The sequence below is a fragment of the Syngnathus typhle genome, linkage group LG10 (genome assembly GCF_033458585.1).
Source record: "Syngnathus typhle isolate RoL2023-S1 ecotype Sweden linkage group LG10, RoL_Styp_1.0, whole genome shotgun sequence".
NCBI classification, from domain to species: domain Eukaryota; kingdom Metazoa; phylum Chordata; class Actinopteri; order Syngnathiformes; family Syngnathidae; genus Syngnathus; species Syngnathus typhle.
Window position 1 is genome coordinate 9,465,792 of NC_083747.1, and position 69,419 is coordinate 9,535,210.

The window sequence follows — 69,419 nt, forward strand, 5'->3', positions numbered from 1 at the left end:
AACCACATTAGATTATTTGCTCCTAGTCTATCGCTAAAGGCTTCTATCTATACCCTAACACAGGCATGTACAAAGTTTGTACTAGGGGCCGATTGCAGCCCGTTCAACTTTCTACTGGCCCGCAGCCTCTGGCATGAAATGAATGATTATGGCCGCCTGCCCTGTACCGTACACAGTAGAAAATACACGTGTACAGCTATTTAATATATCACCAGAAGATGGCAGAATACCTGTAGCCGTGCTCAATTACATTAGAAAACAACGCTAAGAGCATGCGCCGCCTCACCGAACACACCGCTCTCAGGGTCCCTTTAGGCGTCAGAGTGAATTTCTCAATGCAGCCCTCGCTGCATAACCCTTGTGTGACCCCTTCCAGCCTGTTTCTAAAATGGAGACTCTAGTAAAGAGAAGGAACGTTGACAGAGGGCCGTTGCTTCCAGGACAAGTGGAAATTGGCATTTCACTGAAATACAAAACAACTGTCTACCTTATTTGCCAAGACACTGGCTGTTTTCAATGAATTCAATTTCTGGAGACACTACCAGACGAAACACGAAAAGTACGACAATGTGACTAGGAATGGACAGTGTCAAAAATGAAAGCAACTGAGAGCTAAATAATTGGCCCAATGCATTTTTACCTCACCAGCTAGCCTCTTTGCAGAATGCGTGGACACCCTTGATCATTTAAATATCTAGATCAACAGTTCAAAGACTCTTAAGCCTCTTTCCCACTGAGGGGCGAGCGATCGGGGGTGTGAATTTTGCGTTCTCTCTAGAGTTGGTTCAAGGTCGCAAATGCGCGCCAAACCGTCAGCAGACGTTCGCCTGTCCAGAATTTTGAACATATTCGAAATTTCTATGGGACAAGAAAAATCACTAAAACAGTTGGCAAACGTCTGGCAACTTTGAACGAATGCTGACAAATTCTGCCGAAATCTGACGAGAATGCCAACGTCCGTTGCTATTCGCAATTGTTTGCCACTCAGTGAAATGGCTGTAGAATGTTGATGAACTGTCAACAAACGCTCTCTTTACACAAAATAAGCTAGTAAGAGCAAGTTTAACAATTCTAACGCTTTCATCCTTCTTTTGCCCTTCAAAGGCCTAATGACAAGGTAGAATCCAAGCAACCATAAAATGAAACCGGAGGACGGTGGTGACTCAACTCAGAAACGTAAATAAGGTGGACCCTCACATTGGCTTTTGGTGAGCATTACTCAATGTCCAGAGTCCCCTGCACTTAGGACTTGTTGCAAATATGTGGCTTGAGGACCAGTCATCCCACTTAGGTGTGTTTTTGATGTTGACCTTGTGATTTCTAGTGGTAGGTAGACTCTACTCTTCCAAGTGCTACAACTATCCACACTATCATAATCATGGACACACTCTGAACTTGAGATGTGACTTGTAACTTCACACAACTTTACCACTTAAACAGCCGCATATGTGAAATTAGAATGATGGATTATTGCTTTAGCAGACAGCATCGAGGTCGTGTTCTCAACAAATATCTTAAATGTTCAACTTTTAACTCTTTGTCAGACTTTTGGTGTGCTCAATTAACTTCATCCGGATTGTTTGAGTCACAATCAGAGCACTCATAACCTTGGCCTGCATGTGTACAAAAACAAAACTAGCAAATAAGTGAAGTCTCATTACAGAGATCTTCTAAGTAGATAATATAGGCAACACAGCACAATTATATCTCTATGTCCTTAAGGCAACAAATCACTTACACACTGTATAGAAAACATCTACATCAACATCTGGGCCAGCTGCTCAAGGTCCCTGTCAGCGCACAGCCACCCAGAGCTTACCAACAGAACACATTACACACGCACAAGGAAAACGTCAGCACTTAACTGCTTGCACATTTGTTACTTATTCACATTTCCCACGATCAACAACAAAAACATGGGTTTGATCTTCAAATGGTCTAATTTGATGATTTGTTTTCTTCCAGACACCGAGTTGGGCAGGTCAGTAAACCTTTAGTTGCTCAAAGATAAATGTTTCCTAATCATTGTGCTCCATTCCTTTAACCACCACCGCCAGTGTTTAGCTTCTGCACTTGTTTCAAATCGCAGATTTGATGAAATCGACAATGTTTCAAATCGCAGATTTGATGAAATCAACAAAAGCCAGTTTGCCGATGATTGCCGTATTCCTGGACATTTCATTCTGGAGTTAGACTTTCTTCCAACAGTAATACCTGGTGAGGTTTTAATGTGCATTTTGAGTCATTGAGTGAGACAGTTCCAAGTCCTACGTCTGATACACTTTGTGTGTGTGTGAGCTGCAATGATGAATGGCTGTTTAGTCTATTGGTTTTATGATGTTTAAGTGGTACACTTAACGTCGGTGGCGGTCCCCTTGACTTGGACATCAGCTGAAGGGGCACACAGAAGTATGTACAGTTACCAGCGGTCACAATCTCTGCCAGTCATTCTGCCCATCTGAGGACATGAGGGAGCCATAAAGAACCATTAGCCAGACGGTCACAATCTTTTTAATGTCGCCCCCACCACCCCCGCTTTTGCTACATCTGACCTTCTCATAACTCACTCTTTTGCTACTCATTCGCTCTATCTTTATCGCAAGTTCCCTAAAACAGGCAATTCTTTTCACATTCTTACCTTTAATGTGCCTCCACATTGATTACGTTAAAGCACTAAATGAGAATTCTGGGTAAATTACACCGGCTTACTCAACATCAAACCTGGAAAATCTAAATGTCTGTTTAGCCTGAAAAAGAAGAAGTATTTATTTAGCCAAAGGCTGATGGGTTTTTGCTTTTCATTGAGAAGATGGACTTGGCAAATTGATGCTCCTTTTATTCAAAAGCAACACCAGTATGGTTCGGCACAAGTACTATGAACGAGGTGAATTGTCAGCGGCAGTGCCACTGGGAATACAATTTAAAATGTATTTTCCCTTAAAACATCTGCAGTAAACAGCAAAACAATTTGTCTGAATAGTCGGTTTGACTGTGATTGGTTTATTCTGAACACAGTCACATCCCCATTTATAAAGGTATCCATACTCATGCAATCACATTTTCTCAGTTGTTACTTTTTACTTAATGTCTGTAAAACATTTGATTATTTTTCCCTTAAATTGAATTGCACAGATTACTCGTGTCATTAATGGTGACAAAAGTTTTAAAATGATCTTGGTCTATTTTTTGTATATCACACCTGACATTTGAAGATGTGTTTTAGGTTTTTAGTATCCACTGTATGTGCCTGAGTTGCTGGGCTAGGTGCCTTTTAACAAAAATTGTGTGCTAAACAGAGTTCTCAATATTAGACAAAACTCCATAGATACATCAATCGTTACCATTGTTGGCATGTACATGTAATGACAACTTATGCAAAAAAAAAATCATTCAGTCAGATTTTTCTGATGAAAGTATACAGCAGCTTACCTCATTGCCGTTATGGCACTGAGGGCTTGGAGCCAGAGCTTCCCAATGCTGACGTCATCTCCATTTACGCTGCAATGAGAGGGAGGGAGGTTGCAGAGCAAAGGGAAGAGGAGAATAAAGTGATTGGTTTGCCGTCCCCCGTCTCAGTGACACATCATGAAAATAAAAAGTGCCCAAGGCATAAATTATCACATTCACCTTAACAAAGCACTCTCAGATGTTATTTTAGTGAGGAACCCAAACTAATAGTGCTGCCTGCAGCTAGCAGGCCTCCTGACCACAATGCCCGTCACTGCTCTGAATAAATAAATAAATAAAGATAGAACAAAGGTCAATATAGGTTTTGGCAAGAAAACGTCGATGGGCCTTATGTTTAATATACCGTTAGAGAGTTTCAAGTTATTTTCATTAGTCCCAGCAATGAAATAGAAACTCACTCATGTACTATTGCCTAGGGATTGGGGGGGTGGTCTCAATTCACCGGTTTTCTTGTTGTTTTAAGTGTAAAGATAGTCAAATTTCATTTCATTTTAATTCACCTGTCATTATGTCTATGAATTATGTTTATTTGTCATAAAAGTCCGTGTAATGGATGGAGCGATGACGTGACGCAAGGGTACACTGAAAACCCTTTTTATTCCTTGAAATACATGAAAGATTAAGTGCCACACCTAGTGGATGAATATGGTAAAGCATTCTCTACCTGGGTCCCCATCAGCTTTCCAGACTACTGTAATTGCTGGATTTGCTAAAATGAGATCAATGACCTGGTTTTTTACCTATTTTACGCATCATCAAGTGAGGCTTTTTTAAGCCATGTAAACGGAAAGGTTCTGTTATTATCTTCCATTACATGAGCGCTACACACGCGTGAGTCACATGTTTTCCTTGAAAGAGCTGCAAAGTTGTCAAGTTGCCAGTTTGAATGTCATTGGAAAGCGGATGAGTGCCAGCCAGCATCGTGTCTTTCTCTCATCAAGGTAGGTCTGAATGAAGGAGAAGCGGAACGGCCGAGATTGTATCCATTTATGAGGTCACGCGGGTCAACTTTAAATGCTTGAACTCAAGAAAACCCTTAAATTACTGAATGATTTATACACGCGCCACAACTACTTGATCCTCTCTAACGATTTACATTAATTTCGGAGACGGGTGGTGGATTTAGTCCTTGGCGTGCAATAAAACGACGTGGCGAGACTGGCAGACTCATCTTATTACGCACATTAGGCACATCTGTCGTTTTTTTTTTTCCAGCCTCCAACTTCTAATTATTCAACTGGACTATCGTCAGTGGACCAAATTTTAGTATGAAACGTATGTCATTATTTCATTTTTGATCCGGATAAACTTGGGGGTTCAGTGGAAAGCATTGGCTAGAAGTTAGTATTGAGGAAGTGGGATCTTCTTTGGGATATGGGTGATTTTACAGGAAAAATGTAAATTACTCCCGCAGTCACTATGCCAAATCCAGACAGCCCCAAAACGCCTTTTTTTTTTTTTTTTTACCTTAAGCTGTTTTACATCAGCAGGCTCAAAAACCTCGTTTACGCCCACTAGCACCCAGAAGCAACCTCGCACCCACAAATGAGCGTGCAAGACAAGGGGGAGGGGAGTGACTGGAGAGGAGCGAAAAAACGGCATGTCATCTGCAGCATCATAAATAAGAAGAAACACAAAAAAACTAGAAGTCTCCACGCGTGACATCAGCACGGCTCTATATGAGGAAGGAGGCAGAAAGCATCAGGACCAATCTGGAGTCAGTCACCGCTCAACCTCAGCAGCGCGCAGAAACGCACACGCCACGCATTTGCGGCTCCCACTCCCTCCAAGTACAACCACGCGTGGTTTTGAGTCCACTGTACTACGTGACCAACTTTGAAGAAACCAAGGTGATCGGAATCTAATAATTCTTTCAGAAAGGGGGAAATTCTGCCTCTTACTCCTTTACTTGCACGCTGAAAGTACGCGTCCCTGTCGGACCTCTGCTCTCTCTTTGGAAACACAAGTTTTGTCACACAAGGAGTGATGCTGCGTGTTCCCAAACTGCACTTGCAGTCCAGGGGACCCTAAAACAAAAACGGAACCTGGGCGGAGAAGCATTTTCTCTGATGCAAGGTAATTTGACTTCGCTGAGCGTTTTCTTCACATTTACGCACGATTGCGCGAAGGTCCTGGAAGGGGCGTTTTTTTTTTCTGGTAGTCTACTTGACATCGGTTTAACAAATTACCGCACAAACGACTCATTATTTTGAAGATTTAGAATACCAATTCTATCACTGCACACGTCATTTTTAGGGCTTGGTGTTGATTGCTTTACGCTTCCATCTCACTAATCTCTTTTGTGGTTATCTCTACAGCGCACCGACGAGAACACTCATACTCATCGGAGGACCACCTCGCTCCATAAAATGATCCCAATTGGCGACCTGATACTGTGTCGCATCTCGTCTGATGTTTGACAAATTAGCTGTCCTACAAGGAACTCCAAGAGAACACTTTCAAAGACTTCATCGTCAGACCACTTTTTAAATCGGGGTCCGGACAACTTAATCGCCGTCCAGATGCAGTTTCGACTCATCTCATTTGCCCTGATAGTATTGAACTGTATGGAGTACAGCAACTGTCAGGCGCCGTCACAACGCTGGAGGAGAACCAAAAGAGGTAAAAGTTAAAGCTTCTCACCACAGCATCCAGATAGTGACTACATACTGGCCAAATACATTTTACATATGCCTTTTAAAATTACGTACCAAGTTTGCGCAACAGCTATTTAGTTTCTGGTTCTGACAACGCTCAGGTGTATTTTGGCAATCAAGGAACATTCCGTAATCTCAGAACAAACGGCAATTAAGATAAAAATGTTGTTTTCCAGCATAAAAAAAGGCTGTGCAATGTTTTTGCTTTCAGCCGGCATGCGTAAAATTTGCGCGAATGCGCTGGGCACGTACATTTAAATGTGAAGTGAAACTATACCATTTCTGTTTAAAGTATAAAGCACCAGTAAACGTAAAATTACAGGTGCATGTCCCTACATTGAGCATTACAAATTGATCAATTCAAAAAGCTGCTGATGCGCATCGCTCCATAAAGTTACATCTCATAGGACGGGGGAGGTGGGGTGGGGGGGGGGGTGTTCTTATGGTGAGATCTATTTAATGAATGGTTGCGGAATCCCTTTACCCCGACATATGAATTGCACATTTCCACTCAAGCCCCATAAGCTGGTTTTAATTGATCTCATAACCACTTTGAACAGTTGGTAGGAAACCCGCATAACAATTGTTCAGCGGAGGCGCAGTTGAGAAGGGGATCAGCCTCTTTGTAAACACTGCTCTATACTCTCAATGAACGAGCAGACAGTGGGATTAGGAGAGTTGGCCCCAGCCAAGTCCTCTTTAGACCTGTGACATAACTCATCGGATCCATTGGGCGCCCAATGGGTGTTGGCTGGGGCTTTTTTTTTTTTTTCTTAAACACTGACTTTTGTACAACTGGCCCCCGCAGTGTGTTAATGTTCTAGACAACTCATTCAAAGTCAGGGGAGGGGGTTGGCTCTTGTAAATTGTATGGCAATCACAGATTTAATCATATGCACTGCGTGCTAGGGGGAACCTCCACACTCTGAAAGCTCTCCACTGTCCATCTGCAAATAATCAGTGAAGCACTGCGGGGTACTGGCACACACACGTTTTTTCACCCTTCTGTTTGTGTTCCTCTGTTCTTCTGTCTTGAATGACTCTGTTAGGTAGCGTCTAGAAATTGTGTTTGTATTTTTGTCATGTTTAAAGAGCCTAAATGTGTTAGATGGCAACACATTATTGCTTCACTTGCGACTACTTGTGTGTGCAGGGGTCCCGGCAGCAATTTGGGGCCCTATGAATAAAACTTTGGGAACTCTCTGCCTGAAAATACTATCTATCTAGGGCCCCTGTCAGCCATGGGGCATTGGAATCACCATCACTTTCCTCCCGCTTACGCGGCCCGCAGAGAAGAGAAGGTGTGTGACTGTGAAGGGCAGGGACGGCTCCAGAATGTTTTGGAGCTTGGGAAAATAATTCATAAATATATTTTAGAATATCAATTAAAATGCCGGAGAGGCTTGACTTCAGATAAAACGGATTTCTGATAGGACTGTAATCCACCCCCCTCCCGAGCCCTGGTGTAGCGCGATTCCCGGTGAAAGAGTTGCGCTGCAGATGAGGTCAAGAGTTTCTAACTTTAAAATGGATTTTATGTACATGAACACACTCCAGTTTCAAAATCTATCGTGACATTGAAGTAATCTCTCGGGAGTGATTTAGTAGAACGTTGGGGCAGGAGCACCATTTGAAAATGTCAACCCAATCATTTGGTATTTGCCTGCTGTCTTTATTTACCACAGCAAAACTAAAAGGTGTGAAAGCGATCATTGTGCAGTCCAGAATATTTTTGCAGTCCTCCGTGTTCTCCTGACAGGTTTATACACAGTCTGTCTGGCATGTACCAGGAGCTATCCAAATCGTTCAGCAGTGTTGAGTCCCAGACACGCTTGAAACTCAATTTGGCCACACTGTTCTTGCCGAGCACAACTGTTTTATGTGTAACAATAACATCACTCGCGCCTTTTGGAACACATATTGAAAATATTTCGCCACTGATGTGATGCATGCATGTATCAGCACAACCAAGTAAGGTGTAAGGAGTGTATTCGACTGAACAATTTTGTGAGAAATCCAAGGAGACTAGCTGTATGTTTTAAATTAAATAGTCAAGACAGTAAATTTGATCTTTTTGATTAAATTTTTTTTTGGCGCTAGCATGCTGTATGACGCAACCAAATGTTTGGTTATGGTATATACAATCACCAGAAATCTCTTGAGGTAGACCATAAACATCCATTCAGATCCAATGCCAACAAAAAAAAGCAAAAAAAGTATAAAAAAACTTTTACGATCATGCCTATCAGATAACCGCAATGTATCTCTGATGCATTTAGAATGTGTGTATGTATGTATGTATATATATATATATATATATATATATATATATATATATATATATATATATATATATATATATATATATATATATATATTATTGATCCATACATATATTATTGATCCATACATACATATTGAGCGCGATAAGATTTTAACCTGGACTGCTTGAAACATTACATCTTTTATTGAATCTCATTTATTTCTGTAGTGGTTGTTTTGTCATGTAGATGACATTCTACCTTTATTCTGGCCCTTTGAAAAGTGGTTGTTGACAAGACAACAGTTGTTCTTGTTATTTCTATTTGCTGGCTAATGATGCCACCTGCTGACTACATAAAACCGCACATGAGCCGCACTGCCTGGAGCAACATAGATACCCAGATGTTCAAACAGGTAATGAATATGGACTAGCAGCCAAAGAGGTGAAAAGTTACCATGTGATACTGTTAACCCCTTCAAATCTGCAGGCCGGAATTTGAACACCCGAACGTCTGCAGCTAATTTGCAATAATTTTATGGTCAATTCACAGTGATGTGTTACTGAACTGCATCTCCAGATGTTTCAAAGGATGAAAGTGTTTCAGTGAAACAACTGTGGCCTAGCAGGGTGTAGGGAGCAAAGTCAGAAATGCATATCATGTTGTACCACTGATGACAGTCGACACAAGGTTTGCGGGATGTTTTTTGATGCCAAAATCCACAGAAAATAGCAATGTCGTGAAGTTGATTATGCCCTTATTTCACCAAAGAATAATAACTGCAGACATTAGACAAGCATTCGAGTTGGAAACAGTTCCAACTTGATATACTTGAGTGTTTTACCCCACTATGTTTCATTTATGACCATATGAACACTGATAAGAAGAGTTTGTAGACATACTGTACACAAGTCAAATGTAAAATGTCAGATGGTTCCTCTCCATCCCGGCCCTGAAAGCCAGGCTTGTGTGTTCTGAAAGCTTACACAAAATCCCAGTTTGTGGTTGCCAGTGTTAACGTTGGAACCCAGCACTTTTGTGCAATATAATATGTTGATGAGAGAGGGACTGCTCCAATTGGCTGCTTTCTAACCCACAATGCCACTGTAGCCTCTGGAAAAAGGGAAGTCAGCCCTTCAGATGGCATGTCTGTTGACACTGCTCTCTCACATGATGCTCGTCTAATCCAGGTGATGTGAGCTCTGCATCCCGACCTTTCTCTTTCCATAAAACTGTCAAGGTTTGTTGACTTAATTCTTGTGTGGCATCAGCTAACTGACACATTGATGGCTTTGCAGAAAGGCGGAAAAATGATCTAAGGTTTTGATGGGTGAGCAAAAGCAGCAGCCCTCCCTCACTGCCATCATCCTTGCTAGTGAGAAAAGGGTGGGGGGAGTTTTAAGGGATGAGGAAGGGATATTTAAGCAGATCAGGTGGAACCAGCTGAATGTGAACAGCATCACCTGAGAGGGATTACAACGAGACGAGTCTTGACCCGAGTCCAAGCTCCAGAGACATGACGCTTGTCTTTTTTTTTCTCAGGCCCTTCCATTAATCCAAATGTTTTTGTGTGTGTGCACACATGTGTGTTCAAGAGAAGGAAGGAGTTGCGGAGCAGCTGACAAATATAAGGGCATCTTGCAGGTGCATCTTCTTGGTGCTCGAATTAGTGTATCAAGCCCAGGACAATAGACGTACACTCTTTCTGACAAGCACCCTATTCACCTCCCCCCGACACCTCAGTCATTAGGCAATGATGACTGTGGCCTATCTTGTGGATTATCACAGTCGACAGGACGCACAATGAATTACTTTTGCGCTGTATCGATAAATCACATTAGTCTGACCTTGCCTCCGAACTCTGTCAAAAGACTAGCTCCTTGTTTGACCTACAACCCGCACCTCCTGCTGGAGTCACAGCACAGCAGATGAAACTGGTGAAAGGCTCCTCAGTGTGACCATGTCATACTATCGCTGCTGAAAGTACTGGCAGAGGCCAAAAGTATGCAGTGGCATGAACTCTCTATTAGGGGACAGTGACAGATTCTTTGAGGACTTTTATTTTTGTTGTTGGCAGTCATAGTTATCCATTGTGCCATTTTTTCCAGGAATATAATTATGTCTCATCAAATTGAATGGACAAAAAACAGGAGGTCACTTTTAAACAACTCCACTAACTCTGGAGGGAGAAGATGCGGCTCTTCCTCTTCTACGTCGCTTACGTCAGACTTATCGTCAGTTGCAGTTCCAATTATTCCACAGGCCTAGAGCGCTCTCTTGCGGTTTAGTGTGAAAATAACATGTGAAATGGTAAAATAATGTGTTAATAATTTCACACATAAGTCGCACCCCCGGCCTAACTGTCAAAAAGAAAGAGAGAGAAACACCATTACTAATGATTCAGTGCAATTCAATCCAAAAATCACCAAAATGAACAATTGTTCAATTAATGTTTTCTTTCTGACTACATCAATCAAACTAGGCAAATATTAGTACTTGGTGTTGTCATATTTATATACTACTTGTTTTGGATTTCATTAGATTGTTCGGGTGTACTGTTATGTCCAGCGAGTTTATAGTACGTGGTAGTTGTCTTTCTTTTCTTTTTTGGAAATGGTGTAGGAGGTACACAATAGAATCGTTTCTTCCACTCTCAATCTTTATCATGACAGTAACCCATATGCTGGCTCAGCTGGGTGCCAAACAGATGTTTTTGTTTTAAGCGACATTTTACCACAGTGTAAAACAAGATTTTTCGGAAATCTGAAATCAACTGTACTTATTATGCAAAAAGCTTATGGAGCACACATATTAATGTGTCTACTGGAAACTCTGTAACTGCAGACAAGAAGTTTAGTGTCCCTGTTGGATGCAAGGAAGATTTGCTTAAAACGTACCTACTGTATACTTGCTCCCTCAAGTGCAGGCTCCCTTGAGGCAATTACACCTCAATATGTTTCCTCATAAAGCTACCAAGTATGACCAGCCAGTCCCAATGTCTCAAGTTTATGAGGCAGTAAAATTTCTAATGCGTGGATCATTACTAACACATAAAACAACAACACAAAAGACGTATTTTTGAAAAAATGACTCATACAAGTGTTTCACAGGTAGGAGAGCTGCCCAAAGCCCTCAGGCGTGGAGTGAAAGGCACTTCCAGACTACTTTCCTCTCACATTACTAATACATAACTCGAAAAGAATTCAGGGACGAGCTGGGTAAAGGTAATGAGGCGGATACAATAAGCGACCATTGTGTTTCCCCCAATTAATCTGATCATGGGAATTGTATAAATAGTCCAATTTCCACCATTTTGCTGTTTCCTAAATACACACTTGGATCATACTAAGAACATAAATACATTAGTTTTCCCGCCAAGACAACTTTGTGTCACGATAACAACTTTGTTTGACTGGAAACAATAAGATGCAGCTGGAGATTTTTTTTTTTTGCCAATTATGAGTTTACTAATAGTTGCCTGACAACTCCAGGAAGGAACATACATATGTGGGCAAAATCGCAAACTAGTGGGAGTGTGAGATGAGGGGGAGGACTGCGGTTACTGTACATTTTAGTGTGGATGGTTATTTGTTCATATATATGTGCCCTGCAACTGACTGAAGTCTACATGGATACGCACTAGTTAGACATGACTCAGTGTAGAAACTTGAAATTGATGGACGTAACACCCATCAGGTAGTTCGTGAAGATTCTCTTCTATAGCATTTCCGTACTTGCCTTTGAAGAAGGAATCTACTGAAGGGCATCAGCCATTGTTGATGCTCCCTTCCACTAGTTGATACCAAATGCTTAAATGTGCTTACTATACATTCGCACATGCGGCCATGACTTCTTCTACGAATCAGGACAACTCCGCTCCTCCCTGACATATAAAGATGCAAGTGTACTTGCCAAACGCGTCAATTCAACCTACTTCTTTGACATGATTCCAACTTTGGCACCCTCTTGTGGGATCTTATAGGATTATTGAAAGTAAAATAAAAAAGCGATGAGTTTTAAGCAAATGCTGAGGATAGGTTCGTCAGGAAAATAAAAACTTCAACACAGTAGGTGGATTTGTGAGTGGCAAACAGTTAAAAGCCGGCGGTTCACTGTATTAAATCATCATGTCACCGTCAGCATTTGTAACTTGGATCTTTAGTGTCTAACGTTTCTAGAAAATGCACTGCAGGCTATCTGCTGTTGTTTTCCCTATCACTGTATTGTGTTCTTCTGTGCGCATGCAGATAACTACCCGTTTCTCATCGATCTGCAAGGCATGGTAATTCTAAACTATATGAGGCCCCCGGAGACATTGCACCAACATGTACAGAAACACGCACACACACGCTCACATTTCGGCCCTATGTTTCAGCTGAGTGGCTTCTACCGTGAAAACAGTGAGCAATAGGACCCCGGTTACCAAACCCGTGTGCCCACCTCCCCTAACTCTTGACAGATGGACATGACTCCCTTTCGCCCCCATCTCTCTGCCTTTATGGGACCTCTAATTATGCTGACACACCACATCAAAATACAGCTCAGCATGCAACGCTTTTGTTATTGAGAGGAAGTAAGTTGGTCAGATGCAACAAAGCATCTCTGCAGAGCTTGCTTGTAATTTTGGGAACCAATATGCCTATTAAGAAAGGTAAAGGCACTGTAACGCCCGCTACTGCCCACTCATTGAGGCCTCGTGTGGAGCTGTGGCAAATCTGTGGAGTTAAGTGATACAATAAATTTCTATCTGTGTGGCTTGCGTGCAGTGTGTGCCTTAATGAAGCTGTATCTTGCAAAAGTTTGACGTTTTTAGCAATGGTAAAATGAATTGAATTGAATGCACTTCATGTCTGTTGACAAATGTGAGTACATTATCATTGTGCCAAAGGTAATATATAAACATACATTAATTATGGAAAACCGAAATAACACAATACAGCCCCTTGAACAAATCAGTATTCGGTAAATGTAAAAAAAAAAAAAAAAAGGACTGCTGAGTCCATATTATGAATACAAATAAATTTTAGGTTAACGTTAACGGCACTTTTGGACTATCTTTTTATAACTAGCTTGAAGATTTTTTTTTCTTTAGCGTTTAACCCAACAAAAACTGTCATGATTCCTAATGCCTGCTGAGGATAGGTTCCTGAGGAAAATAAAAACTTCAACACAGTAGGTGAATTTGTGAGTGGCAAACAGTTAAAAGCCGGAGGTTCACTGTATTAAATCATCATGTCACCATCTGGGGGTCAGCATTTGTAAGTGTTACTGTCATTAAGTTGTGTTTTAATTTACTGTTTTGACTCTTGTATCATTATTTTATGTTTAACCTATACGAAAAGCGCTTTGTTACAGCTACAGCTGCTGTGAAAGCCACTATATAAATAAAGTTGTAGTTTATTGTATTTTATATGAAAGCTTGATTGTGGAATTAATGTTGGACTAGTTGGCACAGGAGCAATTAATGAAATAAGGGCAGAGGCTTATACATCTATTGAACCTCTGTTCTCAAAGCTCTTGTGCCTTATATTGTGAGGAGGCCTCATGGCTGTCTGCGGAGTGCAGAAGCACCCGGCATGTTTCTAATCAGGTCTAGGGCTGGGAGTCATTACTGGGCCTTGATGCTGAGCTCATTGTCTCTCAGAGAGTAAGTGGGGGTGGGCGGGTAACAGAAAGGGGAAACGTAGCGTGCTTGTCAGATGTAAAGAGGTCTTGGAGGGTCATTTGCTGCAGTTTAAGTGGTCAGAATAAAAGGCACATTGGAAAGGCAAGTTATTATTTACAAAGGCCGTATCAGTGCGAGAGTCAGTTGATGAGACGTACATCAAACTGTTCAACGGAAAGACCAGTATGGAAGTCAACCCCTATCAACCAGCTCTATACCACCACATCATTTTATGTAGCATGCTCCAGAGTCATGTGTCTCGATTTTTTTTCTCTGCAAATTCTTCTCTTTTTTTTTTTGTCTTCAACAAGCTATTTTTATTGACTTCTGGTTTCAAAAATAGTTAGCAATCAATTTGCTTTGTACGTGCAGTGAAAGTGAGTGAAGTGTATTCTGCGCGAACAGATGGCCTGTGAATGATTTGTTTTTACAACTCTCCTTTGAAATTGGCTGTCATTGTAGTGAATATTTTTTATGGGGCATACTATTGTCCTTTTCCCCCTACCAGATTTCCTCATAACCCTAGCTATGAGTTCAGCTTCACCTTGTAAGCCAAAACCAGCTGACTAATTGTGTAACAGTACTTTATATCATTAGGAGATCAAATGAATGACATGTCATGAGAGTTGTCCCTTGAACTGGCAAGATTCTCACTTAACTTGAGTCCATTATTTTAGATGTCTGTTTTTAAGAAAGTGTCAATGAACTCACTGTCAGCTGGAAACCAAACATCAAGCAAAGATCACAACCATCTGGTCAACATAAAATGGTTGAGTGGAGTTGGGTGAAAAGATTTTTAGGTAGCCAGAAACTCGACTCAAACAAAGTTATTTTAAGGTATAAAATATTAGATACATCTGTATGTCAGGAGCAGTTTATTTAGTGCTCAAAAATCAACTCTCACAAATTGTAGTAGTATTGCAATAGTTTTAAGAAGCAACAGCTGCATGGGAAACGAAAGGATACAACTGAAGAAAAAGGATGACATTAGCGCCAAAGTGATACGTAATATCATGTTTTCATCACCTCACCTCTGTTTTGTGTTTGGCAATTACTTTATATTAAAACAGCTTTAGTATCTAACATGAGCTAATCCCTCCAAATGACATTCAAACATTGAAAAGAAAATAACAAGCTCTGAAGTAGTTCTCCAGCCCACTGCCTCAACACCCAAGGATGGCGATAAAAATTTGCTGCTTAAAAATCTGAATAATTTCATCTCCCTGTAGTGTGTAATTGCGCCGACAAATGTTCCCCCCCCCCCCTTTGTTGTTGTCTGAATATAGCATTAACACTTAGATAGAATGGGTTATGCTGTACAGTTATTTAACTGTAAAGAAGTCAACATTTCAGAAACTTCACTACTGCCCACCACTGACTTCTTATTATTTTATTTGGATTGTGGCCCAAACCTAAACCTAACCCTAACCCAAGCAGCACTCCACTTCGGTAAACAGCTGTTAGGAGCAGGAGTTACATGGTTTGGCTATTTTCACAGAGGAGTCGAGTAGTTTACATGTTTACTGTCTAATTACTTTCTAATGACATACTGCTTTGTTGTGGTGGTGGACAGGAGAGAAGTGCAGCTGACAATATGGGGCTGGTTAGCTTTTGCGTGCGTGCATCCATATGCATGAGTAGCGAGGACTGTCTTCTCTTACGTGTGATGATGTGAGAATAATCAACTGTGGTCTGAAGGCATAAGAGGGGCACAGTTTGTATCCGATTCTGTTAGAGCTTTGTAAAACAAATACACCGAGTCACTTCATGCAAGACAGACATCAAGGGTTCTATTTTCATAGACAGCGCAGCTGCACTGGAACGTAAAAACTAGCGCATCTTTATTATCAGTTTGAGAATTTCTGCAGTGCATTTCCTTATACATGAGCGCGAAACGTGATATTTCGGAGACAGACATTTGTCTAAATCATACACCTGCCGGAAGAACCCTGTCCAAGATTGGTGGCATGTAAATCTAACGTGATTTTGGGGAATTCTATTGGGGTGTATGCTTGTGCGGTGGATGTGTGGTAGGGGTTAAGGTCAAAGGATTTTAATATTGTCAACGGTGGGCATGTGAAGCCCTTGAGAATATATAAATAAATTTAACTGGACTTGTCATCGTATTTCATTTATAGATATGAGAGCAGTGCATCAAATAATCTAAATCATTGTAGAAATCAATTCAATGAATGTATCATCATCATTGACATTTTTAAGACAGTAACGGCAAATATATGGAAGGTTTAGTAGAAAGGGGCGGTGTCACACACAGACACGATCGATTGGAATGGAAGGTAGTCTTCAAGTTCTCGACAGGGCTAACGCATCAAGATGCCAACATGTGCCGTAAAACAATATTTGCCAAAGCCTGTCTTTGCTTTTCGTGCTAGTGATGGTTCAGGAGACGGACAGAAATTACTTTCATTGGCACCTATTCCATCAGTGTTGCAAAGGTTCCGCCAGTTGTCAGCCAGTGAAACGGGAGTCCGTCAGTGATGGACGGACAGACCTCAATATCTTCATAGTTAAACAACGTTGTGCATTGTGTTGGAACATATTGCTGAAAAATAGAACAAGGTGCAGTCAGTATGTATTGCTTGAATTTCCCACTATTTGAAATGACACTCTCACAAAAACATACTGTGTCTGCACACACCTTATGAAGCTTGAATTCAAATATTTATTGTGGCAGCTCTTTACATACATTCACCCAAAATCACAGTACTTTTCCTGAGAGAGAATTAGCTTTGCACATCAGTGTTTTCATTTTACTTGATGTGATCCATTTCGACTTTTTGGGAACCTCCTGCCTCATGGCATTCATTCTAAGAGTCGATTCACACATGGTACATATGAGAAAAAAGAAAAGAAAAAAAAATCTGTCCTAAGGGCTGTGCTAAGAACATAACCACAATTCGTTTGCTGGTACAATGACCAGATAGTGCCAGCCATTAGGGAGCAGTTTTGTTGTAATTAAATGCCAGTGATGTCAGATGACAGCTCCAGGCACCTGTTTAATGTCAGGATACAATTGATCTGTGTATCACAAGTGTTAAGGGAGATGTGCATGTATGTTTGAAGACATCTGTTTGCATTGCTAATTACTATGACTAGTCTTAAACTAAGTACTTAGAAGTGATAGTACAGGAGGTGCCCAAGTGATGAACACAATGGGTTCAGAGAGGCTCTAAATGAATTGCTCGTCGGTCGAGACACATGAAAGTTCAATATTTTATGGCCAATTGTTGTCATTAAAAAAGACTGGTGTGAGATGCAGAATAAAGGAAAAGGCAGGAAGTGTCTCACAAGATACTTGACAACTTTTCACGTGCCCAAAACAGGAAATCAACCGTAAGTATGCCTTACTCTGCTCAACCATTAGTTGGGGGAATCATGTCCACTAGCACCACAGTTCTTAGTATATACTGTACTGTAACTTACCTTTAGAGCAAAATCAATGTGCATATATGTATTGACAGAGGAGGGTAGACTGGTGTAGAATATTTCTTATTTTCTGTGTATTTCTCTCAGAGCGCCTCGAGTCAGGTAAGGCTGTTGAGGTGTCATTGTTGGGGAGGTAGGTGCTGAGAAAGTCATTGCAGAAGATTCGGTGACCTGAGTTGTCTTATTTCTCCTTTTTATTTATGGTGTTTAACGACAGCTGGCAACCTGATGGAGTGATCTTCCACTTCTCGTTTTGTAGTGTTGGAAATGCATGTATGGAGTGTTGCTGCTTGGGTTGGGGTTAGGGTTAGGCAAGGCAGACATTGAGCTGCATAACCATCCATCCATTTTCTATATTGCTTGTCCCTACGGGCGTCGCGGGCGTGCTGGAGCCTATCCCAGCAGTCATCGGCCAGGGGGGACACCTTGAACCGGTTGCCAGCCGATCGCAGGGCACACTGAGACAAACAACCATCCGCCCTCGCACTCACACATATGGGCAATTTGGAGTGCTCAATCGGCCTATCGAGCATGTTTTTGGGATATGGAAGGAAACCGGAGTGCCCGGAGAAAACCCTCGCGGGCACGGGGAGAACATGCATACTCCACACAGGAAGGGTCGGTGGTGGAATCAAACCGGCACCCTTCTAACTGTGAGGCGGACGTGCTCACCAGTGCGCCACCGAGCCGCGCTGCATAACCACGTAGAAGAAATAGTGTTTGGATACCCTCTGTCGCACTGGCCACTCCACTGAAAAGGTTCAGGCTACGCCCCTGATCTTAGAGAGGATAACCATATATTATCTATTATAGTCATTAGCACCATCTCTGCTTTTACGTAAGATTACTAAGGCTCTAATGTTAAGTTTTTTTGTTTGTTTGTTTTTTTTCTTTGGTAGCAGGCACCGTGTGTGAAACTGAGACCAGACTTTCCCCATCTGTCCCCTGTGGTGCGCTCCACTTTTGACCCTTGGTGATCGCCTCAGATCTCTCTCCTGGCCTTGTTTGGGAGAGTTGGGGTGTTAGGTTGTATCTTGTTAAAAGGTTAATGAGGTAGTGGCTTGTAGAAGCCATCATGTTAGGCCTTGCTGCCATCTGTGTTTTAGTAAATGATGGCTGTTGCTAACAAGAATGTGTTGTGAAGGCATTGTGTGTTTAGTGTTGTTTTGGTTTTTATGAAGCGTTCAACCCAAGTGCTGTACAAGGATTGAGAAAATGATTCCCTCTTCAATGGATTTGGCTGCTTCTGCTGGCATTGTCCATCACTACAAAACAATAAAACACTTTCAAGATACTTATATGGATTTTTTTTAGTCACTGTGTGATTTTGTGAGTCACCTGGTCTGAAGACATATATCTCTCTCATCTGGAGCTTGCAATTTTTGGCATGTAGGAAAGATCTATGTACATCCAACATATTTTGGATTTCAGATGTGATAGTTGGAAGTGGGGCTAGGTTTTGTCAATCTAATAACAAATGGTACACATCGTGCGATCAGGACTTTGGGTGAGAAAGACAGCAATGCTACGTACATAAAGTGGAAATATTCAAAGCATCCTCATCAGTTTAAGATCCTCTCCTGAGATGTTTTTATTGTTGTCCAACATCGAGGCAAATCCTCTTAAAAGACACATTTAGTTGTGTAACTAAGAGCATGTTGAGCTACAGGTGTGAAAATTAGGTGTGAGTTTTATGTGTTGTGAATTACCAACATGTGGCCTAAACAGAGCCACTCCACCCACCTATTTCTTCTTTCTTCTGTGAAGGGAAACACATTTGTCTCTCAGCTTGAGCAGATTGGAGCGTACTGGATGTAATTAAATATTTACCTTCCTCTACTTCCTTTTGCATCCATATTTTTATTTTATTTTTGGTTTAACCAGAGCCATTTATTAGTTACCAATATTGAGGTCTGGACAGGACGAGAAATTGGTTTGTGAAAGCCATGACGGATAACTCTCTTGTGTCTCCTTTGGTTTTCTCAATGGCTTTCAAGGATTGCATGTTTGTAAGAATTTAATATGTTAGAAAATGTTTGTGATAGTACAGATAGACTGGACATCATTTTTCAAGCCTGGTCAGTACAAACTAGATATAATATAGGGCAGGAAACATCCTATTTTTTGGAAGTATGACAACTAGGCATAGGCAAAATAGGCCTTTAGGACAAATGATCTTTTTTGCTACTACAAATCTTTCTGAAATGCCAGAAACAAACGTTATCATGTGACATCCTCTTCTTCTTTCAGCAATTGAATTTTGGAGCTTTTGAATTATTTAAGAGCTTGCCACTCACAAGAAGGAGGTATGAAAAAACATTTGGGTCAATGTGGCAAATGATATTGCTCTTTCCCAGAGCAGTTTTTCGGGTTTGGTACGCAGTGTTGCATAGGGTGGGCAGATGCTGTATGATCGATTGCCACGCATTTTAGTGTTAAATCAAATAAAACATCTGTTGTTCGATTGCTGGCTTCAGAAAAATTCTCTGAGTGATAGATTTCTTTTCTAATACTCAAAAATAAGTTTGTTTGCCTTTTCCACTAACACATCAGACAGATTACGTTAAAACTGATAATTTTAGCAATTCTTTGATGTAACAACCAGTATAACTACTTTGCCCAAAGCTCAAAACCATCTTTTGATTGCAATCTGCACCACTTTTACACTCGTTGCTAACAGTGTGAGCAATTGGTTATTGTGTAAAAATACATTTTAACACCACCTTTGTAGGATATTGGGATATTACTAAACCAGGCCCTTAATCTTTGCTGTGCTAGATAAATGAAGTCCCACATTAAATTTAATTTCCTGACAAATCTGTAAACTGCGTTTTGCAAACACCGACTGCACAGCTGAACTAATAATTTCCAAATGTAGTTCTCATGAGCTTTGGACTTGCCTAAAGGTGTTTTGGACACATTTCCACATTGAGTCATAATATAAAATTTCATACAGTAATAACTTAGGTTTGAAATGTATCATCTTTATTGACGAAAATGTGTTTTTTGTATTGACTCGATAGCTGATTTAGAGGTCTTTTGGGGTTTCGACTGGGGCAAATCAAAGTAACATCTGTTTTCTTTTCTATAAGAAAGATTGAATAAAGATGTATGGGCAAGAGAAAGGAAGAGTTGGCAAGAAGTAAACCACATGTTTGCTTCTACCCAGAGAGAGACAGTCTGCCATCGTAAGTCATTAGATAACTCCTACTGTGCTTCAATTCTTCAGTGTCATAAAATGCTCCTACACCTGCTTTGTCCAAACGCAATATATGTATGTAGTGGACATCACTATTGCATGGATGAAAAGCACATGCCGACTGATGGCATGTGGTTCTTGACAGGAACCTGTCGTAAAACAAAAGATGAATGAAAAAAAAGACATTTTGGGACTAATGGCATTTACAGGTTGTTTGTCTTTAAGCTAAAGTTATAAATTGCACTATAGTTGCCTGTGATAAAAAACAAATGACCAAAAGAGACCCTCCATTGAGACATTTCGGAAATACACTTTGGTTGATGAGAAGATTTCCCTCCTGAGTTTACTGTTATCAGAGCAATATTTGAAATATTTTCACGTGATTCACTTTTGTAGACGCTAGTTTTCTTTCTTTTCACATGTATGGATGGTAGTGGTCAAGACTAACTGCATAATATATATATATGATTAAGAATATATGATGAGGTCAGCAAGGTCATGTTTTGTAATTTTCCCCTCACATCAACAGGCCTATATGTGGTTTGACTTCTGACATTGAGTTATAAATTATAAGGCATCATTGCACTAAAATAATTCCAATAAACTAACCTCAGGTCTTCACTTTGAATTGACCAAAGTATGCGAATGGGCAGATGTGGATAAATGTCTACAAAGTCCAGAACATATTTTCAGTGACAACGATTCAGAAATGCAAAGTATGTCTGACATTTGTAATCTGAGGCAAGATATACCGGTGAACATTACGAAACACTTTTTTTTTTGTGGAATCTACATTTTAGCTCTCACGCAAGGAGCACTTATGTCAACTGAGTGAACCACTATACTCCCATAGGTCTTGTACAGCCACCCAAATATTTACACCTGCGTGTGTTTGGTAACAACTTGATGAATAAAACCGACCAACTTCCCTTGAGCTTCTGTTGTAATACGCTCTATAAATTGTAATTCAGCCCACGTTTTGCAGTTGTGTGCCTGTGCCGGCTGCTCTTTCTCAAACCTCACCCACTGAATAACAAGACTCTGTTGGCCTGGGTAATATTTCTCACACCAAACGTGTTTTCTCAGTTTATTCCTGCTAAATTACTATGAGCAGCAGAGCAATCCGAAATTATAAACACATGCTTACAATATGAACAGTTAAAAGTAAACAGGGAGAAAAGCCTTAGAGAACCTGACTGTTTCCAGCTGGAAAAGGGTTCAACATATTTTCTGCTAAATTGGAAGAGAATTTTGCCTTCATCACATATGCTTCCTACAACTGTTTTTCACCGCCATTTTATTCAGAAAAGTGTGGCTGCTGTCAACTAAATTATTTTTCTCCATCTTTTCACTGGTTTGCATGTTGTTAATGATTTGTTTTGGTTTGGTCCATCTCCAGTGGCTGGCAGTGGTGCCAGTGAACTTATACAATTTCTTTATGGTTAACAAACGGAGTTGGACAAACAATAATTCACTCCTACTAATTGTTTATAGTTTGATTGTGGATGTAATGCATTTCACAAACAGCATACATTTTTAATTTGCTACTGCTGTTACTCAAAACCTGAAGTGTGGTCATTCCACCTGATGCTTAAGAGAATGTTTGAGTTTTGTTTTGTTTGAGTCAAGCAAAAAACTAGCATAAAAGAATTGTCCATAGGTGTGAATGGTTGGTTCTCTGTTTGTGCCCTGCAATTGGCTGCCGACAAGTTCAGGGTGCTTCTCGGCCAAGAACAGATGGGATAGCCTCTAGCACGCCCATGCATGACACTAGCGAGGAGAATGAATGAATGATTGGTGGAAAAAAAGAAAATATTTTATAGCTCTGTGAAATTTTTAAAGCACAAGACAAAACCACTTACAGGTTTTACTTGAGAACATAGAGAACAAATGGAAACCCTGCAAAGACGATTATGTATGTACTAAGTCTTTTTTATTGAAAATGCGATTCTGCTTTCTCATATTTTTAAACTGTCATATTTTAAAACTTGACTTCCAAGATATGGAGACAATATCTTGAATACATTATTTCCCTTTTTTTAATCTTAATGATTTAAAGCGGCGGCTCGGTGGAACACTGGGTAGCATGTCCGCCTCACAGTTAGGAGGGTGCGGGTTCGATTCCACCTCCGGCCCTCCCTGTGTGGAGTTTGCATGTTCTCCCCGGGCCCGCGTGGGTTTTTCCCGGCACTCCGGTTTCCTCCCACATCCCAAAAACATGCTTGGTAGGCTGATTGAAAACTCCAAATTGTGCCTAGGTGTGAGTGCTAGTGCAAATGGTTGTTTGTCTCTGTGTGCCCTGCGGTTGGCTGGCAACCGGTTCAGGGTGTCCCCCGCCTACTGCCCGATGACAGCTGGGATAGGCTCTAGCACGCCTGCGACCCACGTGGGGACTAATCGGTTCAGAAAATGCTCAATACCATGGTATCAGGTTGAGGCAAGTTGGAATGTGTCCATCATAAAGCCAGCCATACATTGAGAAATGTGTCTGAAACAGACACAACTGTCTGATCGCAATTAAATAAATTAATTGACAACCGACTGTCACACACCTACTGACGAGCCCAAACTCACTGCAACAACTCACTTTTCATTACATTGTTTGAGTAGCCCTTGGCAGTACAGTTATCGAAACACCTCTTCCATTCTTTCAACCAGGAGGAGGTTTCATCAATAAACAGTGGGTGCCGCAAAGCCCGCTTGCGATTCGACATGTGCAATCAAACTAGTTGCACACTGTTGCCAATTGATGGAAACTATTCACAGAATCACGCACACTGCACAATGCAACTAAAGAGTTAAGTTGCTTTTGATTGCTCAGCGTGTGAGTGGCTCAAGTGAGTCCATGGATAAAAGTAGGTAAGCGGAAAGAACAAATTCATATAGAATTTTGGCAGTCCTTAGTTGAATCCTACTTCCTAGTATGGTAAGGATTTTGGGTTCAGCACGTTTTCACTGCATACGTAATTGCCCTTTAGTGGCATTCGGAGAAAACTTGGAACCCATCTATTGCTCATAGAGGGCAGTGGTTCAAACATGCCATTATGATTCATTTGTGGGCCCAACAATGATGCATGAATGAAATACCAGATTTTCAAACTAACGACTTAAGCCTAACCTCAATAAATAAATGGAACGTTTTTATAAATCTCAAAAATAACAATTTTAAAGCTGACTGAAATTTGTGTTAGTAGTTGACCATAATGTAAATATACCTGTCATAAAACTGAGGGGGAAAATATATGAGGGCTCGAGGCTTTACCACTTACAACGGGAATGTCTGTGTTGACATAGAGTCATTATCCTGCACACTCTAAAAAAGCAAAATGAAAGTAAATACAGTAATACCTTAACTCATTTGAGGTATATGCAAGCTTCAATTCTGCCACTGATCGAGTGTATTTAGGAATTGAATTGAACCACACATTTATTTATTTATTTATTTATTTATTTATTTATTTATTTATTTATTTATTTATTTATTTATTTATTTATTTATTTATTTATTTATTTATTTATTTATTTATTTATTTATTTATTTGCTTAATAATCTTCTGTCGTTTTACCAGGATTGCAAGATAATTTTGTTTGGATTCCCTTTCCCAAGTTATTGTAATTTGTTAGAAATGACTGACTTTGAAAGGCCTGTTTTCACATCAATATTACAGAACATTCAATAAGTAAATAAGCTTTACTCCGATTGGGTCTGTGATCTCCTTAATTTGATATGGAAAACAGGTTTTCTCTGATTGATTAGTTCCCGATATGTGGGCGACTTGTGGCCACCATCTCGTCATTTTGTTGGCGTCGTCAGAATTCAGCAGGCCAGAATTGTGCTGTGTTTGGCACATTTCAAGGAGTATGGCTTTGTCTACGTAAGCTTTCACACACGCTGGAAATACATTTTCAGGTTTTAAGTCACACAGCCACACATACTGTGCACACACATTGGTCAGTCCCCTCAGCAAGGTTGAACAGCGTCACCATGGAGGCGAAGTTTACAAGAAAATCCGTACAAATGAAAACAAGTCGATTATAATGACACACTTGTCACTCTACCCCAGGTGGAAAAATATTTCACGAGGGGAAAGGCCATTGGCAAAATTGTAGAAAGCCTCAGTGCACCTTGATACGGCCATCGTCGGACCATGTCACAATTTGTCACAAAAAAAAAAGAAACATTTTACCACCTCCATAGTGATGCTCAATGAGCTCACGGCCAGCAGCAAGCACAGTGTCAAATCTGAAGATTATCAATCCAGTGATCACAAATGAAGGAATTCTTACTGTCTCACTCCTTTTGTAGCACAAATAAGACTAAAAATGCTCACATGCTTTTTTTAAAAACATGTTGTGCACATTAAATAGGTTTTTATTTTTAAATACCAAGTCAAACATAATTTCTGTGTAGCACACCACATTAATTCTTTAATCTAGCTGTCGCAATAGATTGTTGAAGGGTGATGTGGAACATATTTGAAAAGTTTTTAATGTGGTTCCTGCAGATCAGTGGCCTTATACAAGTCATTTTGCCTTGCAGGCCTGTCACACGGAGTAAGGAATCCTCACTAGGGGTTCTTCACTGATGTTTGCATGGACCCTGTCTTTTATAAATCCAACGCTTTAGGCTTAGAATGTTAGAAGTGGGAAATCTGGACTTGTTTTGCTTCACATCATATGTATTCTGTGGCTGAAACCAAAAACGATCCACTTTATCAAATGCAAGGAGTGGCTCTTCAAATGGCGTGTGTGCCTCTATCCAGTTTTGAACATATTCAATATGGTGAACCTCAAATTTTAAATCTCACAAAAACACTCCATTTACCAATATTCTAGGGACCCAAAATCCTTATGTTCAAACATGACTGACACAGAAAAACAAAAATAAAACAGACAAAAATGATATATGGTAGACACAGTGATGCATGCATCAAAATGCAAGAGACATTTGAAAAGATAGACTTCAATGTGTGGACTGTACCAAAGGAAACAATAAAAGACCACTTTCAATAGTCAGAACATGGCCTCAGTACACTATACATTTAAGAATGTATTCCTGCAATTTGGTCAGTCATGCTAGATCAGGGGTGTCAAACTCGCTTTTTTCACGGGCTGCATTGTAGTCATAGCTTCTTTTCAGAGGGCCATTATGACTGTCAATCCAAATGAATGTGTGAGCACCTCATATTATATACAGTAAAAGCTACAAAACAAACTGACAAATAACTCGTTTTCAAATCAGACGAGTAATAACTCGTAAAATATAAAAAAAAAAAAAAGATATTATTAAAAGTGAAGACAAGTTGCAATTCTAGTAATGACACACAAATTTGATGCACAATTTTTCTTCGCGGGCCACATAAAATGATGTGGCGGGCCGTATCTGGCCCCCGGGCCTTGGGTTTGACACCTGTGTGCTAGATGCATCAACAGCTGCTTGCTTTAGTTTCTCATCTCTCATCTCATCTTTGTTACAACTCATGAATATTTATAAATTCTTCCAAACGTTTCAGTTTACTATTTAACTTCAATTTCAGTTTGGTATTTCCATCTCAAACATTAGATTTACAAGTGGTTTGTATTTTACAGTAGCTAAAACCTGCTGGTGGATTTGTGTGCACGGGCTGCTATTGTACGCAGGGACAGTGCAGCTCCAGACACTGTGAAACACGGCCTGCTTTCTGACATACCTGTGGCCTGAACCTCAAAACCTTTCCACAGAAAAATACAAGCTAATCTCCCAAAATCAGCATTAGAGGTTGTCTCCACTCTATTCAGCCATTCTTTTTTTTTTCCCCAGTTACATGCTCAATCCAGGACTTGGGATCTGCAGCACGGTATCAAACAGATTGTACTGGACATTTTGAATTATTAGAGCCGTGCAAAGATATTTAATATTTTCTCAAAATAAATACTGAAATCGATTGAAGTTATATTCTATTGACATTGTTGTCCTTGCCGGTGTCCAAGCCAGTGATCTATAATGACTATATTTTCAAATGTTCTTTTTGTGTTATTTAAATGTTATTGATAGCCCACAGTCAATAGCCAACTCAAAAAAGCCAGAGAATTGGCTTTCCAGCCACAAAATTCATTACTTTTGCCAAGATGTCTTTCCTTTTCTGTCAGTGCAGTATTTTTTAGCATGCAGTAATGCAAATCCAATGTTATTCTTGCAGAATTTAACCGAAAGAAATATGTCCAAGTGTAAGACAGCAGGAGAAAATGCAATAAAAGCAGCTGAAAAGATTTACTGGCCACAACATTACAATACACCTGCACAAGATGATGAAATCTAATAAATGGGCCATAAAATAGATGCTTTCTGAGTCTTGGCATTTTGAGGTTTGATTTAACAATTTCATAACGCTGTGATTGATGAAGATCTCCACCTCATGACTTTGACATCATCATTAAATTGCAGCTATTTAAAGTTAACTAAACGGCCATTGAACAAGAACACATTTTATATATGAACATGTTTTTTATTTTCATATTAACAAGTACTTCAACTGCTACCTGGCTACCTGAACTCTCTTTAATTCATGTGTGACATCAGATCACATTTCCTTCATTTATTCTGTATGATTTATAAGCACACGCACGCACGCACACACACACACACACACACACACACACACACACACACACACACGAACCTTGGATAAGAAACTTGAGGTTTTGAACAGATGACGAACAACTTTTTTCCACTGAATTGGGTCTGATTAGTTTCTGAAGTTCAATATCAGGTGACCAAATTCAACTTTGATTTCCAAGGCCTCATCCCTGAAGACCACTTTAGGGCCACTTAATGAGTTCCAGCCGCTTTAGATCTATGTATATTGGCACACAGACAAACAGCACTCAGAATCACACCTATGGACAATTTGGAGTGGTCAATTGGCCTATTTCCTGAAAACTAAAAATTGTCTCTACTGTATATGTCAATGTACATTGTGTATAGAAAGTAGATTGATGATTTGTTTAGTCATATGTGAACACAGTAATCACAACAAAGGTGGAAATAAAAGCAAGCCCCCTTGATTTTTGTTCCAAAGGATTTGCGAATTATTTTTACTCTGTCAAAAAAATGGGCCAAATGAAACCTATTTAAACCATACCAGAAACTATTATTTTATTGATCTTACTCTAGCTATGGATGCATCTCAACACAAATTGATTCTCAGTTTGTGAGATTTAAGGTCTTCAGTTATGCTTTCCATCCTTTGCTGATTTGCCTCTCTTTTATGTCCTGCAGCTACCTATGGAGCGTACCCCATCTGTAAAGGCTGCTCAGTGTGCTCCAGAGACAATGGCTGTGTAAACTGCCAGCCCAAACTTTTCCTGTTTCTGCGAAGAGAAAGGATGAGACAGTATGGCGAATGTCTTCATGACTGTCCAGCTGGTTACTACGGCATGCGCAGCCCAGAACTTAATATGTGTTCCAGTAAGTGATTCTGTCCAGTCTTTTTTTGTCCTGCATGCTGACTCGGCAGTTTGCCACTACCTTCCACAACTTCTCACACAACACCAGTTTCAGTATCTATGGTCACTATTTGCTTCATGCAGTACAACACATCTCCTTTGCGTATATGATCAGGGTGTTGAGTTGGAACAGTCCTACCACCAATCCACAGTATCCTAAATATGATCAATTTCATGGCGGTTCGCCCATCTGTGTGGTATCTATGGTCTTTAGCTGTTTCCAGGAATGCCATGCATCCAGTTTAGGGATAACTGCCTCCAGTACCCCGATCACCAGTGGCTGTTGCCTTTACCTTCCACATTTTTTTTAGTTCTTCCTTCAACCTTTGGTATTCCTCCACATTTTTGTGATCTATATTCTATCTATCTATCTATCTATCTATCTATCTATCTATCTATCTATCTATCTATCTATCTATCTATCTATCTATCTATCTATCTATCTATCTATCTATCTATCTATCTATCTATCTATCTATCTATCTATCTATCTATCTATCTATCTATCTATCTATCTATCTATCTATCTATCTATCTATCTATCTATCTATCTATCTATCTATCTATCTATCTATCTATCTATCTATCTATCTATCTCTATCTCTATCTCTATCTCTATCTCTATCTCTCTCTCTCTCTCTCTCTCTATCTCTATCTCTATCTCTATCTCTATCTCTATCTCTATCTCTATCTCTATCTCTCTCTCTCTCTCTCTCTCTCTCTCTCTCTCTCTCTCTCTCTCTCTCTCTCTCTCTCTCTCTCTCTCTCTCTCTCTCTCTCTCTCTCTCTCTCTCTCTCTCTCTCTCTCTCTCTCTCTCTCTCTCTATATATATATATATATATATATATATATATATATATATATAAAGGCATGAAGCTAATGTCTCTTGGCAATTTTTTTGCAAGTTCGCAAATTCACCAGACTGTGTTATTTATTGGCAGTCGTAGTCATTTTGGACTTTGAACAACCAGCCAGTTACAGCTGACTTTTCCAGATACCACACCATCAAGTGTATTTTGACTACTGTGTGATAAAGCATTAACTTTCAAGTGTAGGTACAGTTTGAATATAAGCGATTTCTCTGACTCTATTAATGTAAGAAAATTAAACTAATTTCTTTCACTAGTTTTAAATCGTCTTGATACGTGCACTGTTTTAGACACTCAATATTTTACTTGAACATTGACTTTTCCGACAATATAGTTCCTAACCATTATGTATTTTGTTTCTTGGAAACTTTTGTTACGCAGAACAAAAAAACAAATATTTCCAGAAATTCTGTAAACCATAACAATAACTGGCGACATTTGAAATATTAGCAATTCTTGTTGAACTTTAAATCCAAAAGATATTCATCATTCCATCTTTTATATGGGTTATCTTCACTTTGGTTCTGAGTGTGCTGGATCTTGACGCAGGGCAAGAGGCAGGGTACACCCTGGACTGGTCGCCAGCCAATGACAGACTCCAAAACTCAATTCATGGAATGTTTCCCTCACCTCCGCATTTATAACTATTTCAATGTGAAAAAGAGAGTTGAAAGGAAGAAATTACACATGCGAGAGATCCTTTATGGGTTTACATGGGGTAGAAGGTGTTGGCTGAGTGTTTCTTGTGAAAACAGAGAGGAACTTGAACTTATGGTTCTCTGAGCCAAACTCCCAGCAGACATACTAAAATGAAGCCAAGTGGAAGGTGCCAAAAGCTTTGGGCACAATAATATGAACATGTAGGAACCATTGGAAGATTCCTCAATATTTTCACCCAACTATGCTGTCTTTAAAATACCTAGTATATCCACTTTCATGACATAAACAATAATCTTCAGAGGGCAGGAAAGAAGGTATGACAAGTAAGTGTCACGACTCGTCCCCGATCATGTCCGTGGTTTCTGTCCTGTCGGAGCTGTGATGTGTACTGTCATGTCTTTTTGGTTCCTGTCTTTGGTAAGGTCACCCTGTCTTTTTGTTCCACGTCTTTTTCGGTCAGTCCTGTGGTTGATTTTGTTAGAGAGTTATGTCAGTTTACCGAGTCTTTTGAGTTTGCTTCAATAAAGCCTGGTCCAAGCTGCACTTGGTCGCCCTGCTCCATTTCCACACCGTATTCGTGACAGTAAGACCTTGCAGAAGACTTTATGGACAAAAGTAAAACGATTCCAATATTATTTCCTGGAAACTGGAAATTTCCTACTAAATAACTTGATGCCTCACCTTCCTGCCTATTTATTTTGGGTGTTTGCTTTGCAGGAGTCTTTTAGCAGCTAGGGATAACTCCATTATGTCATACTTGTATTTCCCCAGGGGTGCTTATTATGCACTCAGTGGCAGCCCCACTCCAATGTTTGTGGGTGTCATTTCACAGATTAACAGGAACTGTGTGGAATATGTAGCAATAGTTACAACCCTAACCCTAAGCCCCACTGTTATTCACATACACATATAGGCTGGCCACAAAAATAGTTGCTCTTACCCCTCTGCAGTGTTCAGTAACTACACAAAAACCTCAGATGTGTTCGCTGCCAAACAGCAACCAGGAAACAGCAAGCAGGATTGTCAACCTTGTGGAAGCAAGGTTGACATAAAATAGGGTTTTCTGTGGAAAATGTCCTGTGCCACGCTATATTATTATACGCTATATATATTATACGCTATATATATTATACGCTATATATATATTATATTACTGCCTTTGTTGAGACGTTCACTACCGACCAGCATCCAATCTGACCAAGTCATGGCATCACCAACATCTTGGAAACAGCTTAAATAAAATAGTAGTTTCCTGGGAAATATGCAGTGCCACTCATCCCAATCGTAATTTCTCTTTTACTGCCTTTGTTATACCATGCAATACAATACAATACATCTTTATTTAGATAGCACTTTCACAACAATTTTCACCATAAATAAATTTCTGGGTATTTCACACTGCTTTGGATTAAAAAAAAAAAATAATAATAATAATTGTTTTTAGGCCACTGTCTCACACACAGGACTAACTTTGTGGTGAATGTCAGCCATGTGTCATGGCCACACATGAACACACAAATCTTTTTCACAAACTATTGAATTGTTGGCTTTGGTAGCAGTAACATTTTCTCTCTCTGTGTCTGAGTTGTCCTCATTCAACTTTTCTCTTCTGCAGTCAAATTCTGAGCCATTTCCCTTACATTGCCTGGCAAGCAAAGTGACCGGTTGGTTTTAGCTTGTTTACTTTACCAAGGGACATTTAATCATCACAACTTGATAATCCATACTTTCCGAATTGGCTAATAATATAATGATCCCAACAGACCAAGCCCTGCTCTCAGGCAAAAACAGCCAGATGACGAATTATAAGGTTTGAAACACTGAAAATGCACACTATAAAAAAAGATGCTGTCTGTCTGAACCTCAGACAGTGGTGTGTACTTGTGCGTTGCAGCTGGCAGATCTTGGTATATCATTGACTATTTCTTTGCATAAGAAAACAAGCAGAGCCACTAAGATGTCTGCTACCGTCACATCATTCCTTCTCAAGGACACTGTGATTGACAAAAACACCACCTTTGCTTCACATAGTTAGACATTGGCATGTAGAGGTGCACCCATGTGGAAAAAAACAGCATGGAAGGAGTTGGGAGGAACATGGCAGCTCTGGTCTTTGCCGTGAACTTTTGTCATCCATAGCTCCGCATGTCATGGCTGAGTGGCAGTGAGCAAGCCAAAGCTTCCATGTCAGCCAAACCCCAGGTCTAGAGAGTAGGTCAGAGCTGTTCTACTCAGCTTGGAGGCAAAGAATGGAAAAAAATAGGGTTTGTTTTCCTTTTCACATTGCCAGGTCTTTTAGGAAATGGACACTCCTGCTATGCAACATCAGGTCTGGTCGGCTTTGAGGAGGAGTCTGAGATGAGTGCTGTGACAAACCATATGCTGTTCAGATATATAAGAGGCCTGGTTTAGAAATCGGGAAATTAATTAGTCTTTTCCAGGATATTTTAGCACATTTTCTCCAAGCAGTGCATATTCTTATAAATGAACTGCATGATTATACTTGACGCTGTTGGCCTGCAGAGGAATAAAATTTAACTGGGGCTGACATGAGGTTTTGCGTGTCGTTGATACAATTGGTACACTTCCTCCTCAAACCCAGTCTTCTGCCAAGCATGTACCACTTTGTGACAAGTGACGCTTGATGACTCATGTCTCAAGTTAAAATGCATCTGAATCCGAAAGTCACGCAGTAACAATGACATCGCAATAATACCGTTGCTTCAACATCTTTCAAATTTCCTCTCACAATGCCAACATCTTTCTCCCGTCATGCTGTAACTCACAGGCAGAGCACCGCTAGAAGATAATGATGGTAATGTGTTTAAGTCCTAGGAACACCGGACCATCAGTGAGATCTGATGACCTCATTATTTCTCATTAGTTTCCCAGAGGCACCTAGATGAAGCTTTTAAAGGTGATCCAGAGGTTAATCCCACTGGGAGAATGAACCCGCTCCCCTGTATCTGTTTGTGGAGCTGCTCAACAATCCACTGACTCGGCCAGCAGACTTGCTGGTGGTCAATGTGGGAGATTTTCCAGTGTCGTAGATAGCCTACACTGTCCTAGATAGCCTTTTGCCTGATAACTGGACAGAGGGATAGCTGTCTGTTATAATGATCTCTTCGCTACTCATTCCATTCTCTGATGACCTCTGATCCTCAAGATCTACCTCTCTGCATTGTAAGTCCCAAGGAGCCTCATCGATGTGCCATCCACCTCATCCATCTCATGGCGGGGATATCTTTACTTATCTTTTGTTTAGAAAAACTGTCCAAGCATCTTTTTTTAGTTTGATATTGTTTAATCCTGTTTTGTACTGATACTCTATCTTGTATCGTTTGTCCATACCTGGGGATTGCACAACAGACTTTGAGTGCTGGAGAGTACTGCCAGATGTTTTCTCCCTTATTATTATTGCTGGTGATGACAGGCCTGGGAGGTGTTAAGGGTAAAAGACAGTGTCGCGCTTTCTAATTTGTTTTTTGATTTATTAGCTTCCCAAATTTTCCCTAAATTAAGCTTTGTTTCTACTAAACCAGTTTCATTTAAGCAGGACTTGATGTGTAGCAATAAAGGACATATATATTCTTACCTCCTTTTACTTTCACACATTTTTATTCTTATTGTGGGGTCACACATAGAATTAGATAAGAGAAAAAGTCATTGCATATGTGAAGTGATTTCAAATTCGATTTTTAATAACAACAAACCTCTTTGGGAATCTTATTGATATTGCTATATACGTATGTTCAGTGTTGCAACACTTTTCCATATGTTATGAATCTTTATCACACAAACTGATTGTGTTGTGTGTTTGTCCGTATCCATGGTTTGTTTAGACTACTCTGAAAAGCGTGAGACCAGAGTGAGTGGGCAGAGGCCACACTTTAGGGTTCAAAGTAATGCGGGGAGGGACCCTCTCGTTTTGGAGGAATGTCATGGAGGAGGACTGATGGTTACTTGGAGATGGTGTAATTAAAGGGTGGGATTGTGAGAGCCTTCCTTTTCCTGGGCCTTGTAAGGGTCACAGATTAAAGCACAACAGTCCGCGCCTATGGCTTTAACACATGGAAAAATAACAATATTCTCTAACTGAAATGGATGTCAGTGTGAAATTAAAAGTCTTGTTTCTGCCAAGCATTACAGGTACCGAAGGTGCAGTTTAGTACAGTGCGCAACTTTTTAGTTACCAATGTCAAAAGATGGTAAGATTGCATTAAACACATTGCAGTCACTGACTGGTCGATGTCATCATTTCTGTGGGACATGAATCAAATACGAAGAACACTATGCGTCATGAAAAGCATGTGGTGAATTATGACAGGACGGCAAATCAAAGCTGCTTTTGTTTTTGGTCATAGATAATAAAAGCACTGTCTTGAAATCATCTTATTTGCAGTATGGCAGACAGCTCACGAACAAAAAAATACAAGCGTGTGATGCCGTGTTGTCTGACTGAACACATCATGTGTCTTTTCCAAGACTGTGCACATAATTTCACCCAAACCCTGTCATGTTCCATCCTTTGACTTTTTGTATTAGTAAAAAGATCATACTCAACTTAGATGAAAATCGGATATTGGTTATAGAAACTGACATGGTTGGCAGCAGTGGCACATCGTTCATAGCCTAAAGAAATGTATTCATCGTTAGATCAGAACGTGACCTTCCTGTTAAGTCTTCTTTCATGCTGTGACACAGTCTACTCACTTCCAACTCAAACAGCATTTCTTCCATTTCTGTTTTCAAAAGTTGGTCATCAAACAACAGTTTTTGTACGACTTAAGTATGCTTCCGTGAACTCTAAACTACATCGCTACGTGACCGGAGAGGTGGAGAGAGGCACTGCAATCTAGTTGGCAGAAAAATCCATCCATCCATCCATCCATCTTCTTCCGCTTATCCGGGGTCGGGTCGCGGGGGCAGCAGCTTCAGGAGGGACTCCCAGACTTCCCTCTCCCCAGCCACTTCATCTAGCTCATCCCGGGGGATCCCAAGGCGTTCCCAGGCCAGCTGAGAGACATAGTCTCTCCAGCGCGTCCTGGGTCGTCCCCGGGGTCTCCTACCGGTGGGACATGCCCGGAACACCTCCCCAGGGAGGCGTCCAGGAGGCATCCTGATGATATGCCCGAGCCACCTCATCTGGCTCCTCTCTACGTGGAGGAGCAGCGGCTCTACTCCGAGTCTCTCCCGGATGACCGAACTTCTCACCCTATCTCTAAGGGAGAGCCCGGACATCCTGCGGAGAAAACTCATTTCGGCCGCTTGTATCCGGGATCTCGTTCTTTCGGTCACGACCCATAGCTCGTGACCATAGGTGAGGGTAGGAGCGTAAATCGACCGGTAAATTGAGAGCTTTGCCTTTTGGCTCAGCTCTCTCTTTACCACGACGGACCGGTACAAAGTCCGCATTACTGCCGACGCTGCACCGATCCGCCTGTCGATCTCGCGCTCCATCCTCCCCTCACTCGTGAACAAGACCCCAAGATACTTAAACTCCTCCACTTGGGGCAGGATCTCATCCCCGATCCGGAGAGGGCATTCCACCCTTTTCCGATCGAGGACCATGGACTCGGATTTGGAGGTGCTGACCCTCATCCCGACCGCTTCACACTCGGCTGCGAACCGCTCCAGTGAGAGCTGGAGATCACGGCCTGAAGAAGCCAACAGCACCACGTCGTCTGCAAAAAGCAGAGACGCGATGCTGAGGTCCCCAAACCGGACACCCTCAACGCCTCGGCTGCGCCTAGAAATTCTGTCCATAAAAACTATGAACAGAATCGGTGACAAAGGGCAGCCTTGGCGGAGTCCAACCCTCACTGAGAACGAATCCGACTTACTGCCGGAAATGCGGACCAAACTCTGGCATCGATGATACAGGGACCGAACCGCCCTTATCAGTTGGCTCGGTACCCCGTACTCCCGAAGCACCCCCCAGAGAACCTCCCGAGGGACACGGTCGAACGCCTTCTCCAAGTCCACAAAACACATGTGGACTGGTTGGGCGAACTCCCATGCACCCTCGAGGATCCTGCTGAGGGTGAAGAGCTGGTCCACTGTTCCACGGCCAGGACGAAAGCCACACTGTTCCTCCTGAATCCGAGGTTCGACCTCCCGACGGACCCTCCTCTCCAGCACCCCTGAATAGACCTTCCCAGGGAGGCTGAGGAGTGTAATTCCCCTGTAATTGGAACACACCCTCCGGTCCCCCTTCTTAAAGAGGGGAACCACCACCCCAGTCTGCCAATCCAGAGGCACTGTCCCCGATGTCCACGCGATGCTGTAGAGACGTGTCAGCCATGACAGCCCCACAACATCCAGAGCCCTTAAGAAATCCGGGCGGATCTCATCCACCCCCGGGGCCTTGCCACCGAGGAGTTTTTTAACTACTTCAGTGACTTCAACCCCAGAGATTGGAGAGTCCGCCTCAGAGTCCCCAGGCCCTGCCTCCACAATGGAAGGCGTTTCGGTGGAATTGAGGAGGTCTTCGAAGTATTCTCCCCACCGACACACGACGTCCCTAGTCGAGGTCAGCAGCACGCCATCTCCACTGTAAACAGTGTTGACGTTGCACTGCTTCCCCCTCCTGAGACGCCGGATGGTGGACCAGAATTTCCTCGAAGCCGTCCGGAAGTCATTCTCCATGGCCTCGCCAAACTCCTCCCACGCCCGGGTTTTTGCCTCAGCAACCGCCGAAGCCGCGTTCCGCTTGGCCATCCGGTACCTGTCAGCTGCCTCGGGAGTCCCGCAGGCCAAAACGGCCCGATAGGACTCCTTCTTCAGCTTGACGGCATCCCTTACCGCCGGTGTCCACCAGCGGGTTCGGGGATTGCCGCCACGACAGGCACCAATGACCTTACGGCCGCAGCTCCGGTCGGCCGCCTCAACAATGGAGGCGCGGAACAAGGTCCACTCGGACTCAATGTCCCCCGCCTCCCCCGGGACCTGGGAAAAGTTCTGCCGGAGGTGGGAGTTGAAGCTCTTCCTGACAGGGGATTCCGCCAGACGTTCCCAGCAGACCCTCACAGAACGTTTGGGTCTGCCAGGTCGGACCGGCATCTTCCCCCACCATCGGAGCCAACCCACCACCAGGTGGTGATCAGTTGACAGCTCCGCCCCTCTCTTCGCCCGAGTGTCCAAAACATGCGGCCGCAAATCCGATGACACGACTACAAAGTCGATCATCGAACTGCGGCCTAGGGTGTCCTGGTGCCAAGTGCACACATGGACACCCTTATGTTTGAACATGGTGTTCATTATAGAAAATCCGTGTCGAGCACAGAATTCCAATAATAGAACACCGCTCGGGTTCAGATCGGGGGGGCCGTTCCTCCCAATCACGCCCTTCCAGGTCTCACTGTCATTGCCCACGTGAGCATTGAAGTCACCCAGTAGAACGATGGAGTCCCCAGAAGGAGCGCTCTCCAGCACCTCCTCCAGGGACTCCAAAAAGGGTGGGTACTCTGAACTGCCGTTTGGTGCATAGACACAAACAACAGTCAGGACCCGTCCCCCCACCCGAAGGCGGAGGGAGGCTACCCTCTCGTTCACCGGGGTGAACCCCAATGTGCAGGCGCCCAGCCGGGGGGCAATAAGTATACCCACACCTGCTCGACGCCTCTCACCGTGGGCAACTCCAGAGTGGAAGAGAGTCCAGCCCCTCTCGAGAGGGCTTGAACCGGAACCCAAACTGTGCGTGGAGGCAAGTCCGACTATATCTAGTCGGAACTTTTCTGCCTCGCACACCAGCTCGGGCTCCTTTCCAGCCAGAGAGGTGACATTCCATGTCCCAAGAGCCAGCTTCTGCAGCCGGGGATCAGACCGCCAAGGTCCCTGCCTTTGGCCGCCGCCCAGCTCGCACTGCACCCGACCCCTTTGGCCCCTCCCACAGGTGGTGAGCCCATGGGAAGGGGGACCCACATTTCCTTTTCGGGCTTTGCCCGGCCGGGCCCGGCAGAAAAATCACTTCTACAAAATTCACAGAAAATCACAGAAATTGAAAAGAACTGAAATTTATCTTTACCTACACTGTTGGTCTTCTTTTACAGTATTTTATGTATTGTTGAATTCATTATACAGTTTTGTTGGTTTGATGTTACGCCATTTACAGTGCAATCTGGCTCGCATTCCTTATGGAGGAGATATAAGCCAGATACGTAAATGTTTACAATTCTGAAATATACTGCTGTGATCTGAACTTCACTGTTCTGTACTGGATTGCTTAATGGATTTTGTACTTATGTAAAGAGAACTAGGAGCTGTTGAATTGTAGGCCAGTTGGACATCATTGGCGTTTCTGCTTATTTTTTGTTCTCTCAAAAGAAGAAAAGTAACTCAGGATTGACCATGCATTGGTGGGAAGTCATTCACAAGGCACTGGCAGCTTTTTTTCGAGGCACACACTGTGTAATACACCCCCCAACCCCTGAAACTCCAGAGCTCTCAATCAACTCCAGATGAGAGGGCTGATCAGCTGGACCCTAATGTCTCTTTTTCTCTCTCCAGGGTGCAGGATAGAGAACTGTGAGTCTTGCTTCAGTAAAGACTTTTGCACCAAATGCAAGTCAGGTTTTTACCTGCACAAAGGGCGATGCTATGACAAGTGCCCCGAGGGCTTTGCCCCACTGGAGGACACCATGGAGTGTGGAGGTAAACAACACAAAAATGAAAAGAACGCACATGTTCATATGTTGTATAATATTTACTGGTATTCTCTAAATATTCAAAACAAGCAGTCCACAAGCTTAGTCATCCCCGTAAAGCTCCATCACCCAGTACTAAAATTTGATCTGAGGTCTATGCATTGCTTCTAAATGACATTCTGCTGCGGTTTCCCCACACATGACTTTGTCTGTCCACAGAGGGCTGCGAGGTCGGGCAGTGGAGCGAATGGGGAGCTTGCACCAGAAGAAACAAAACCTGCGGCTATAGGTGGGGTCTGGAGACCCGAACGCGGCATATTGTAAAGAAACCACCCAAAGACACAATACCGTGTCCCACCATTGCTGAGTCCCGCAGGTGCAAAATGGCCGTGAGACACTGCAGAAAAGGTAGGAATGTCACACGACAAAGTTAAAGTGCTTTGAGCAGCTTCCATATGCAATGGAAAGTTGACACTGCAATATAAAAGAAAATAGACGACTTCCAATCCCCAACACGGACGTTGTCCACCCTCTCACTCCTCCACCTGTAACCTTGACACACCACATTGTTTTTTCTTCCTCTCTGCTATTGAGGTTTTATGTGACGTTTCCGTGCATGAAATATCAGTTATTTTCCATTGCGGGCTTGAAGGCAGTTTTCTTTCTGAGGTATATTTTCCCCCCACTCTACCAATCCCCTTCTTAAGGACGATCTCCAGGTTACCTCAATGGTCGCCTCTGTTTCCTCCCGTCAGTTTGAGAGATATTTGTGGTGTACATTGTGAGTGTGTCAGGTCATTAAATGAGAAGTCAAATCTTTAGTAGTCATTTTAATGGCTCAACACACTATTTGGTGTGATGGCTGCTGTTTAAACATAAATGTACTAAATCTTAATGTACTCTCTTGTAAACATTATTTTAGTTTCAGTTTAATTTAATTCACCAAACAAGAAGGCAATTACAGCAGCAGATAACATTAAGGCTGTCAAGTAAAGAAAACAAAATGCCAAACAGATAGAGGGAAGATCTTGAATGCAGGCATGTTTCAGTGAAGTGTTGCAAGAGTTAATAAACCTCAATAAACTGTTGGTTTCTCATGTTTCAACGATACAGAAGCCGCTGCTACTGCTGCTGGAAACTGTGATTCCACCACACATTTATTTCTTAGCGCATGTCCTGTTTGTCAGGGAAATTCTCACCCACCCCCCACATACCTCCAAATGCTTTTGCCTTGCCTCCTTGACCTTTTCAAGAGACTTTACTACTATCTTTGACTAAAATGTTTTGTATGCATGAGTACTGCAGTAAATGATCTCAGACATAAAGGTGCTGATGAAACTTTATTGCCAAGTCTGAAGTGCAGAACTATTTTCATTCAGTTCTTAGAAACGAGCTGCAGATTCCCTGTTCATCCCTCACAAAGTTGCTTCTCCCCACTTACGTGGTTACCGTAAATCTCTTTTTACTGAGTAACATCTCTGTTGGGCGGGTTTAAAGCTGCGTGTAAAAATGTCACTGAATGTACATCCCAGCAGTTCGTAACCTTGCGACATGTTTTAATAGAGGTACATTTCATACTCTGGCATCTGTTATTAATCCCCCACTGCTTAACTGCCTGTGAAAATCCCCACTTGACAAAAGCCAATGAAACTTAATACTCTTTGCTTTAAATAAATACAATGTAGAAAATGTAGGCTGCTGAAGCTGAGTGGGATGAAGAAGTAAAAAAGATCACATTCCACAAGACGTACTATTTTTATCATATTGCACGAGAGGCTTAAAATGCAGGTGATGGGTGATGTGTTGCAGCCAGTTTGACCAGATAAAGAGAAAAAAAGAACTCGCCATTCACCTCCAGACCTACTTGAAATATAAATTTAGAAATCTGTAAGAGGGTTTTATAGTGGTCAAATGTGGAAAATAATCTATAAATCTGCATAATTCTCTTGGCGCTATACACAAATGTTTGTTAAGCGCAGAATTATGTAACCCCATATGGATTCTGTGAATTAAACAGAAAGAGGAATTAAAACAGAGCAGCAGAGGTAAGTATATATCACTTATGGGAATGCTTAAGCAGCAGAAATACACTGGACTTTATGGATGGGTCTCTGTTTTCAAGCTTAGTCGAGACGTACAGGGACGATGTGGCTGATCATATTCGTTTCCTTATGTCTGGAATGACCTAATCCCTCTGAGAAACTAGCATGGAAACTAAAGTGCAGATAATGTCAGGAGGCAACTTGTTTTTACAGCAAATGTTAAGACTGGTGCAAACCGTGTCTGATGTGTTCCATACAAGTTGCAGGTCAGTGTAAACAGCATACATCGCTCGCACTGCTGGGATTCATTAGCTAGTGTTGCCACAATAACAGTGTCTTGATTCTTCAGTCTAACCTAAAGCTGAGGCTTCATCCTTTATGTGGAGGATGTATGAAATATGTGGTGGTATCAACCATATGTTGTTTTCATCCAAACTGTCAAGCTGCATTTAAAAAAACTTTTGAAGTTTGACAATTTATTGGGCTCCCACCAGATGGATTATACTTTTTTAAGGAATAGATGTTTGTAACTATAACCTGTAGGATTTTTGCTGTACGATTCTATATGTTCGGGTTTTAAGCGAAACACACACACTCATTGGCCATCCGGCTCTGATGTCTGTGAGGTTGCCAAGTGTCTCTTTGAAGGTTGATTGAAGAAAAAAAATCAACTCCGTAATACTGAGAACCAGTCGGAGGCCCCGGCTTCGTGTACGTCAGTCTGCTTCTGGGAGTTTGCTGGGTGAACGCAAAGCATCACCTTTGAGGCGGAAATACACCTAACAAACATAAACTCAGATTTCAAATTATTATTTTTTTAATAAATACTGGTACCTCCAATACCTCCATGGTGACGTTGCATAACCTCAAGGCTGCCAGGGTTATTGATCTACGTGCATTTGAGCTTTACTTAAAACCCGGAAATGACGCACATTGCTCAGAGGCTCACCCCACGCTATCAGTGTGTATTTAAACGCCGTTCTCCTGTCACTTATAAGCCCGCGAAGTCGCGCATTCGCGAAAGATGAAGCGCAAAGTGGGGAGGAATCATTGTACTTACAACAATGTGTTGAATAAAATGTATTGTGGCATGCTTAGGTCCCCCTTTTGTACCCAAAATCCACATAAATCCATCAGTCTTTTTTGAAGTATTGCATTTTTGTATCATGCAAAAAAACTATACCAGTATTATTATGGGTGGTGAAATATGACACAGCCCTTTTAGAAAACAAAACACATTATGTAAGAACAAACATGCTGAAGCACAAACACTCTGTTCCAATTGAGGCAGGATGTACCTCACAGATTGCTGACAGTCATATAGAAAAGTTTGATAAAAAAGATGGAATATATGATTAGATTTAGCCAATGAATTTGATACTTGGACCTGAGCATCAGGCTCTTGTAGGAGGTTTGATTTCTTATCTGAGTAACCAGAGACACTTTTTATGCTGTGGAGGCCAAGCGTCCCCCAATTTCCAATCTTCTGTCATTCAAGTTCCAAGGTGGTGTCACCACAATTGCTTTCTGTATACAATGCATGTGATAATAAGCATGATAACTGCTTCTGTTGTCATCAAGATCATCTTATTCTTTTTGCCACACTTTTACCACATGTCCTACACTTTAGAAGACAGTATAGTCTGCAGTATTTTGCTTACATCACTCCTCCAGAGAGCAACGTAGAAAGACTTATTTGACCATGTTGGAAGACCATTGGATATGTCTGAGAAAAGAGGAATGTTTATTTACTTTAGTCTTTGTACTAGTCTCGCACAAGAAATAATGTAAATCCAGATCCAAACCCTGTGAGGATTTGTTTGACTGATGGGATCCATGCCCAGGTCTGTCTGAAGCTAGTCTGAGTTTGGGGTGAATCTACAGTGCTCTGCCCCCCCCACACCCCCACCCCTCCCTCTGGTCATCACTGTCTGTGAGCCATCTGCTTCAGAATATCTGCCCCTGAAAAACAATGTATAGAGATCGGCCCAAATCCACTCTGCGGAGAAACACAAAAGCATTTTAGCATCTGGCAGGCTATGTGTATGAACAAGGGGGTTGCACAACTTTTGATTTTTTAAGACAACATTTATGTGATGAAAGTCAAGTTGACATTAAATAATGACATCATTGATATATATCGTGTATGTTTTCAAATGTTTTTGTAAAAACACTTTAAAATTTTAAAAACAAATAAGAGTTTAAAAAAAATCCTGTGTAGAGAATGCTCTAAAATAATATTTTTTTATTGACAATGGACAGCTCATATACCAAATTTACACACAACTTGTACAATAGAACATAACATTGTTGTGTGATGGTATTTCCAGCCAGAGAAAAATCTTCTCGCTTGATGTGCTTACCATTGGGATAGTCAGGTAACGTTTGCACAACTGGATCCAACAGAAAACCCATCGTCAGTCTGGGCTCACCTCTGTGGCAGATTCTGCATGGTTGGAATTTGTGGTGTTTGCAAAAAATCACAGACCTCTTCATGCATGGTGGAATAATTCCCTGCTCTCTTTCCACTTCCAAAGTATGTGTCCTTCTAAGAGGTTCAAACAGAAGGCGAGACGGATTCCAAACTGTAAACTTTTATTAACGAATGCAGGAGACAATGACCAGCCCAGCAACATGCAGGCATTATCTGTGTAAACATCCTCTCTCCGGTAGAAGAATCATCTTCATGTCATTTGCACGCACGCACACACACACGCACACGCACACACACGCACACACGCACACAATTTGGACTTTTGGATTTGATCCTTCACAAGGGTGGACACAGCAAACACATTGTTAAATTGTTAGTGGCACACACAGCAGCAGGGGGCTCCCAAGTACCCAGTTTGCCGTATTTGTGTCTTAGTCAAGGACACCTGCTTGTTCAGGAGATGTTTGAGGTCGATGTTTCTGAACCGGAGTCCCCATGGTAACAGATAATGATCTTCGTCACTCGGCCATGGCTGTAAAAACAGGCCATCAAAATAAAAGAAAGGCACGATATCAACAGAATTGCATCACAAAAACATTTGTAACTAGTCAACGCATTTTAAACATCATTTTAGAGTTGTTAAGTCGAGAAGTGAACTCTCCAGATAGTCAGTACAACACATACGTATATGCGCAAACTCACCCTCGTCTGCACAAGAGCATCTTTGTCTTATCTCAGCAAAAGTGATGCAATTTCTCCATAAATCAGAGGCGTAGCCAAGCCAGGGCCAGCCGGGGCGGCGCCCCGGTTAGGACTCCGTGCGCCCCGGTTGAAAAAAATCGAGCTTTTTCGATTCTTCATTTTCATGCCGTTTTTTTCTTTCGGTCTTGCGCGAATGTGCTTGCGCTATTCTATGTGCGCGATGTTATCCATTCACCGTTTGCCTCCCGGATGTTGGTTTAGCGATCAGCGAACGGCGTGGGTGATGTTTGATTTTTTTTTCCTGTGGGCGCGCGCCCCTACTGGAAAAATTCCTGGCTACGCCTCTGCCATAAATCAGACAATATGTCTGAATTAGAGCAAGCACTACGGTCACTCTTGAAAGATTAAAATCAAACCAATGACCCTTTGATCTACTTGCCATGGAAAAACTAGTCCATAAATGATGAGTCCAACTCTGATTTCTGCCACAATGTAATGACGGGTGGTGATTACGGGTTATCTCTGGCCAGGCTAATATCACATACAATTTGTTGTTTAGTTCTCTACCAGCAGTCTCAATGTATTTCCTCAACAGCGTGACTCAACCTGTGACCATCTGGTTCCAATGTTTAAGGTGTTAGAGATGAGCTACTGTGACCCCCCTTTGTTGTCTTCTACAACTGCTGATTGCCTTTTTACAAAGTACTAAGTGCTTCCATACCTAAATAAATACTAGGTTGCTCTCATTTTGAATTAACTGTCTTGAAACAGTCTCATGGTCCTGGTGGCTTTACACTGTATGGCGCGGCCATCTTCATACCACATGCATGAGGCATAAACATAGAGGTTTGGGGGAGGAGGCATGGAAGGTGGTAGATGATAGGGTTAGCAATGCTATTGGTACCTTACTCTTCATTATTGTAATTTGGTCATTTCAAGGCAGGATGACAGAAGAGGGTTGCCAGCTGCATGTTTTTCAGGACTCTTCACACTCCAGTTGAGTTATGGTTCTACTAATCAGCATATACAAGAACACGAGATTATTTTTTGCACTAAATCTAACGGTGATAGTAATGTTTTTGGACAGCTGCTTTCTGATCAACACACAATATATGTCCTGAACAACTTGAACATCACGGCTGATGTTTGCACTTGGCCTGATTGTGTCACTTGTGAATTTGAGGTGCATATTCATATTCACAGACATCACAGATTGGATCATGTTATTCATAGTATGAATCACTCACTCACTGAGATCTTAAGAAAATGAGGGGCTGCCATAAACATCCCCGGGTTATATGCAAACAAAGTGGCAACAAACACAAGAAGAGGAGAAGGCACCAAGAAATACCCTGAACAAGTGTTTCCCATGATGCCATGTGCTGTTAAGTTAAACAGTTAAACAGTTTCCCCTTATTTCCCCCTGCTGAGCAGTATATGGGCTGATATTACCCATGACGTGTTTAAGGCTGTGAAGCGGACCTTGGAAAGTATTTCAATTGATTGGCAGTTTAAGCTTTTTTTTTTTTTTTACACCCTGTGATACATACGTCAAACTCAACCCTGCCGGGAAAATCCTGCCCTCCACATCATATGTCCTAAGAGACCTAGAAGTTAATATTTTTATTTTGAAATACAGATATCTGCCCACTTTTACAGTGAACATATTCGAGATCCCACAATGCAGGTCAAGTTCTGTAGTACAATAGCAATTCATAATTCTAATGTATCGTTGTGTGGAGATGTTCAGTCATTAGCTGTTATTTAAAATAGCTTTGTAAATAAATAAATAAATAAATAAATTTAAATTTAAAGCGAGACAGAGAGAGAGAGAGAGAGAGAGAAAGTCAAAGTCAAAGTCAAAGTCTGCTTTATTGTCAATCTCTTCACATGCCAAGACACACAAAGAAATCGAAATTACGTTTCCACTATCCCACGGTGACAAGACACAGTACACGACATACATACAAGCAAACAACACAAAATAAAACCAAGAAAAATAAATAAATATGGTGTTTGAAAACTGATACCGTAAACCCCAAAGTCTCGACTGATGATTAACAAAGGGCAAAATGTGATTCAATGACATGAAGAAACAAAGACAGATGCTTTGAAATAGAAAATGGACCACTTAATGGTTGAATGATCAATTGAAACCATTTGAACTTAATTGAATTGGAACATTTTGGATCAATCTAGGAGGCAGTACTTTCCACCACTAAATAAGGAAATATCTTAGTGTTTTTGTATTACTCCCATGACGATCCAGAAACATATAGAATAAATGCCAAAACACATTGAAGCTGTTCTGACTGCTTGGTCTAATTTGTCACCCAACTATATTTTCAATCTAACCCTGTTTTAAGGAGGCCCAGTGTTTTTATTTCGCCTCATATTTAGATAACCCAAGGTCTGCCAGACCTCCACTACAGTGCTGCTGACAATTCTCCAGTCGGCAACAAAACTTTCATCATATCCCACACCATATAGATGAGGAATCATATGTATCCGTTCTTAAGCAGACTGTGAGAAACAAATAAAACTCACCAAGAAACAATAAAATCGACCTCACAGGCAGAGTAACTCACCAACCACATTAGCAGCACTTTTTCTTGGTTTTGTTTCAACTCCTTTCCTGTCTCAGATAGGAATGACACTGGCTTGCTTATTCCATTTCACTCTGCCTGAGGAAATAACACACATGTCATAGAGGAGGATGCGGCGTACATGGTTGAGAGCAGCACTTCATGAAGTCTGCTTCCAGTGATCTGACTTGTGGAGAAAAGAAGGAAATTTGAACAACGGTGCCCGAAAACATCTGGTGCACAGTTGCAGAAACTCAGACTCCAGAAGCTCATTCTCGGCTCCCCTGGTCTACCCCCCCCCCCCCCCCCCCCTTGCCTGTCTATCTCTATATCTGGCCGTCAGTTTTATAGAGACATTACAGCTTTTAATTACATCTAGTGATTCAGAGCGAGACTTTGGATTCTCACCCAATCTTGTCCACGAGCAATGAGCCAGGGTGGAGACTTTGAGACACAACAAAGTGACAAGTATAGACCTGTTCTCTTTAGTTGTATGCACACCTTCGTGATTTTCTCTGAGTTTGTGCGCATGTGGGTGTTTATGTGCATTTCAACTACACGATAACAAATACAGGGGGCAACTAAAAGTAGAACTTTTATGGCGCTAAGTAGAGAGCATGTAGCAAGGTCCTGCACCCCACCATCACAGTAAAGCTGAATACTACGGTGATGTCACACATTAGCAATTTAAACTTAAAATTGCTTTTACAGGGTTTCTGATGACATAAAAGGTGTTTATACGGCAGAGCTATTGCATACATTTCAGATTTAAGTACACATACGAAAGAGGCCCAGGTTAAATTTGAAAAGAAAGGCATTTGTACTGTAAAGAATTCAGAATTGAGATGCACCGTGAATGTAGCCCAAGTCCCTAGTTTCAGATCACAAAAAAAGGAAAATTGTATCCAAACGTGTGTCTGGTTACATTGCCGTTATTTATTTCAGCCTATAAGAGTTCTACGAACCTATTTGTCGAGACACCTTGAGCGCAGCCATGTTGCCTGAAAAAAGGAGAGCAGAAGTTCCTGAATGATTCCTTCGGTGTGAAAGCTCCTAATGTCAGTGGCCTTTGCATCCTGCCATTTATCACACTTACAAAAAGAGTTTAGCTATCACGGTCATAGACACTGGTGGTACAAAAAGGTAGGAGGACTGCATAAGTGATTGAAAAGAAAAATCCAAGACATAATTGGGTGGTAACTGTCAAGAAACTACATATCAAACAGCTTCAAAACATAAATACCCTTTCTAGTTGATTAGCAAGGTTTAGATCTGTGATCCCAATAGATTTTGGACATCCCTCGTGAATTAGTGTGAAGAATTTGGATTTCTCTTTGATTTGATTCTTTTTGCCTTCCTGTTCTGTAACTCTGACAGACGCTGCTGCCTTTTGGGGTACACAAACCTCAGTGAGGTGAGACCTTGAAATGAGCATTGTAATTGCACTGTAATCATACACATCTAAAACCAACAAGAAAATGTCAGCCATATGGCCCAAAGCCCTCTGTTTGTATTTGAATGAGACGCAAGGGGGGATTATTGACAAGAGTTTAGAAAGCCAGATGAGCTGAGCAGCAGTGATTCTTGTTGGCCTGTTTCTGTGATCCGATCTGTCGTAGCCACTCAGCTGTCCATCTGCCCCGTGTTTGACAAGTGTTTGATGCAGCGCAGGCCTTAAAGAGGATCAGACCCTTCCTGGATGGGCTTTTCCTTTTACCCTGTGCAGCAGCAGCTCTGCTAATACATCAAACACACACTCTCCTTTCTTCCACAACTCTGTGAACTAATGAGCTATTTTTATCAAACAATATGTATAGGATCACCAAAGGACACTGAACAGAGCCTCCCAGAGTTAATGCAACAATCAGAGAAAACAAAACGTATCAGCCTGCATGTATTCCCTCATCGCCGGTTATTGCTGAGGGGTCACTGCATGAACCTGATGGCCCCTATCTCGGTTTTAGTGCCTAAGCCTGCCTGACTTAGTTGGCTCCCCTCTCATTAGGGTCCTGTTTTGGGAGAGCGTGCCATGTTCAAACATGTGAGGGATTTCCTCATGAAATTTCCCAGTAAAAGGGGGGGGGGGGGGGGGCGAACGTCCTTGTGCAGAAATTAGAATGAATCATACGGGACAATTTCCTCCGACATTGTGCTCCGTTCTGTTACAAGGCCCGCGGAAACCTGGGGGATGCAGACCAGTTGGAATTAAGGAATCAATGACCAACACTTGAGCATCAAGGCTCTTTCTACGTAAGATGGTGACTGTTTCATGTCGATGTCACTATTGCCAAAAAATAAATTTTTAGGAGTGTCTATTTGCCTGCCTAATTATGAGTTGTAACAAGTTTAACGACACTAAACGTCTGAGAACTGCGACCGATCGCCACTAAATTTCATATGCACATTCCCCCATTTCCCATTTCAACCTTTAAAAACTCAAATGGGTGTTTTTTGCATCCATTCCTATGTCAACGCTCTTTGAAATATGGTAACTTGCGTTTTCAAATGAGCTCAATGGAGTTCTTTGCCTCCATTCATCACACCCCCAAATGAGCCACATTGTTTACAAACTCTAAAGGGGTCTGTCTATAAATAAGACCTGTTGATTAATGTAATCATAATCAAAGATTAATTACAAACCACTTCCAAATGATATTAATATAATAATATCATGGAGTCTATTAAATTTAAAATCTTTAAATATATGCACAAAATAGAGAGGTGAGTGTATATACTGTATGCAAATAAGTGTGGGTTGCACAGAATGGATATATTCTGTAAAAGTATTCAGGCCCCCTCTAACATTTAATACACAATCACTAATATAGTCATAAAACAATAGAAAGTGTCTAGTAGTGCGATAATATTGTTACAACAACAAATGTGTAGATAATAAAAGAGTAATGAAGGAATATAAAATATTATGTAATGGAAGGATGTATTGGTGGTCAGAAACCAGACATTTTCTGCATATTTACCGACTTACTGTATAATATTTCCAAAAGGACTTCTGGAATTTTCTCTTTGTCCTTGAGTAAGGACAGCGTTCACATGTGTAGTAACTTTCCAGATGGGATGATCAATTTGCTACCGTGTATCCCAATGTGTTCCCAATCTTTAATTCTGTGGTCACATTGTAACCACTCCCTCGTGTGCTGGTGTTATTTATCTTCAGCTCACTTTGCCTTGACCCCATCCATACAACCATGACAAACCTATCAGCCCACAAGAGCAACACGCCTTCAGGAGCATCACCATGCCCTCCCTGTGATAAATGTTGAGCTTTATATTTTTCTCATCTGAAATGAAAAACACCAATAAGCCATTCATTAAAGTCAACTAAGCCTAATTATCCCTCATTTACCCAAGTGCCCGTGCAGCATGAGAGCCACATGTACTTAAGTCCAGATGTGTCGATGAGTCAGTCGGGAGATAGGAAACCACAGCGGGGGCTATGCTCATCTCGGGAGTCCTGTGGTTGCCATGCGCATCAAGCCCTCATGACACGATTGTCTGTGTAAAATCACAGTTTCTTATCTTAAAGTTAAAACAAAAAAAATATTCAAAGTGGAAAACAGATAAGGAGCCTCATGCGCTCATCTGTCAGTAAATGCTCGGGAGACAGGAAAAGAGCAAATATGAACTGGTTTTATATCTGCCTGGAATTAACACTTCAGATATTGCCCTTCAAGAACGGAAAACTTATTGTCAAGGCATATTGTCTCCTATTTTCTTTCTTGGTGTCTGATATTGCATACCTACACACAATTTACTATTATGTAAATATTAAACAATTTTGATTTCGCTTTGGTTTTAATCATTCTCCATTCAATCAGTACTTGCTGAAACTCAGGATCATATTAATTTGGGCAAAAAGTATACTGTGTTGACAAAATGATGGTGCAGAAGGCAAGCATGTCAGCCTCACAGTCAACAAATCTGTATTCTAATCTGTCTAAACTTTCTAAGGTGGCGTTTACTCTATGTATGTTATTCGCATACTTACGTACATGTGTTTCCTTTAACTGGTCTAGTCTTTCCACACATTCCTCCTAGGTGACTTGAAGAGTGTAAATCAGGAACGGCCAACTCAAATGCTGGCGGGGTCCACAATTTTTCATCAGATCTACTAGGGGGCCTCATAGGACTGTGCACTGCCTGACCAGATGTATAATAAAAATCCAATTTTTAACGGGCAAAATACATGCATACTTTACATGCTCTTAATGCATAATATAGTCTTGATAATACATTTTTCAATACGTGTATAATAAATTCCCTATGCTAACCTAACAACAAAGAGTTTTAAACCAACAACAAATCAACCACATATTGTACTTTTTTTTCTAAGTGCAAGGGTTATCTTGCATAAAAATTGTGGCCCACGGGCCACCTATCTCTTGTCGAAATGGTCAATGTACATACGATTGACCGTCCAGGATGTACCTCAGATTTTGCCCTTAGTCAGATGTGTAGACTCTAGTATAGTAGTCCTACTACACTGCTATGGAGTTGGATTTTTATTATTATAATCATGAATATTGTTTGATGAAAAACCAGGTGTATTTTTCTCTGCAGTGTAAATCTTACAGAAAGTAGCTTTAAACTAATAAACTTTGCATCGGTTGGTAAGAGACCATCTGGTCCTGTGTGGGGCGCTTGTTAACGTCCTCCAACTGAGTAAGAATTACAATGGGTGACAGCACATGGTGCAGCTGAAGTCAATATAACTTTACTTTCAACTGATGCAATGAAATACTTTTAGACATTCATCATATTAATCAACAAGCTCTGTCCTTTGATTGTTGTTGTTAAGACCATGTGATGTCAGGAAAGATGACATTCTAATGCAGGATGATGAAAATGTGTCCCACAACCAGGGCCGTAGCACAAAATTCTGGGACCACCTACGTCACCCAAAAATGCATACATAATACTCCATAATGCAAAAAGTGGATCTATTACCTACGTGCTCTGAGGGTAGAAGAGTGTCCAATGCTTCTCAAGTGGACTAGTTCCAGAGCCCAGGCTGCGTCAAGACGAATCTGACAATCAAGTTTGCATAATGTTTACGGCCCCTATTCTGCCAGAGTGGTGACGTTCCAGGTCCCAAGAGCCAGCTTCTGTGGGCTGTCATCAGACCGCCAAGTTCCTTGCCTTCGGCCATCATCCAGCTCTCTTTGAACCCAACCACTTAGGTCACTCATATGGGTGGTGAGCCTATGGGAAGGGGGACCCATGTTACTTCCTTGGGCTGTGCGTGGCTGGGCCCCATGGGTGAAAGCCCAGCCACCAGGCGCTCACCGTCGAGCCCCACCTCAAGCCTCACTCCAGAGGAGGGCCCCAGTCACCCATATCTAGGTCAGCAGCAGAATAAGTTAAATGTATTCATCATGGGTTTTTGGACTGTGCTTTGTCTTCACCTCACCTCGGACTGGTTTGCCATGGATGACCCCTACACTATAGCCTCAGATAACTTAGTTCCTCGGATCATTGGGACCAATAAACCCCTTCACCATAATAAGGTGACGGCTCATGAAAGGGGCCGGTCCACCAGTTGATGACTAGATAATTCTTTAGTCTGCAATATGTAGTGTGATACAGAGGAACCTCTAAAGTTTAATCTTCTGGATGTCTTATAATATGATGATATGCCACTGAAAGTCTAGTTTGAACTATCAAGTCTTGTCATTTTATGACACTTATTCCATTAGAGCAGCCAGGTTCAACAAGGCCGCCCAGATGGAGAAATGCACGGAAAGACAAAAGTTTGAACCAGATGTAAAGAGGACATTCAAAGCAGTACTACTTTGATTTCCATTGTGGGTGACTTGAGGTGAATAGTGTTGAGCTAGCCATCGATTGTCAGTACTGCAATGTGAGCTGACGGTATTGGATTTTGAGCAAGCATCACCGGTTCGACTTTCGGCTCCTCACAGACTTATATATCCTTCATGACGATACTGAATCCCTCATTATTCAATGAGCATGCTGTAGCTTACCAAGCCATCTGCACCACCAAAACACAAGACTGAACCAAACTGAACTGTTCTGTATCACTTTGAAACAAGGCCTATGAAATCAACTAAACCAACATTAAGTGCAAGAACTATCTTTTCCTCAATGTAATAGGCTGGCTCACTCACCTGTGTGAACAGTCCAGTGTACGTAGCTATTAGTAAAGTTGGTCCTGGATTTGTCCCCTCTGTATGTTTCTGGAGGACACAAGATAACTTCAACTTAGAAACTGTCAAAAATGGGGAAAATAATCAGTTGTTTGTATTCTGTACTTTTGAGATTAGTGTGGTTAGAGGCCATGACATGACCAGCCACTCATCAATGCCATAAATTAATTAAAGTTTTACTTGCAGACAGTGAATGTCCAGAAAAAGATTGTGTATAACTTCTGTACGTTTTTTTCTCGCAACTGAATTTAGTTTGGAAACTACAATACCGCAGTTAAATTATGTCTCCGAAAGGATGGAAGGATGAGCGAGCATATCCCAGTCTTTATAAGATTAATGATCTGATGAAACAAATCACTAAATTACAGCTTTTCTTGTACAGTTGGAACTAATGTCTGCAATGAGTCTTTTAAGAGCAGTACACGTATGTCAGAAAATAACTTTTGCAGTCTCGGAATATAATCGTACCTATTAATCCACCTTGAAAGACTGGAGCCAGAAGTGGTAACCCAGACAACACAAGGGAACAGTGAAATGCAGTAAAGTGTCATGTTTAACTTTGAGCAGACTGATGGATACTTTAATGTGCAGGGTCATCCGCTATTCTTTGGCCCTACTGAACTGTTTGCGGCTGATTCTTGCTGCTATGATAGACCCTCTCAGAGGGGAAAATACATGCTGTCTGTACTGACTATTGGCCATATTAATCACCTTGTCGTTCATGCATGTTTAGCCGGGACTTTTCCGCTTAGAGATGTTAATCTCTAAGCTTTCACTTTAACTTATTGTCAGTGAGAAAGAACATCAGAGCGAATGGGTAAGCTAACATGCATTGATCCCTCCGCGTATCTTACTCCAGGCTTTAGATGTGAAAATAATGGACCATATTAATCCCAACATTAGCTTTTTGAATTGGAATGTTTATGTTTTAAATCAATTTTCACCCAGCAGCATCGTGATACGAAGCAGAGCATGAGAAGGAAGAGAAGCACAAAACCTAAGAGTGAATGAAAGAGTGCGACACACAGTAACCTTGTTAGAGCTTTGTGACACTGTGCAGAGAACCTTTTGTCAGTTGGTTGGCAAGATGAGAGTCTTGTAAATGATTGTTCTCCTTGTGATGTGGGTTCATTTCCTTTTCCCAGCATTTGTTTGCCACAGTATTTCTCAAATATTCTACTTTTCTGCATTTTTGGCATGTTTATATATGGAAATGATATCCAACTCTGAAATGAAGCAAAACAATGAACCGTATTTGAACCTTTGGGCCAGAGCTTGGACTGCATCTTGAACTTTAGCTCACCTGATGTCATCCGGCTGAGTGCCACCTACAAATCAGATGAAACGTTCAGTTTGGAGGTACATCAGTGTATAGAATATGTAACCTTTCTGCAGACAACCACTGGTGTGTAAGTAAAGAGAACACTGCCTGGCTATGTCTCCTTTTCCCTTCACAGTGTTACAAATGTGAAGAGCCCCTTAATGGCTGATAATCCAATTCCTCCCACTGAAATCAAATCTCACTGGCGCCAGTAGTTCTCCTTTTCCCTTCACAAATGATGGGCTGCAATACAGCCAGCTCATGCAAGAGATGAGCCGCTGAATATGAATTTACCTTTCTTCAGTCCCCCACTTCTAATTTTCTTGATTTACATGTCAACCCCCCCCCCCCCCCCTTGTGCTGTGATATTAATTAGCAGCCTGCGCTGAGTGGCACACTTGGGTAACAGGAGGGGATTTTTTTTTTTAACAGTAGAATTGGATCCCGTTTACCGTATGTCTTAATGCTTTCTTGAGGTCAGCCATCGATTTGTCTGCAACCACAAGCAGTAGAGGTAAGATTAGTCCTTCGATTCATGCTGCGCTGTTAGTGGATAAAATAATTTAGCCTGTGGCTACAGTCAGTGCATTTGTATTTTTTCACAAATATAATATCAATATTTAGTTTTTAACTTTTATGAAAGTTTCTTGGAAGATTTGGTAATTAGAAACCACAATAATGAAATACGTGCAAGAATTTTTTTTTGCTTCCTTCCCCCTCGTACAACAAGTGACTCCTGACAAGACTTGAAATGTTTCCATGTTAAATCTGTAGTGGGTAACAATTTTTTTTTTTTTTCTAAAGTTATTTTCATCCACGCCTGTACTAGTGTATATGACACAATGCTGATTAAGCCTATCAACTGCTCTAACAGCTTGGTGTACTTGGGATTTTTTTTCTTTTCCATTTCATGTGAACTGAGGACATTCTCCCTCACACCAATATGCTTTTTTTTTTTATTTAAAAACAAATCAAAGTAATTCTTCACAAAACACAGACAATTAAACATTGACACTCACATTCACACCTTCCTTACCATAGTTGTTTTTTGTTGACTGTGGGAAACAGTTGCTAAATCTCATTTTTTTTCTAGCCTTGTGGTATATTAATAGACAGCACAATAACCAATAGTATGATCTTTCTAATAGTTTGTAACTTGTCCCTGGACTTTCCCCCCCCGGCATTTCTTGATTATTGCCGAGAGCCTCGTAAGGAGCAGGAAAAGCAGAACATTTTGCCAAAATATTTCTCAAGTTCATGTAGATGACACAGGAGCTTACACTCAGTGGGATACAAGGAATTGCAGGCATGTGTTTGTTTCAAACGCATACAGACACAAGAACATGAACATAAAAGAATTTCACGAAAGGTCGTTTCTGACAGCAATAAACAATTGTCTAACCACAAGCTCTGCTTCTGATTTTGAATACAAAACATTTTGATTTGCACTTGAGATTTTTTTTTGTTTATTTGTTTGATTTAGATTCATTTCCATCTCAAATACAAATGTCAAGCTGGCAGAAAAAGATTATATCTGTAAAGGAAAACTAAACATTGGTGAGTTATGCTTCTGCTGTGGTGTGTAAATGCAGGCAGAACGGAAATAAATAGCATGTGAAGGATCATCATTTTCTGATAAAAGCCGTTCTCCTCTAATTCAATCCTATATGTTCCACTGGCATTGTAAAAAATGAAGACGGGAAATGTTTTTCAACTTTCTGTGCCTCCCAAGATAATATCATTTTTACATTTTGTGGGATTTAAGAATATGTTCAAAGTTTTGAAAATAATGGTCAAGTTAATTATTTGTTTCCAGGTAAACAAACAGCCTCTTCTGTGAACCTTGGAAATCAGCTCAAGTAATTACTTAGAAATAAGGACAATATGATCAAAGTGCACAGGATACTTGGTGGTGACTTGAGGAAAAACTAATTGGGCTTCTCTGAGACATATGATGGATTCTCTGATTGTACCAGAATCTGGAGGAATAGGTATATGTGGAGATTGGTTGCCCTCTAGCTGCCAACACTGAGAAGTTTGACTTTCACATGTAGCTTGAAATGACAATGATGGTAGGGTCGGTCGGGGCCAAGAAATATAGCACAATGCACAATCTACTACAAATGGTGGCAAGGTTAAACTTGATGACTGGACAACATCCTAGATAAATTCATAGAGTGCATTTGGTCTGTAATTGCTCCCATGACTTCTTATCACAAGGTTCCCTGTGAAAATTTCACTTTACTGCCTAAGACACTAAAATTGGATGACAAATACAAAGAAGAGAGTTGCAAACTACAACATTGAGGAAACAAGGTTTAAAAGCTGGGAAATTGTGTCATTTCTCAATGTTTGTATGAATGACACCTCTGGAAGGTAGAAGTCTGATGCGGATATTAAACACGAGTACATTGACGTGACACTTAATAGTATAAGTTCCCAGAGTCGAACACGAGAACTTTTTTTCAGCTTTCATCTTTATTTACATTTCAAACAGTTGCTGTAAATGCTTAAATGTAACCTTGTGTCCAAGGAATTCAGCTTTCCGTGTTACGGGAGTTTAATGGTGCACCAGTTTCTTTATAGCTGTCAAATATAATTTGCGTTGAGTTGATTCTCTGAAAGTGTTGTTTATCAGGCACCTAGCAACACTGTTTTGAATGAAAATTGCCTTTTTAAAGGGCTAGGAAAACGCTGCCATAAGCCAAATGTCTTTCAGGTCCAGGTTTGCTTTAACAAACATTCTCGTGCTAGAAGCCGTGCTAAAAAAATCTAAAGTGGCATCTGTTAAGCAAGTGGACAAAGTTTTCCGTTCACATTCTTCCATGTCAGGACATACAGTTTCGATGGAAGTGATGTGAACCTTGTTCTCACAGTAAGCTGTGTGTGAGAAGCTTTATGGCCATGACTTAAATTGGCAATGTGGCTCAAAATAAGCAATTGAGATTAATTGCAGGAAATAGCTCTGAGATGGTTTGATGTTTGCATGCATCTGTATTATTCATCGAGAGAGCCTATTAGCAGAGCAATATCTCGCCTTCTCATGCGTGTCAGCTTAAACAAGTGCAAATTTTACTCCAGGAATGGGCACAGGGTGTGTTTCTTGGGGTGCTTTAAAGGCCAAGTGTAAGCCCATATGAGAAGGCAATTAGAGATAATGCCATTTTACACAGAGTTACCTATTTTTTGGTGAGAAAGAGTTGAACAAGTGCAATAATGAGAGCCAGAAGCAACTGAATTTTTTTCCAAAACATAATTACAGTATATTTCTCAAGCATTCCCTCCCACCTGACTCCCACATGAACCATGGCGTGGACTTAATGTTTTTGACATCAGGACCCTCAGTCTCATCGTCCGAGTCCTCCCATTAGATTTTAGTTCAACTTAAATCCTCAAAAAAATCTTCTCTCTCTCTTTCTCTCTCCCTCTCTTTCTCTCTCTCTCTCCCTCTCTCTCTCTCTCTCTCTCTCTCTCTCTCTCTCTCTCTCTCTCTCTCTCTCTCTCTCTCTCTCTCTCTCTCTCTCTCTCGCACACACACACGCACACGCACACACACCCACACAGACCTCGTTATCTTATTTGTGGCCTTGGCAGCCAGATCTCTTGCCTTGTGGTTTAGTAGCCAGCGTTTTCCCTGTCACAGAGAGTTGAGGGTACAAAACCTTCACCACACATGCTTCTGTGAGAGCAGCATGTCAGTTTCCAGCATGTCTTGTCCCAGCGGGAAAACCTGGGATGGATTAACCTCGGGGTTGAGCGACGAAGTTGGGAAGAGTTGAGTTTCATGCGTTTCTGCACTTTTCTCCATATCTGTTCCATTGGCACCAGAAAGTGTTGGGGTGAACGCGTAGTTCAAACCTCATGTTCAGACCCGAGTATTGGAACTTACAACATATATAAGACTGACTCGGTCAATGTTTCATGTGTATTTGGGATCATGTCAGGAGAGAACCTGAAAAAATGAGTCTTTGGAAACACTTCGAAAGGGCTGCCGCTGTGATTCTTGGCAGAAAGTTGGGCAAAGTCAGGTCCACAAATTGGCTTATCCTGCTCGATGTACTGCTTGCTTGATAAGCACAAGTAACACAAGTGTAAGTCAGGAGAAAATGTTGCCTGAAGTTTATTTTTAATGCCAAGTTGAAAAACAAACAAGACAGCAGCTAATTGCTTGACCTAAAAAAGTGATTATATCCAGGGGCGCAACTGCAACGTTCACATTGAAGCCTCCCACGCTTCATAGTCATTTTAAACAAGACAAACCTAATGGGATAACACTGTCTTTTTTTTTTTCCTCAGGAGGCTCGGGGAAGCATCGATCCAAAGAATCAAAGAAGAAAGCCAAGCAGAGGCTGCGATTTTGGGCCCAGAACCAGCACAGCGACCACTTGGCCTCTGCACGCTCCGGCCAGTGAGGACTGAAAAGACGGACTCACCGTTGAACAAAGAAACTACGCAAAGCTGCTAGCTGCAACCATGCTCTGACTGACAAATATCACGAAACATCGTCAACCTCGCCTGTCTCTCAGACCTCCAATAACAATCCCGCCCACCCCTACTTACCTCCCAGAACATTACAATGATTAGTAAATCCGTCACTGCAAAATGTGTGTCTGTGATTATTTTTTTTCTGCAGAAACACACTAAAACATAGTTCACGCACCTGCCTCTTGCTACTACCCCTTGGCTACACTGTTCAGCTAAGTGGCTCAATCCCCGCAGCCCCACCCCATGCCTTGCCTTGTGGACCTTTACAGCTGACATTAGTGAACTCATTTCCCCTCAATAACAATGTCATTAACTGTCTAGGGTGATTGAAGATAGAGGGGGCGACCTGAGACTGGAAAGGCGGGCAAGCCAAACAGAGGGAGGTGTAAGAGAAAGGTAGTGAGAGAGTTGGCAAGCTGCACTGTTCAGGGAGGCGTAGGTAAGGAGATTCATTAAACAGCCGTGACAGAGGACAGGAAACAGGGGGAAACCTGGAGGAGGTTTAAGAGGTAGGAGAAGACTAGGCCGAGGAAAGTGAGGCTGATGAACAAGAAGATGGCACCTTGAGCTGAAAGAGACTGTTTTGTTTTTTGTGTGTGTTTCTATATTTATGTCAAAGCTACCCTTGTGTCTGAATGGATATAGACTGTTTCCATGTGTGGACTTTATGTTCTGTACATTTATGAGAGTAATATTAAAGAAGTTACCATGCATAGTTGCAAAGTATTTTATTCTCAGCACAAACTGTTTACGTTCAGTCCGCTGTATGCTCTAACTGTATGGTGTGCATTAAGAAAGGAACAAAAAAAAGCTAAGAACTTTAGTTGTTTGACAAGCATGGCGAGAGACACATGTAATTAGTTCATCTAATTATGAAAGCTTATTGCTGTATTTTCAGTATTGACCTGTTCACCATTCTAAATGTTGTAGAGATAAAAGGCTGTAATACCAAGATGCTGATTACAATTATTAAAAACAATAACATAGACATCACATAGCTATTTCATTTATATGGTATATATTTGGTTTATTTATTGATTCTATTTTATACTTTTTTTGTTCAATGACAATTTCTTTTTGCCTCATGCTGTTACTCTTATATGCTTTAATATTCTTTGAGTTTGACATGTGCATCTCTGCAAGAATTTGTAAAGTCATGCTTAGTGTTGTACTCCATCCATTTAAATACATCTACTGATTTCACAGTTTCAAAGAATAAGCAAAATTGACATATAAAACTCTGCTTTGATATATTCTGAGTTTAATAATCAGATGCCAGCAAATGGATGGTCATAGGACTGCATATGTGTACATTGTGTTTTATTAAACATTTCACGTGACTGTATGAACATTGTGGTATTGTCTGTAGTGCAAATATAAGGGGCTACACTCTTCTTTTTCACTATCACATGATTTCAAAACGATTTGTTGAATTCATCATGTCAAATTGCCAAACACCAGTGCAACACAAAGCCAAACAATTTGATATAGACAATTGGTCGAAGTAATGTAACTTTATTATAAAGTAATTCCCAAGATCCACACATGCCAAACATACTCTGGAGACGGTAAGTGCATCATTGTCAGAATTTAGCTTGAACCAAGAGACACCTTTATGAATTTATGACAGAAGCTTTACAAATGTCAATTACAATCCTGATAAATTTCAAGGTCCATACTGTTCAGTGCAGCTGGTTAATGACCCCAAATATAGTCTGGAAGACTTTTATTAAGGCAAATAATTTGGACTAGGAAATATTCTTCAATTGCCAAATCAGTGGTCTGATCTTAATCCAATAAAGCATGCATTTCACATTCTGAAGACACAATTGAAGGCAGCGAGACCCACAAACAAGACCCGAATGAAAGTGTCTGGAGTGAAGGCCTGCCAAATGTGTCTACTGGGAGGAAGATTAATACGAGTGGTGTCCAAGAACTTTAGTTATTTTTTAAATTATGTCAATTGTCCAAAATAACTGCAGTATTTGAAAATAGAGGTACTCTGCAAGGAATAATAATAGTGTAATTCCCAAATAGAATATTATATAATAGTGTCTCTGCTTTAATCACTTTTTATGGCTCTAACTGTGTATTCCACTTTTTTACTATCAGTACTTTGAAGGACTAATGCGGTGACAATACATTTTCATAAAGATTTATGACTCAGCAGCATATACTATAGTTGTGCCTTGTGATATAAATGACCAGATTTATAAAAAAAACTCCATCCATTTGGCATTTTTGGTACTAAAGGGTCCATTTGTGCTCTTCGAGGTATATATTTTTGTGATATAACCTGTGCTTCTCAAACCCCGACATATAAAAAAAAGTACTGTCTATGGTTAGAAAAGGTATAAATGGAGAATTTCTCTATATTTTGTTTGCATGTAAGGATACAAAGAAGTGCTAGACCTATACCAGGAATTGTTGATTGTGGGAAATTTCAATGAGCTCTCTGACAAGGCCCGAAATGCAAAAATGAGGAAACTCAAAATGTAATCATTCATGGTGTCCGTCCCACTGGCCAAGAAGTGAATTACACATACGTCTGTCAATTGCAGGTCACATAGACAAATAATGTGCAACAATATGAACACACAGGGACAATTCAGAGTCTTAAATGAAACCAAAATACATATTTTGAGAGTTTGGGAGTAAATAAGAGTACCTGGATACAACACCCATATGCATGGGGAGAACATGCAAAGAGCGCGCAGGAACGCCACAGCCAAGATTTGAATCTCAAACCTCAGTACTGTAAAGCAAACATCACTGTGCTACCCTGAGCCTCAATATTACACTGCATAATTATTTGATTTTTTTTTCTTTCAAGAACAGAACTAGCAAACAACAAATATTGCAGAAAAAGATCAATAAGTTTTAAAGACATCTGCTGCCTCTTCGAGGTTAATAAGAGCGATTCCCAGATGTCATCTCCTGGGCCACACTATTACTCCTCTAAAGTGGGTAAACCTTAAATGTTTATGAACAAGATTTGCTCTGAAGTAGATGTGATAAACAAAAGAACACCACTAAAGCGCACCTTATATAGTTTACAGTAAAAGTAAAATTAAATGGGCTATAAATAAGCAATTCACAAATGCATCCTGTATATAAAAGATTACTTTATTGGGACTGTGGTACTTTGACATAGCTGTGTGCATACATTAGAATTGGGACACTTGATTAACGGGTTACCAATCATCCACACATCAGAGAGAATAGTCCTCTCTTTGCAAACCACATCTGTGAACTCTGTGTGCGCGCGCGTGCGTGTATGTGTGTTTGTGTTTCAGATTTTGCGTTAAATGTGGTTAGATGGCTGAGATTGAAGCACCCTTTTAATATGACTAGGAGAGTTTTCATTAGTCGTGTTGAGTCCTTTTATTAAAACCTGGTTCAAAGGCCCAACAAGTGCAACCACCAGCAGGAAATAACCCAGCGGGCTCTGCAGTGATAACAATCTTGGCTTCACAACAAGTTACTAGTGGTATTTGCACACTTCTACAGCAACCAATGGAAGACAGTGAAGGAAAAAGGCCATGGAGAACTGCACTCTATTTCGCCATGCTGTGTATATCCTACCGTAAATTTGAAGTTGGGGCCCTAGTGACACATTTGTTCCAATGGCAACAAAATTTGCACTGGATGTTACATGTTTTTATAATTTGCTGTTATAATGAATCACCTCTTGGCCTTTGAGTTGAAGGAAATCTGGAATTACATTGGTCAACCATGGGGTTCGGCCAAAACGTATGTCGGAATACTTAAAAAAAAAATCCTAATACTAATGAATACGATTGCCACATGTTGCCCATCATTCAATGTTGTTTTAATCACCCATTTCCAAAGTGTCATATAAGTCTACTCTGAATGACCTAATTTGGTGTTGGCCGCTAACGCCCAAAGTAAATGTTTTTCAATAAAAGTTAATCGTCTTTGACCATTTTTATTTTGCCGTAGACATTTCTTTTTTACAAAGTGAAAATGATGAGAAAAGAAATTGCAAAACGATTATAGTGGAGTGAAAATACAGAATTCTCTACTGAAAAAACAGTTACTCTGTTTACTGAATTATATATATTGTATATATATGGGAGGGGGGGGGGGGGGGGGTCTGAGAAGAGGCTGGTACAGGTGATTGAGTTGATGAGCGGGCGGGGCTGTGACAGGTAGACTGTGGCGGAAAGTTACCGGCTTGGTGGCAGGAGGCACGGCACATGGCTGCACCCCACTCCAAAAGTATCTGAACTTCTGACTTCTTTTCTTTTTAATGTAGATTTAAAACTGGAGTTGACATCAAAAGATAAAGATGAGACTTAAACCCAGGATTCTGTTTCAGGTTTGATTTATACATTGGGATCTGACACACAACTTAGAATATTTTGTTTAAAGCTACCTGTTTTCTATCCGAGTAAAAGTATTAAGACGTGTTACAAAAGAATAGATTGAAGGGAGTGACCCGACAAAAAAAAAGTGAAAGAAGTTTGCTGTATAGTAAGCATGAAAAAGTGTCACATAAGAAGCATGTAGATGTTTGGTCATGTCAATTGGCCAAAGGCCTCATTGCAGTTTTTATAATCAAAGGATTCACAATCTAATTTTAAGACTTATTCACTTTAGGATTTTTTTTTTACAAAGGACAAATTGAAAATCCAATTATCTTCTTACTTCTCAAAATATTCCCATAAATGACCCGTTGTAAATTTCTCCAAATTGTGTCATTACAATTTACATGATCGGTAAGTTTCTCCGCTTAGGACTAGGCAGCCAGATTGGCTGATTTTTGTAGTTCCCGAAAGCACTGTCGCGTCAAACCCAAAAGGTAAGCACAGCTGCAGCGTTACCATATTGACTATCAATGTTACATGTGCCAACTGCAGTATACTCGAATGTTTAAAGACCTGTTTGTTACCATAATTTGGGACTGTTTTCAATATCTTTCTCTTCTACAACTTTGACTCGGCTGGAAATATAGAGTATCATTACAAACTCAAAATATGCTGTCTTCTAAATTGTGTATCATATCCCCATATAGCCTAAATACGACGTATGATGAAATCTTGTCATGTTTTCATTTCTTGATGCCAAACGGAACCTTTTCAGTCTACAGCAAAAATTTGGGACTTGGCCTCACACTGTTCCGTTAATTTTAGTGGGGTGTGTATCATTCATTTTATTGTGTGTGGAAGTGTACCTGCAGCTCAGCTTGGTAACAACAGGTGCATTGGGGACATGGATTTTTACAACCATCAATTTAAGTGCAGGCGTTTCTCACCAAACTGGTATATTTTTCCCCCATGGGTACAATAAGTTCTTGGCCCCTTGTTGCTCTCAAATGTGGGTTCCAAATACAACACTTTAACCATTGTCGTTGTTCCGATGAGGTAAATTGAGCCTCGATGTCCTTCCACACAGGATGTGACATGTAGGTACTATTTTATGACCTGAGCTGAATCATGCACACCTTAAAAACATTATGGGCTGGGCATATATTTCCTCATAGTGGTACTTTCAGAGCCATGGGCACAAGTATTATATTGGGCTCCAATTCCAGCTGGTGTGGACAAATCCACAAGTTTTCCTTTTCCCCCTCTTGACTCTTTGGCAATCCCACTCCTTTCATTCAATTTTATATGTGCCGAGTAGCCGTGTTACTACCGGTTTCCAGGGAGAAATAATCGAAAACAGGTCTTATTAAAGTATATTAAGAACAGTTGAAGAGGATATATTATGCTCACTAAGGGCCAGGAAAGGATGTATTTGCACCAGGGCTCACACTTGTGGCTTCTTGGAGTGGGCATTGCACACAGGTTCTCGGGGGGTTGTTTACTCAAGCCAAGTGTTGCATTGTGGGTAAGCAGATTTTAGTGGGTATGAGTACAGCAGGGGGTAAAACGGGGGTCTCATTGTTCTGGAATGTTTTGCCGCCCAACATTCATTCAGAGTCACATTATGCCGAGAAATGAATCAGAAACATTTTCATTCATCAAAAGGAGGTCTGAAAAGGAAATATCCATTCATACGTTCAAAAATACAAAATAAGAAGTATCTGCAGAAGCATATCTCAAGTGGGTATAACTAGTGCTAGGAGCCCGGGGATTGTTCCTAAATTGCTGAGATTGAATCTTTGGTTTCACAGCAAAGTAATCATCCTCAGCACAGCAGATTTTATTGGTCAGTATGTGGGTTGTACAAGTGTGTGTAATCAACTCAGCAGTCGAGAAGGTCTTGACCTCATGTTAGTGGCATTGATTGTGTCTCTACGTAGGAGTGCATGGAGGCGGATGGCTTACAGCTTTTACTGCAGAGTGTGACCTGCGGTAGAGTTTCTGGTTCACACTAAGCTCTTGCCTGGTGCTGGTTTAAATGATTAACTGTACATGAATGATGACTCATTTGTCGGTTAGGAGTCTGAAACAACTGTTGTCAAAGGGAACACTAACTTGAATCAATTCCTAAAGTCTATTTCAGGATGTCCGCTATCCAGTCATTATTGGTTTTCTGAAGAAATACTGTCAGCAGTTTAACATGCTAACAATTCAGTTACTGAAGTTTGCATAACTTTGATCAACATAACATTTGGGGTTTTATAACTTAAGTTTCTAAGGTAAAACGATGTAAAAGGCGAAGAATGAGACATAAGACATGGTGCATGAGCTGCATTCAGAGCGTCAAAGGATAACTTTTGTGTCTTGTATTATTTCAATGTTTACTTGTGCCACTTTTGTTACACAAGATGAGAGCCTCATGAATGGATGTTGAGATGAGAAAAAATAAATGAAAGAAAAATATGTAACACCGAGTGCATGGAAGGAGAATCTCAAAGATTCTGCATTGTCTCAATATTTTGTTGAGTATCGCCACATCCTAACTGTGAGGCGGACGTGCTACCCAGTGCGTCACCGAGCCGCCCCCATTCTGTAATGCCAATTAAATTTTCATTACACTATTCACTGTATTCGTACTCTGAGAGTAACGAGCCCCATTATGTAGTCAAATATAATACTGAAAATATAAAACAATGAGAATAGTGCATATTGAACACAGTATCTATTGCAGTCAAAATAGCATCTCAAATGTGGAAATAATCTCAGAAAATGAATGTGATTCAATTCATATGATTAGCAAGCACTCTTCAGATAAATTAAGTTCACGCCACTCCATTAATATTTTATAAGTAAGAATTCATAATAATTCATTTGATTGTTTGTATATCTAGTAACATGGGTTATCATATAATGGAAATGGCTAAAATATCTTAGTCACCTCTGAGTGCTACAGAAGTTCATTGGATTCAAAGAGCCACTGTTCTTTGGGTCAGGCAGCAGTTGTAAATAAGAACTTGTTCTTAATTGTTTGCCTGGTTAAATAAAGGTTAAAAAAAAAAAAAGCAACAGTTTTTCCTCATTTTTTTTTTTTTTTTTAATATCCATGGAATAATCTGTATTCTGTTTTCAGATTTCTGTCCCCCATCATTAAAATAAATACAGAAAAAAAATATACCAAAAAAACTTTATTTGGAAAAAATATTTCTAACTACAGAAAAAAACTATTCAAATAAACAGGAAAAAAAAAAGGCCACTGAGAAATTACTCTGAAAAACAGCAGAATTTTTTCCAAGTGAATGCAATATTTATCTGGAAAATGCTGCATGATTATCACAAAAATGTACTTTTTTTTTTGAAACACTAGATTCTCGATTTATGGAACAAGTTTACTGGCGGTAACAATGAACAGGCCTCTAATTGCTGCCTGGCTGCGTTCTGTTTTGTGTGCGCCCATGTGGTTATGAGTCAGTGTGTGTATGTGTGTGCGCATGTATGTGAGTGTGTGTTAAGAAGCTGAACAAAACCCTCTACATTTACTATCACCTTGTGTGGTTTGGCAGAAATTCTGTTCTTACGGGGGCGGAAAACGGGCATCCGTCTGGGCGCGAGTCATTGCTGGCACGTTATGCAGCCCCCCGCAAGGAAACATGGGTGTAGTATTAGCGAGTCTGTTAGGGTCAACTCGAGCAGTCTGTGTGTATGGACACTGTACAAAAGTGTGTGTGTTTATGCATACATGGACTTTTGTGACTGTGAGGGTGAATTAAATTGCAATTACACAGTCTTAAATAGCAACCACAGTGTTGCCATTGTTCAGCTTGTCACTTTGTGACCTCTCTGTATAACGCTTCCCCATTCTTAACTCCATTAGTCCGTCTGTGTTTCTATGTTCCCGAACCAATTCTGCTTCAAATTAACACCAGACCACTTATTTGACCTTTGTGGTCTTTATAATTGCTGCGAACAATCCAGTCATACTGAAAGTAGCACAAAGGAACTCATACCATAGTGGTTAAATGTCATGTGTCACAGTGCTCTATTGGATAAGTAGAAGAGCTAGCAAGCAGCAAATTTGTCTTGCACGTTTAAGTATTATTTCTTCAACGATCTTTACACTGCTGGCAGCCAATGTTACACCACTGCGTGAGCGTGCGTGTGTGCGTGTGTGTGTGCATGTGTGTGTGTTTCTGTGTTTGAAAATCGTTTATGCCACATTTCCTTAATGTTTGTTGGATAATGTGATTGGGTCAAAGACAGATAAAAAAAAGGTGCTTCATTTTGAATATAAAAGAGGATCGTATTTTTTCAAATAATTTTCACCCACAATCCCTAACTGACATCCACACGCAATGGCGGGTATTGCTGATGATACCGGTGTAAGCCTTACGAGCGAAATATTTATTTAACAATTTTAAAAAATCACATATTTACTCATTATTGTTTTTGTGAAGAATCCTCTGAACATGTTTTTATTTCGGAATTGCCCATTCTCTGACAAATTGATGTTTATAACGTAATTTCTGTATGGATGGAACCACAACGAAAGTTTGAACATATTACATTGTTTAATTTAATGAACTATCCTCTTATGAACAAAAGATCAGTTTTATATTATTAACATTAGCATATTGTTGGCTAAATGGTACATATTGTGCACTAATTGAAAGTCACTCAAAAGCATTGTTGAAAATGAAGTCTAACAATATGTATATTAGAAATATTAGATTATTTTTGCTACTGATTGTACATCACTAGTGCTAAGCTTTCTAAATAATTAATAATGGAAAGACCTGTCCAGCTTTCTTTCACTTTGTTATTTTTCTGTCATTCAAACTTGTATAATGTTGTAGCGCATGTATCATTTTGTGTTTACAATTGTTTTTTTCTCTGTAAGGAAAGTAATGTTAGTCAGAATTATTGAGACAAACATTCAAATGCCATTTACACCAATGTCTACTCTGAAGTCAAGGGTCAAATGAATTTTACATAACCTGAGAGTTTCCATACAACTTGCGCAAGAACTGAAAAAACAGCAAAGGAGAGACAAGGTAATAGTCCAGCAGTCACACTAACACCTACGGACAATTCGGAGTGGTCAATCAGCCTACCATGCATGTTTTTGAAATGTGGGAGGAAACCGCAATACCGGAGAAAACCCAGTGGGGACTGGGGTAAGAAAAAAAAAAAAAAAGTGTTATTTGTATAGCCAGTTTCCAGAGCAGAAGTGCAATTGAACAGTTTCAGAACAGGTACAAAACTTTCAGATAAAGTTATACCCAAACTAACATGTATTGTAAATATGGACATAGCAGTGCCATGAACGTTTCAAAGGATTATGTGAATTAAGTCTCAAGTCCTGATTTATCCTGTCATATTTGTTTTGGCTTGTGTTTCCATGGTGTGTTTCATTTCTATCAATACTCGCCCCAAACAAGTCAAGGGTGAGCACACAGCCATCAACCAGTCTTACCCGGTCCTGGTCACTGATCCCATCTGTCCTTTTTTGCACTTCAATTTATGTGTCTGTCCTCTCTTTCCTACCTCATTCTGGGTCTCTACCAACTTTATTTTTAACAAATGACCACATGTATGACAGGCTAATTGCTACTAAAGCCACCGTATGAAATATTTCCCGTGATTATCCAGTAATTTGGCCTTTCAGAAACAACATCCAGGCCCGCCAGTAGCCTCATGTTTTGATTATCTCCTCCAAACCCTGTATGATATTGTTTCTCTGTACAAATAGTGGCCACGTCTTAAGGTTGTGTTTGTGACCTCGTCCATTTTACATGAGGTGTAACACTAGGGAGAAATATGGACAAACACAAGGAACTTCAGCAACCCTTGCAATACAAAAAAAAAACATCCATTTGTAATTAGACTAATGAATATTTTATTTTGTATAGTAAGACTTAAAGCAGGGCTATTATAGCACACTGGGCATTGTGAGAGCTTCTTTCTTGCACTAATCATTTGAAAAAAACTACTGTCAGTCAGATTTGATTTTATGTATGACAATGTTTTTCAGAAATGTTAATATCAGTGTAGTGAAGGATGCACACAGGTTGATGACAGAAGATTCCAGGAATCACAAGTCACAGCAGACACCACACCATGTAGGCTCTTTACGACAGCAGTTACAGCACCAGCGGCAATCTCTCGCATTGCGGGCAGGTCTGGCACCATAATCCATCTGTGTGCAAAACAGCTAAAATGAGCATGGTGGTTCAACATCACTCATTTCATCTTTCACCTGTATGTTGACCTACCTTTGGTTCATCTGATTGCATCTCAAATGTTTCCAAAACTTCATCTCTCGCTCTTACCACATCCTCTTCCTGTTTGTAAAATGCAAATTTGTTAAAAATTATCATCAAAACGGCTAACTGAAATGATTAATTCCACCTCACTGCTGTTTGGAACAAACCATCTTTAACCCTTTTATGCACAACCTAAGCATACCACCTGTTGTGTAGAATATGAGATGATACACCAACCCCGTGCTATCATTCTATAACAATGTTTCATTTTTTGCACTGTTTTGAATGATCACGGATTCTGCATGCTGATTCAAAATACTGCATTATACCTTCCATTGGTCCGCATGGATCTCAGCAGCTCCTTCAGCTCTTGCGTTCATCAAATGCTGGTTGGGGTCCTGTGATTTGAATTTACAATGTGAAAGGATGACTTGGAAAAATAGTTGCATATAACAAAGAAAGAAGAAAAAAGAAATGTATTTATTTGATATTCTTACCCCATTATTAGTAGAGAAGGTACAACCCTCCTGAGTAAAAAGGAAAGCAAGCATGATGATCACACTGAAGACCTTCATTTTTGTCCTTAGATGTGGAGTTTGTTGTTTGTGTTCAGTCTCTTCAGTCTGTAGAGTTACTCTTGTCAAAAGTACCAAAGACTGCTTTATTTATACTTACCAATGTCACTTTTTCATCATGGCTGGTAATATTTACCAGTGG

At 40.8% G+C, this 69,419-nt stretch overlaps 1 protein-coding gene across 2 annotated transcripts; it reads left to right on the forward strand.

The window, feature by feature from the left end:
• Positions 1 to 4,994: 4,994 nt before the first annotated feature.
• Positions 4,995 to 59,456, forward strand: rspo2 (R-spondin 2). 2 transcript variants are annotated; one of them, XM_061289659.1, is made up of 6 exons: positions 4,995 to 5,544; positions 5,787 to 6,090; positions 27,956 to 28,144; positions 38,221 to 38,364; positions 38,577 to 38,765; positions 57,923 to 59,456. In XM_061289659.1, the coding sequence occupies exons 2-6, from the start codon at positions 5,991 to 5,993 to the stop codon at positions 58,036 to 58,038; spliced, it is 738 nt and encodes a 245-aa protein (XP_061145643.1). In that variant the 5' UTR covers positions 4,995 to 5,544; positions 5,787 to 5,990; the 3' UTR covers positions 58,039 to 59,456. The 2 variants fall into 2 exon arrangements, with proteins under 2 accessions (XP_061145643.1, XP_061145644.1); XM_061289660.1 differs by having other exon boundaries at positions 4,995 to 5,318.
• The last annotated feature ends 9,963 nt before the right edge of the window (positions 59,457 to 69,419 follow it).

Coding starts and splice junctions, on each gene's coding strand:
- rspo2 (XM_061289659.1), top strand. CDS start 5,991: ATGCAGTTTCGACTCATCTCATTTGCCCTGATAGTATTGAACTGTATG. Junction 6,091..27,955: donor CTGGAGGAGAACCAAAAGAG/GTAAAAGTTAAA, acceptor TATGTCCTGCAG/CTACCTATGGAGCGTACCCC. Junction 38,365..38,576: donor GGACACCATGGAGTGTGGAG/GTAAACAACACA, acceptor GTCTGTCCACAG/AGGGCTGCGAGGTCGGGCAG.